This window comes from Talpa occidentalis, unplaced genomic scaffold, assembly GCF_014898055.3.
Source record: "Talpa occidentalis isolate TD23 unplaced genomic scaffold, MPIMG_talOcc4v2.1 talOcc4.2, whole genome shotgun sequence".
NCBI classification, from domain to species: Eukaryota; Metazoa; Chordata; class Mammalia; order Eulipotyphla; family Talpidae; genus Talpa; species Talpa occidentalis.
In genome coordinates, this window is record NW_023602073.1 from 93,801,027 (window position 1) to 93,873,115 (window position 72,089).

The 72,089-nt window shown below is 39.3% G+C and overlaps 1 protein-coding gene across 2 annotated transcripts; it reads left to right on the top strand.

Moving 5' to 3' along the window:
- Positions 1–1,135: 1,135 nt before the first annotated feature.
- Positions 1,136–58,925, top strand: HTR1E (5-hydroxytryptamine receptor 1E). Of its 2 annotated transcripts, XR_005126879.1 has the most exons (3): positions 1,259–1,433; positions 56,394–57,728; positions 58,673–58,925. XR_005126879.1 is itself a non-coding variant. In XM_037520059.2 (2 exons), the coding sequence occupies exon 2, from the start codon at positions 56,579–56,581 to the stop codon at positions 57,674–57,676; it is 1,098 nt and encodes a 365-aa protein (XP_037375956.1). In that variant the 5' UTR covers positions 1,136–1,433; positions 56,394–56,578; the 3' UTR covers positions 57,677–57,992. The 2 variants fall into 2 exon arrangements, 1 of the variants encoding a protein (XP_037375956.1); XM_037520059.2 differs by lacking the exon at positions 58,673–58,925 and having other exon boundaries at positions 1,136–1,433; positions 56,394–57,992.
- The last annotated feature ends 13,164 nt before the right edge of the window (positions 58,926–72,089 follow it).

Here is a 72,089-nt window from a genome sequence, read left to right on the forward strand (position 1 = left end):
TTTAGAATTGCCAACCTACGAAAACGAAAAATAGCTTCTCAATTCAGCCATACACACAAGAAAGGCACAGGGAGGCAGGTATTTTGGGAAGCTACGTGGCTTGTCTACAGGCTTCCAAAGTCCTTTCAATTCTAATATTTTATCAGGTTGTCTACAGATCATATTGAATGCATAAAATATTCTATTTTGCTTTATAGTTGCCTATCTGTCCTTCCCATATGTTAGGTTTGTAGTTCAAATAATACGATTTTCCCACTGTAATAGCAGAGAATTGATCTATGTCAAATTTAAAGGTTTTAGAGTCCCCCAAGTTCCTCACAAGAAGTAACTAACAGTCTTAAGGAAACTTCCTTTCACAAAGCCTGGATTCTAAGAAGTCCCTCCCGTGTTAACTCCATGACCTGGCAGTAGATGGACACTCCTGGACCACCAGGAAGAGCACAAAGCCCCTTAGGAAGGTTTTCCTCCAGAAAAATGGAGCAGCCCCTGCCTTCAACAAGTCTCTCAGTTCCAGCACCTTGTCTTGTTCTGCTTCCTTTGCCTCTCTGCCCCTTTCCTATTTTCCCCAACCTAATTTGCCTCCACTTTTCCCTTAAAACAGCCTATGGATGGGGACTGCAATTTTCCCTTCCAGAAAAGCTGAGTAATTCACCTTCAGAGGGTTTGCCTGGAGAAGCCACAGAGAAGCAAGAGACAACCTTTCCTCTCCTAACGCAAGTGGATCTCAGAAGGTTAATGGGGTCTGCCTCTCTTTGCCTAATTGGCCACTGCTGTGCCTGGGCCTCCCCCAACCCAGAACTCAGGAGGTGGAACACACCTCCCACCCCTGTAGGCCAGGTTAATACCGTGGACAGCGCTGCCCTCTAGTGTTTGCAACCAAGAGCCCTCCGGGAGCCATCTGTTCCAGAATTTCTCTTTTACAGCCTAAGCAAGACCTGAAGCAACTCGGGGCTCCGACCCCCCAGTTCTTCTCCATCACCACGCCTCACATTACACCTCGGCTCACCTTCTCATCCCACCCAGCCCTTCACGTCCAGGGGCGCCCTGGTGACTGCAGCCTGCGGGTGGATTTCACACACTGCCCCCTGCTCTGCTCCTCCTCCTGCTCTTACCAGCTCTAACTCTCGCCTCCCCTTCCAGTCTGAGCGCCCAGACTTAGCAAGCGCTGCTCCTGCCGCCCGCCGCGCCACGCGGCTACCCAAGGCGCGGCGCTCCGGGCTGGGTCCCGCCGCAGCCCGGGGAGCACCGGTGCGGGCAAAGGACGCTGGAGGGGACCGCGCCCAGGGCTCCGCGCACCCCAGAGCCTCGTGGTGCAAGAATCGGAGCTCTGATCCAGCTCGGGAGGAAAAGGAGCGGGTTCGGAGTGAGACTTCTGGAGCCAGCGGGACTCCCCAGGTCGCCCAGGGCTACCGGCTGCACGCACCGTCTATAAGGTGAGGGGCGCTCGCCTCGCGGGGATGACCTCGGCTTTCCTGGTCACCCCTACCCCAAGGGAGGGAGTAAAGGTCTGGCTTGCGGATTTTTGCCCACTCTGAGACAAAAAGGTGGCGAGGGCTTGGGGCACGCGAGAGGGAGATTACAGGGTTTGTTGCCTGGTCACTGTGCCTGCCTCTTGGATCTCTTTGTACATAATGCGTTTCCCCATCAAACAATCCCCCCACCCACCCCCAGGTGTGTGAACTCGAGTATGATATTGTGTATAACTGTGGTTTAAGAATCTTATCCTGCTTTCTTGGGGCCGGGGGCGGGGGGTCGTGGGGGGGGGCGCTGAGGCAGATAAAATAAATGTGGAGGGGTGCTAGGAGGAAAAAAACTTGAGTGGAAATCACGCAGAGATGGGTGCGCGCTGGGAACTGCTGAAGGACGAGGTGATTTCAAAGCCAATGCTGATTGAAAAACCTTTGATTAGAATGAACTGCACAGTTGCTCCTTTCCTCAGAAAATAATGGAGAGACCCAAGTGGGGAAGTGATGGGGCTGATGCCTGTCTCTTAAATTATAAAATAAAGCCTGGAAGTGCGAGTTAAGACAGTAAGTTCCATCCTGAGCTAATTCCACCCAGTACTGCAAGGTGAGAAACTAGCCCCTAGTCAAGAGCATGACAGGGAATTGAGACTAAATGGACGTGGTTCCTGCTCCTATCACGGCATCATACATGGTTTTGCTTTGTTAAAATGCACACACTTTGGGTGTTTCTGTGTCCAGTTTTGGATAGGACCTTGTATTCACCCCAAACCTGCTTGTCCTTGAGTTGGAAGGATGAAGCAGAGGGTATTAGCATCCCTTCGTGCTTCTTTCTAACCTTCCTCATTCTCCTTCCCTGCTTCCTGCAAATCTCTGAGGCCAGAAGGGAAAAATAGATGGTAAAATGGATTGGGAGAAGGATGTTTTCCCTAAATAATCCAGGTTCTCTTACTGTTCTTCTTACAGTTTACCCCCACTCTCCACACAGCATATGCTCCTGTTCTCAACCCACCATTGCCCCTAGAACATACATTTGCCATAGTTTACACATTTGATCTTATATGCATAACCTTAACCACCCAGGGTAGACTTGGGAACCACCACGTCCCTGATTTAACCTGCACATGGGGCAGGAAGAAAGAGGGTCTGGGGTCTGGCTCCCTTTGCAGCTGCTCCCTTGGAAAGCATGTTGAAAATACAGACCTGAAATAAAAAGAAGAGATTACGAGCCAGATTTTCTGGCTGGTGTACTTGTTTTCCTGCTACATTAAATGAAATGACCCTGACTCCAACAAATAAATGAGCGCAGGTGTTGGAGGCCCTCTTAACAAACACAGAAAATATATCTGCCTTACCTTTTTCCTCCCTTCAGAATTTTAACCTCCAGACTACACAACTATGAAAACAAATGGCCGCATAAGTGTATCGTGTTTAAAGCAAATTATGTCCCTTCTTTCTCAAATTGCACAGCACCCCACAATAACCATTTTGGAGCATAAAGGTGGGAGAGTATTTTTGCCCAGGCATTTTATCACTAGACAGCTATACAAAGAAACTCATCCAAATCCTGAGTCATCATTGTTGGTAGAACTTAACTTTTATGTCATCATTACTTGATAAGAGCTGTAGAAGGATTGCTATAGATTGCTATAAATTGAGACTTATAATGACAGCTGGAAAGGAACTCCAAATATATATATAAAACCACGACTCTGGTCCTTAGTGTCTTGCTATATGCATACCCAAATATTCCTTTAGGTGGCTATTGTTCCTTCCATGAAGATTTCCAAAGATGAAGACTTCAAATATTATTTTTATGTTAAAAAGTATTCAAATTGGCAATTTGTATCTACCAACTGCCAATTTTTAAGTCCCACAGAAATCAACATCACAAACATAGTAAACTCAAATTTTCATTCTTTTTCCCTGACTCTGGTTACTTTAATTGGACATAGTCCCAGACCAAGTGCCCCTCCCCCATCTTCTGAGACACACCCTTTCCTGGGCATATGTTGAGATGATGAGCCAGCCTCCCTTGAAACTCCCTGTAAGGTCACCTTTGTTAATCTTGCTGGTATCTATTCAAAACTTTTGCTCCCCATTTATTATCGATCCCTGGTCAGCATCCACCAGGCAAATATATTTGTATTCTTTTGAGAAAAATAACCAAGTCATGGATTCTCAGAGATGGTATCTAGGAAGAGACACAATCCAGGACTCCTCTCTAGGCCAGGTGACACACAAGTATCTTTCCATTCCTTTTGTTGAGAGTTTGTTGGAGAGGGAAGTGAAACATCACTAGCAGCACCTCTCATCCCCACCAAGATCCCAGCATTACATATTGAAAGTGGATTCCTTTGTTAAGTTATTTTCTCATTTTTCAAATTTTTACACTTCGCCTTTACCCACATGTCATTTTTTCATGTTTCTGTGGTTCTTCTTGGAACTTTATTTCTATGCTACCCTTTAAAAATGAAAGACCTAAGTTTAAAATTTTAATGGGATACACTTCTATTTCTGTAGATTTACTTAGATTTAAAAAATATGCTTGGAGATGCTCCAGAGGTGACTTTTCAGCCAAATAGGAATGTATTGTTCATATCATACGTTATCAAGGCCATCTCATGACAGGTGCATCTAGGCATTTCATGCTTTGCTTTAGGCTCCTTTCTTTTCCATATCCCCCATTTTTATACCTTTAAATTTGTATGAACATTAGCTTCAGAGAAACGCTGAGGATTAATATGCTCTATTGAAGGGGGTGAACAGAATGGTGGACAAGGAACAAAAAAGAGGGAGAAATGGGTCATTGGCTCTTTAGAAGGACTGACTTCTCTTGTTTTCCCTTCCCTGAGTCATTTTCTAGAAACCAGTATTGTGGTCCCTGAAGGTTGGGGTCCACCTTACCAAAATCTATCTGCCCGGGGTTGAAAGAACTTTCAGTATCCCATCCCTTCTACTTTTTTTATAGCTGGTATCCCTCTTCACTTTTTCTGGATTAAGAAATGAAGAACCAGATTTTATAGCAATCATTCAATCAATCATTTGATGGATTCTGGATCACAATAATTGGAAAAATCCTTGAGAATTTTTTTGCTAATATAGTTTGATTCTAATCTTGTTTTTCAATTTTAGTTCTCTCTCTCTCATCTTGCACACTGTGGATTACCTGGTTCTTGTCCTAATAGATCTTGGTGCTTTTATGTCACAGCTATAGTCCTCGTAGATGTGCCAAGTGAAAACATACACATAGCCAGTGGACACTTGCAATAGGCTCATAGTCAGCACTCTCTCCTGTTGATCTTGTCTCAAAATGTGCAGTTGTGGGATTAGGAAGACATGATCCTTTAGAAAAGGCTGTAAAACCCAATCCTTCTACATCTATTTCATTTTAAACTATAAGTTGTAAAAAGGAGGTAGTATCTTGGGATTCTAGTTATCAGTAGAGACCAGATGGAGGGTCTTTATCAGATCTGGCATGAGCAGGAAAACATTTTTTTAGCAAGAAGATGATATTTTGAGAAACAGTAGCAGCAGCTTTCAGTTCTCAAACCCTCAGATCCTTATAATGACCCATCTACCTAAAGTGTCCAAAGAAAGTAAAACTTGATCCCATGAAATGTCTTTCCTCACTGCCACTATTCTTTATCCTTTTATCATGTAGTGGGCATGTGGAGATATTTCCAAGGGATTTGGGAAGCATCTAACTTAAACATTAAAGTGTGGATTTTGTTGGGACAGCTTGCCCAAGACAGTCAAATTTGGGTCAAGGTTTGTATTCTTGGAATTTGAAGATAAGCTAGGGTGTCTTTTGGGAATAAACTCCTCCAGATGGATAGTGAAATTGATAGGAAACACCACCTCAAAAGTGACTTCGATGCCCTAATGTTTAGAGTTATCATAAGTCAATTCAGCGGCCTGTAGGATGGGAGGAGAAAGTAATGTATAATGATTGCCAGGAAATGTGCTAAGAACTGCATGTATATTCTCTTATTTAATGCTCACAAAATCTCTGCAGGCTAACTATTATCAGCTCCACAATTCATTCATTCATTTAAAAACTGTATTTGTGATCCAACCACCTGCCCTGCTGTCCTTTTCAGCAACCTAAAATAAAAAATTCAGAGTAAAGGGAACACACACAAGAATAGCTAGAGAGGTGATCTGGGAAATGCAGGTCATGGAGGGGTTCCTATGAATTTGGACATTATCTCATACTCCTGAGGAGAGTTAAATTTTAAATCTATTATAGGAATTTTGAATGTACTTATTACAAATAAGATGCATACAGAAAAGTGTACAAATGATAAGTGTTAAGCTAGGCAACTTTTCTCAAGGCATAGCTACACATGGAACTCACCACCACTAAGATAACAAATGGAACATCACCTACACACAACTTCCCTCTCCTGCCCCTGCCAGTCATTTCACCCTCCTCCCTGAACATAACCACTGCCTGTCTGCCGGTGTCATAGACTCTTTTGAGCTTTATGGACACATAAATTGTACAAAATTGTCTCTTTTGTGATTTGGCTCAATGGCATAGTTATGTGATTCATTCATGTGGATGGTTACACCAGGAGCTTGTTCATTTTTGTTGTTATTTAGTATTGTATTGTACAAAGGTACCACGATTTAACCATCTACCATTGAGGAGGATTTGGGTTGTTTCCATGTGTGTGCTATAATAAATAATACCTCAATATGTTAGTTGAAGCTGTTGACCAACATCATTCAGTTGGCATTATGGGCGCTCACTCTGGCTGCAGTATGGCGTGGAAAGGAATGGGTCTGGGGGAAGCAGGTACCATAATGAGAACCAAAACTGAGGCAGTAGTGGTAGACACAGAGAGAGGGAAATAGAGAGCAATGAATTAAGTCTGTGTTAGGGGAAGAAGGAAATGATGACATGCAGAAATAAAATGAATGAAGGAGTGAAGGAAAATATGGGTTTCAGGGCAGCTCCCAGGTTTCTAAACCTGCTGAATAATGTTTCCTTTCACGAAGACTGGGGACACAGGAGAATGAGCACAAACACTTATTAGGTCTCAGCAAGTTAACAAAATTGTCCAAGATGACACCAGATCTGTGTGTCTACTCCAGAACATTGCTTCATATCTCCTGCCTCCCACTGTGTCCCTTGTTCCTTCAATAGCACCCCTCAAATCTATAACTGTAATGGGGAGTCTCCTAGAAAGGAATATAAACTACTTCATATTTCCCAAACTGTTGACCTGTGAACCATTTGCATCATGAAGGTTGTCTCTCTTCAACAGCACAATTACAAAAAAGGAGATGATGATGAATCAGCTAAAACTCGTTTTACCTTTTAAACGCAAGACAAGATTCAGGGCATGAACGGAAATAGGTAGAAGGTGGAGGACCTCGTCTTGTTCTCCTGGGTCCAGGGAGATAGACCAGTTAAGAAAACATGTAGAGAGGTAGATTTCATTACTTCAAGAAAGAAGTGCCCAACACTTTCTGAAAATGCAACTTGACTGCCTGTAAGGTGTGTGCTCTGCATCCTGGGAAATGTGATGTCCTTGGGGGCATGTCACAGATCGGTTGCTGTAAGAATGGATTCTGAGATGGGGTTTATTGTGCAGGATGTTTACTAGGGAGCACACTTGGGACCCACACCAGAGAGAGGGAAGAAAACAGGAGAAGGAGCAAACAGAACAGGGAGAAGTTGGGCAGCAAAATGTGCTCATGAGGAGTCTGAACTAAAAAGATCAGCATTGTCCTTAGTAAATCCAAAATGTTTGGACTTTCCAACCCCTGCCTTCCTCAGACACTGAGTGGGGTGCCCCACAGTTATGGAAGGCAGCTCTCACCATCTGAGGACATAAATCATCTGTGGACACCCCTAGAAAGCTATCCTGACCCAATCTCAAGCAGGGCTCCAACCTCTTTACTGGGGGTGAGGGGAGAGTCTATATCCATCTCAGGACATTTTTTAAAATATGGACTTCAACTACAGAAAATTAAACTAGATAACTGTCCATGCTCCTTCCAACTGTGAGAGCTGCATTTGCTGATTTCATTAGACCTTCGTTTCTAAGCCACTGAAAAGTTATGAATTGTTGTGAATAATTGACCATTTTGCCTTTAATCTTTCCTCCCTGCCATTTTAGCAAGTAAATATATCACTTGAGCACTCAAAGTGGATGGGAAGCAAGAATCCCTGTAAACATACATGGCCCCCTGATGCAGAACTTAAAAAGGTAGAGAGGATGTATTGTCAACTGTTTTCAGTAGGAACTTCTTAGAATATCACAAAGGCACTATGGGTGTGTGTGCATGTGGGTGTATTAGTATATGGGTGTGTTAATGGTGATACTTGTATTTAATGTTTGCCTTAACTCCTCCTTCAAACTGGACCTGTGTTAAGATTGAAATATAACAGAAAAACTGTTCCTTAATATCTCTACCTCTTCGACTCAGTAACATAGTATTCTGCAAACGAATGTTATGTTGTACACTTTTTGACAAGAGGCTGGCTCATATCTGCCATTTTGAAGAACCTCTCCCTGCAGATTCTCCTGGGGCAACCTGACTTTCACATCAGATAGCAACCCCTATGCTGCCTCTGACCTCATGATTCATTCCGTCTTTGCCTACTATGCTGGAACTGCAGGTCCTAGCCTTCCCACTCTATATTTAGTAAATTCCTACCAGGAACAATTCCACGAAGTTCTTTATGGCCCAGAAAGAGAGAATTATGATACCCTTTCTATTCTGCATCTATGCCAGCTCCAATTCCTGGGTGCTATTTATTTTGTTTTCCTACAGTTTAATTTCCTTTCAGGAATAAGTTTAGTGCATGAAAAAACATCATCATAAAAGAAGCATAGCTTTTTAAGTATTGTCACTGACTGGCAATAGAATGATGGTTACCAGAGCAGAAGGAGAGCAGAGGGAATAGAGTGGGTAGGTAGGTTGGTAACATGTGGTGACTGGACATTCGATGGTGGGCACGCAGTGATACATAGTCACTCAGTTGAGAAGCTGTACATCAGAAACCCATACAGCTCTATAAACTAATGTTACCTCAATAAAAATTAGAAAAATATACACTTATATAAAAATTTAAGTATAAATTAGCAGTATAAATAGACCAGTAGCTCTATTATTATTTAAGGCTTATATGATTTTCTGTTAGGAAAACTCTAGTGAATAAATTTAAAATGTCATTAGTAGCCAAGACAATGTTCCTTTGATGCAGATGGAGTGATTCTCTTCCACCACCCTTGGCAAATCTTACCCTTATACCAAAAAGATAATCGGCCATGCCACTGACTTTTAGATAGTCTCTCACATTGCTTTGAGTGTACTGGTACCTTTTTCTCAGACTTACATACCATTAGCATGCAGTTAATTAATAATGCATGGGTCGCTCTTACTGTTATTGTGATTGCTGCACATTACTGCTAGTGTATTAACAGACATAGTATTGGTAGCCTGTTTAAAAAATATGTTATGACTTTAGGGGTGAGGATTCAAAAAGTTGAGCCTTAGAGTGAGCAGTCCTGGGCTAACTCCCCACCTACTGCATGTGTGAGCTGCATGGTTTGCCATCAGGACAAATAGGACAATCACACCTGCGCTGCCTACCTCAGCCTCCTTTTAAGGAAGTTTCTCAAATCAAAAATGTACTGTTGGAATTCATCCTTTGTCTTATCACCTGTGTTAAGAGAAACTTAATCTTGTCTTCCTCCTAGAGGCCAATTTAGTATGGGGCCCAACCTCTGCTGTTGGGCAAGCAAGTTTCAAATCCCAGCTCTGCCACTTGTTAACTGCTTGATTTTGGGAAAAGTACTTCACTTTTTTAACTTTAACTTCCTCATTTGCTATCTAGGGCTGGCATAATAGTACTCTCTCACAGGGCTATTATGAAGATTAAAAATATATGTTAGTTTTTTTTATTGCTGCATAACAATAAACCTAGTGGCTTAAGACACTTTTTTTTACCTCATGGGTTGGGAATCTGGCTGCTTTTTTGGGTTTTCTGGCTCAGATTTCTCACAGGGCTTCAACCAAAGTGTCAACCAGGACTACAAACATCCCAAGACTCAATTGGGACAAGATATGCTTCCTAACTCATGTAGCTATTGACAAGCCTAATTGTTGCCTGGAGACTTCAGCTCTTAGGCACCTGGATCTCCCCGTAGGGTTATCAGCCCAACCTACTTCTCTGAGGTTCCTTTCCCAAAACAAGAACTGAGAGTGTGAGATTCCAAGATTTTTTGGTAGCCTAATTCAGAAATGACATCCCAGGGCCTCCCTGGTGGCGCAGCGGTTGAGCACTGGCCTGCGAAGCTGCCCACAGCCTCTGTAGCACCGGTTCAATCCCCGGCCCCAGAGAGGGTCCCACATGGCCTGCAGACCTCGCCTGCCGCCCGCTGCTCCCCTCAGCAGTGTATTTCATCAGTCTGCCTGGTCTGCTCCCCGCTCTGGCTCTGGTGAATTCTCTCACTCTCCTGCTCTTCTGACTGTACCCAGTGCTTGTATAAATAAATAAATAAATCTTTAAAAAAAAAAAGAAAGAAAGAAAGAAATGACATCCCATTACTTCTGCCATATCCCATTCACTGGAGACAACTAACTAGTTTCAGCCCATGCGTACCCAAGGGTGTGAATATCAGGAGGAATGGATCATAAAGGTCCTTCTTAAGCCCTTTCTCAACATAATATGTGCTTAATAATGTCTCAATTCAATGTCAACTGCTCATAGTACTGTTGTTAGGCTGGGATTAGACAATCTATGTGAAAATGATTTATAAAATGTAAATATTCATGAGAAATGAAGATTTTATTGGTTTTTATCAATGTTGAGAATCTAGTTCCAAATTGCAGGTGGTGATATAAGAATAACAAGCCAAGAATTAAGAGATCTGAATTCTATAACTTGTTCTGAGTGTAACCTTGAAAAAACATTTATTTGTTCAATGCCTTAGTTGTCTTACTAGAGTGATGATAATAACAAATCCACTTGGATAAACTGAGATAGTATGTATACATATACATATGTATGTATATATAATTATGCTGAAATCTATATGGTGTGGAAATGATAGTGATGACAACAATGATAAAGATGTTTATATATTTCAGCTATTGTCCCTTGGTGTTTTGCTTACAGTTGAACTAAACAAGTGTGATTTTTATCAGTTGTATTTTAAATTATGCATTCAATACAACTACTCTCAATTTTTAAGATAAATTTGTATGGTTTCATCCTTTTTTAACTGTATTATTTTTATTGAGATAACATTGGTATACAATGCTATATATGATTTGGAGGTATAGGATCACACCTCTTCAGATGTATGTTTCCACACCATGCCCAACTGAAACACCCATAATCATCCACATAGTCCATTAGACCCTCGTCCCCCTTTGCACCCTTCCTCCCACCCTCCCTTGCTGGTAGCCTCAAATGTATAGTCAGACTTCTAGGTTTGGTTTTGTCTATTCCTTTGTTTCTTTATATTCCACATATGAGTGGAACCATCTGGTCTTTGTCTTTCTTCTTCTGACATATTTCACTTAGCATAATCTCCTCCAGTTCCATCCATTTTGTCACACATGGCAAGATTTTTTTAATAACTGAGTAGTATTCCATTGTGCATTTATACCACATCTTAATCCACACATTAGTCTTTGGGTACTTAGGATATTTCCATAACTTGGCTATTACAAATAGTGTTGCAATGAATATAGAAGTTCATGTATTCGTTTGAATTCATATCTTTATATTCTTTGGGTAGATACCAGGAAGAGAAATTGCTGTATCACCACAGTGAGGGTGACTTTTCCTCCTCACCTTCACCAACTTGATCTTTTTTACTTGGGTCATTCTCACAGGTGTGAGATTGTATCTCATTGTGATTTTGAGTTGCATTTCTTATATGGTTTAGTTTTAATTTGCTTTGCACATTAGATATACTCCCTGAAAACAGAGTGCACAATTTTGGAAATTGATGCACAATTCAAATGCATAAAGAAGGTTTTCAAATATTTAGTGGAATTTTGTAAGGCATATGATATTATTTAATTAATATTTTTATATAATAAATAGTTGTTTTTATCAAATTAGCTTGAATTTTCTGATATCATATTAAGTACTCTAGAATTGGGCACGCCTGTATAAATATTTTTTAAGATATAATCAAACCTTATAGTTAATAAAGAAAGAATTCACAAAACAACCTTTTGAAGTAAACAAATATTACAAACTCTTGGCTATCTTAGAGAGTATTTATGTTTGATTCTTGTGTTATCTACATTTCTTTTCTCACTGTACAGTGACACAAAGTTAGCAGGTGCAAAACAAGTAAAGTTCAAACTCCTCCATTCAACTCATGTAAGGTGTTTTCCCCTGATTATAAATGTATTACATATTCATTATAGAATATATGGGAATATCAAAAAATATTCAAAGATAATTAAAATTATTTAAAACCTGACCACCAAAAGATAGCTGCTCCACAAAACAGGTGACTGGAACCTACTGTTAATACTGTAGGTTATTGGGCCTAGCCGGTGGTGCAGCGGTTGAGCGCTGGTTGCGAAGCTGCCCACAGCCTCTGCAGCACCGGTTCGATTCCCGGCTGCTGGGCGAGGGTCCCCCATGGCGCGCAGACCTCTCCTGCTGCCCGCTGCTCCCCTCAGCAGTGTACCTCGTCAGTCTGCCTGCTTTGCTCTCCTCTCTGGCTCTGGTGAATTCTCTCACCCTCCTGTGCTTCTGACTGTACCCAGTGCTTGTATAAATAAATAAATAAATCTTAAAAAAAAAAAAAGACTGTAGGTTATTGTGACCTATAATTGAATATATTTTATTATAATAAAAGTAATTATATTATTGTTAAATTTATTGAATTTTAATTAAATTAAGATGCACTATTGTTACATACTTCTGCCTGTAGTGTTTTTCCTTTCCATAGGTAGAAAATAGATCTTTATTTTTTAATAAAATTAGAAGCATACTATGTATTTCTTGTATCTTCTTTTTCCCCAATAAACATTATACATTCAATACCTTCACATACAATAAATATTCTTTAAGTATACCACTGCTAATAAGTATATAGTATTCTGTTGTATGGATATAGCATTACTTATTTAACCATCATTATTGGGCTTCCAGGTTGTCACCAGTTTTTTTTTAATACTATAAAATTATAGTGTTAAAGGAATTTTTTAACAGATATTTCTCCTTACTATTCATATTATTTCAATACAAGTTCTCTGTAAATGAGGTCTTGAAGTCACTAGGAGGAAATGAGGTTTGATAATTTTAGTGTGGTAAGATTTATATATACCCCATAGCCTTATCTTATCCCCTTCCTCTCCCTCCTTTGGCAAAAATATATAAACTTTTCCTGCTGGAAATTGCTGAGAAACAATCTAATCAGTTTGGCCATTTGTCATTTTTTGCCTCCCCACCATCTACCCCCATTCTTTGGGAACAGCACCCTGGTTCTTCTTGAGGAGCCCACTCTCAGTGTGTGTAGCTCAGGTCAGACTGAATACACATTTGCTCCAAGAGTTATGTGAGACCTCTGCAGATCAGAGGTATCAGTTCTCTCAGGCACTGTGATTGGTTCAGGGTGGCTGTGAGCTAGGACTGACCAATCAGAATCAATGAAACTCAGTTCATAGGGTTACATGTGCCATCGAGGCATTATAGCTATAATGGCTTCAGAGATTGGAGAATGTAGTAAACTTGGGACTGAAGGGAGAGCCTCCTAGGGTAAACCCTTACATGGCAGAAAGAAGAAATAGAGAAATACTCCAAATTCCCTTTTTTGCATAAATCAATTTAAAAGGATTTCTGTCATTTGTGTTTGAAAAAGTTTTCACTAATCCTGAGAGCTTATGCCCTCAGTTGCTGAGTTGTGGATAAGGTAAGATAAGTTGTGGATAAGATGAGTTGTGGACAAGTTAGTGTAAGTACATACTCCATAACATGATGAATTGTGCTGGATAGATTCTGGAACAAACCCCTATATTTCTCACTCACTGTGTAACTGAGGGCAAGATGTGAACCTTCCCTACCTTGACTTCCTGACTTATAAAATGAAGAGAATGCTGACACTTAATTCATAGGTTTTTTTTAAGAGTTAAATTAGTTAATATTTTAAAAGTGCATTAAAAAGTGTCCTGCACTTCGTGTGTCCCTGCTGCTGCTGCTGTCATTTTGAAGGAAGACAGAGAAATGCAGGAAGATAAATGACCTATTTTTTTTTTTTTTATTTATTTATTTGTTTGTTTGTTTGCTTGTTTGTTTATACATGCACTGGGTACAGTCAGAAGTGCGGGAGGGTGAGAGAATTCACCAGAGCCAGAGCAGGGAGCAGAGCAGGCAGAGGGACCGAAGTACACTGCTGAGGGGAGCAGCGGGCGGCAGGAGAGGTCTGCGCGCCATGTGGGACCCTCCTCAGGTGGCCGGGGAGCAGCCGGGGATCGAACCGGTGCTGCAGAGGCCGCGGGCAGCTTCGCAACCCAGCGCTCAACCGCTGCGCCACCTGGGAGGCCCTAAATGACCTATTTTGCTGAGATTTATTGGCAGAGATTTATTGGCCAACCTAACATTCAAACTTATGCCTTCCTTCCTCTCTAATCAGTGCACCTTCTCAAAAGTTAATTTAATATCATCTTCTTTATAACAGAGATTTTAGCATTAAGCTTTGAGAATTTTCTGTCCAGTATCGAATATTTCTGTCAAAAAAAATTGAGGGAAGCCCAGAATCTACAAAACAGGTGACTGGAACCTACTGTTAAGACTGTAGGTTATTGTGACCTATAATTGAATATATTTTATTATAATAAAAGTAATTACATTATTATTAAATTTATTAAATTTTAATTAAAATTAAGATGCACTATTGTCATTTCTATTATAAATGGGTGGAAAAGAAATAATTGGTACCCTTCTCAGCTTTTTATTTTCATAATAAAATATACCTTCCTACTAAACCAATTGCTCTGCAGGGTACTTGACCCATTCAGCTCTATTAGGAGGCTCCCGTTACCTACCAAGCACTGAGCGAGCGTGTTTGCTGTAGAAGGCAGCTGGTCTCTCCCAAATGTAAATCAGATTTCATCATGTCTGGCTCAGAGAAAACATGGCATATGGCAAATGAATACACAATTGCCTGCTGAATTTTTCCACCGAGAATTAGTCTAATACCTAAATGCACAGTGAATAAAATATTTTCTAAATAAGAGTATTCTATTCAAATTCATCACCATTGCTAAATATTAAAAGGCAGGTCATTACCCTGAATTATAACAAAATCCTTCTCTTCTACTGGAAAAAGTACATGTTACCTAGTGTTTAATGCCATACTATTTAAGTCCAGGCTGCCTTTTTAGGTCTAGTACTAAAAAATTATTTTCAGGTAACTGGATTTCCAGTTATTAAAGTATAAACTCTTCTTTGGGTATAGAGCTTCTCTTAAAGCCTTATAAAATTCTGATAGGGTTGCAGAATGTGGAGGAATGATAGTGCAGTGGGCAGGCCCATAGCCTGAGGCTTTGGAACCATCAGATCAGAGTTCAAATACTGCCCTGCCACTGCTAGGCTGCCTGCAGTGAGCAAGGTACTCTATCAAACTTCCTCTTCTGTAAAATGATAGTAATAATATCATGCAAGCATGATGATAATACAAAACCCATGGGATTATCTGAATCAAAATGAAAAAATATATACAGTGCTCTTAGCATAGCATCTACTGCATATCAAACACTCAAAAATATGAGAGCTGTGTTATTATTAGTTCTAAAGTTTTGCTGGTTATCTTTGCAATCATGGGAAGGTTATCAAAGATTTTGGGCCTCAGTTTTATCATCTTTATGAGTAAATTGTATCAGATTTGTACAAAATGGTTTTCAGTTTTAAAATGCTTTGGTGGTACCTGTAGGTGTTAAGGTAAACCACAGACCTCTAAGAGTGTTGAGGTTGGGAGAATTTTTTCAAGTCTGTCCTTCCATGGTGATATCGAGGTGCAGCCATTCCCCAAGGGTGCTTTCAGGTAATACAGCAAGTTTCATCTATTCATAATTTTCATTCATCTACTGTTCAGATTTTTCAGCACTCATTTTGGGGAGGAGGCATCACTGGCTCATTGCAGAACTTTCCTCATCAGACAACTTCAATAATATTATTGACATTCTTTGAGATTCCATGATGAATCCTTATAAGAATCAAAGGACTGGGCCTCCCCGGTGGTGCAGCGGTTAAGCGCTGGGTTGTGAAGCTGCCTGCAGCCTTTGCAGCGCCAGTTCGATCCCCGGCTGCTCCCCGGCCACCGGAGGAGGGTCCCACATGGCGCGCAGACCTCTCCTGCTGCCCCTGCTCCCCTCAGCAGTGTACTTTGGTCCTTCTGCCTGCTCTGCTCCCCACTCTGGCTCTGGTGAATTCTCTCACCCTCCCGCGCTTCTGACTGTACCCAGTGCTTGTATAAATAAATAAAAATAAATCTTTAAAAAAAAAAAGAATCAAAGGACTTCATGATGTTAATAACACAGTAACCAATTCAAGGACTGCCTTGGTTAATGAAGACAAATAATACAGGCGATTCACTCCCAATTATTTTGGTGGTCTGGTTGTTGGGAGCACTATCTAGGTGTCTACGCTAATCAAGGTAACCTGAGCATCTCCTTCAGCCCTTGACTTTGTACTTTGCCAACTTAGCCTCAGAAATATTTATGTTTTTCTTTTCACAGAGAGCTTTTAAATGTTTTCACCTGGACTCTAAAGTAAGAAATTAATTTAAATAGCATTACTTTCAAACTAAACTTCTGAAAGCCTTCACATATCATCATTAAATGTAAATTGAGAAGTTTTTCCTTTGAAAGATGCAACTTTTAAAATTAGTGCCTTTCCTTATGTTGATAACTATAGCTGCATTGATTTATGAACTACGGAACTCCTGGAAAAAAATAGAATAGAAGAACATTAGTTGTTAAGCACATTTGACATTTTACACTGATGAGAAGGCTCTTCTTACAACACTTGTTTATATGTTAACTAGTTTATGTACTCATTTTCCAAAAATGAATTGTACATTGATGAAGGATATATTCAAAACTCAATTCGATGGGGAAAAATAACAGATATGTCTATTGAAATGTAAAATGCAAGATTGAAAAGTGGTTTTCATCTAATATGTGGAATTTTAAGTAACACACAATATTTTTGTCCCCCGTTTGAATACTGGCATATGTGCCAGAAAAACAATATAGAAATTAGATACAACCACGCGTTTGGCAAATATTCTTTCATGCAGTTGTTGAGAGACTCATAATAATTGTCTCTTCATTGTGTGAATTTTTCTTAGTTGAGATTTTCTTGATTATAAGTAAAAGATTCCATTTCAAATTAGCTTAATCAAGGGAAGGGAAATTATTGGAAAATCTGGGATATTTGGTGGAAACCAAGAGTCAAAACTAACTACTAGGACACCTGGAACCTAGTATGTATGTCTCTCTTCTTCTTAACCCACCCCCTCCCCTTCCTCCTATCTCTGGATTGGCTTCTGATGTTTCTGCATGTGTGTGGCCAAACGCAGGTGTTCCATGGGTCTTTGCTTAGCTATCCAGGTTCAAACAACTCACTGAGCTAATCAAGAAGCATCTCTCACTCACAGTTCCAGTCTTTTAAAAAAAGAGACTGATTGACTAATAGTTGGGTGTCTACCCCTGCCCCAGTCAACAATAGCCAGGGTCTGAGATTATGGAATTCAAGCACAGTTGCTGGAAAGCTAGTTCTAGCAGAAGGAATAGTATGCAGAAAAAAAAGAGGTTAAGTATTATAGTGATATCCCTAAAAAGTTATCTATTTATCCTTTTGATTATCACATAAAACACATGCACACTGGCACACACATTCTCTCTCTCTCACACACACACACACACCCCTGCCTTCCCATTTATTAAGAGGTCATACATTATTTTTTATGTAAGATATAATTGACAGCATTATATTAGTTTCAGGGGTACAATCTAATGATTTGATATTGATATGTATTGTGAAATGATCATTACAACAGCTCTAATTAACAGCTACCACCATCATAGCTACAAAACTCTTTTCTTATGATGAAAACTTTTAAGATTTACACTCTTAGCATCTTTCAAATACAGTGGCCACTACTATTAACTATAGTTACCATGTTGTATATTACATCCTCGTGACTTAAATATTATATATCTGGGAGTTGGTACATTTTAACCTCCTTCAACTATTTCTGGCAACCCCCTACCACTGCTTCAGGCAACACCAATCTCTTCTCAGTATCTGTGAGCTTGGCATTTTGTTTTGTTTTGTTTTGTTCACATATAAATAAAATCATATAGTATTTACCTTTTTTCTGTATGGCTTAATTCACTTTGCAAAATGCCCACAAGGACCATTGCTTTTGTGGAAAATAGCAAGATTTCCCACTTTTTTTTAATAGCTGGGTAATATACCTACGTGTGTGTGTGTGTGTGTGTGTATGTCACACTTTCTTTATTACTCATCCATTAGCTGACACAAAGGTTGCTTCCATTATCTTGACTATTGTAAATAACGCTGCTATATCTTTTTGAATTTGTGTTTTCATTTTCTGTGGATAAATACCTAGAGGTGGAATTGCTGGATCATATGATAGTTCTATTTTTAATTTTTTGAGAAATCTCCATGCTGTTTTCCCTAGTGACTGCATCAATTTACATTCCCATCAACAGTGCACAAAAGTCCCTTTTTTCTCCACATCCTCACATTTGTTATTTCCTATCTTTTTGATACTCATCATTCTCACAGATGTGAGGTGATATCATTGTGATTTACATTTCCCTGATTAGTGGTGGTGTACACCCTTCTATTCATGTCTTTGAAAAAATGTCTCTTCAGATGTTCTATGCATTTTTAATCAGATTGTTTGAGTAGTTTGTTTGCTACTAAGTTGTATAAGTTACAATTTAACCTTTATTCATTTAACTACATTGTTCCCCATCCTCTTCCTAAAAGAAGAAACTCCAATCAGTCATATCTAGTCACTAAAACAGAAAATGTCATCCCTCTAAACTAAATGATTCCATTTCCCTCTAGATCAGACTCCACTTTGTTCAAACAACATTCCTTTTCATCCTGCAATCAAAGGTTAGATGGAGAAATTAGGAAATGAACAGAACCACTAACAGTTCCACTTAGAAAAATACACAAGAAGCAAAAATCTTCACTGCAGCACCACATCTTAGTTAACAGACAAGAGAATACACTGTATCCCATGAAACAAGGATTACAAGAACAAGAGTAGGATAAACATTTTGTGAGCATCTATTGGTGTTGGGTGGGTTCCTTGTTTAATCAAACCTGCTTCACTACGACACAATGCAAATGAGGGAATTCTTAATACATGCAGCCGTGAGTAACTCAGCCAATCAGTTCCACATTCTCTCTCTAGCCTGTTAATTGTAGCCTTCTCTATCGATAATATTTATCTTAGTCAAGACTTTTTGGTTCCAAGTAAAAGCAAACAGATATATAATCACAAACTTCGAGCTAGCTTAGGGGAAAAAAATTGTTGGGGGAGTTTGTTAGAATACAGGGCTGCATCAGTTAGCTTTTACTGAGTAATAAATGACCCCAGAACTTAATGATATAAAACAGCACACTTCATTAACTCAGTTTTGGAGATTGGATAAGTAGTTTTCTGGCCTGGTCCAGCTCAGCTGGCTCTGCTGAGATCACTCATGCAGCTACACACAACTGGAAGATCAGTCGCAAGCCTAGTATGTTCTTATATTTCTGGTGTGTTGGCAGACTGTCAGCTAGTATACAGGAAGCAGATGGTGCAGAAGGGCTGGGCCATGTGGTTCTGGACATCCAGGATACTAAACTAAGTGTCTTCGTTAGTGTTCACAGGATTCCAAAAAGACCAATGGACGAAGCTGCAAAGCTCTTGAGACCCAGACTCAAAACTCACTATTCCATTTCTACCATGTTCTATAAGCCCAAATTCAAGCTTTGGGAAAACAGAGCTACCTCTTGTTGGAAGAAACTGCAAAATATTATGAACGTTTTTGCAGTTTCCAGCAGGTGATATTTCAAAGAAGTCAAAGAAAATATGTATAGCCAGACATCACAGCAGCCAGAACTGAAAATTATAAAACTAGCAGAGCCCAAGAGATTTCTGGTTTACTCAGGCTCTCTGTATCCCTCTGGTCATACAGTTCTTGCTCTGCTTCACTCAATAAGATAACTGACTTTATTCTGTGACTTCCTTCTCCTCCTTGGTGTATATATAAAAAAACCAGAAAGATTCACCCTACACTCCCCAGTGTGCATGTTTTCAAAAAGTACTAAATTGCTGTCCCAGAACTGAAGAATACAAAAACTGAAATGAAAATACACTAGAGGAGGTCAACACTCTCTGAAGCAGAAAAAAGAATCTTCTCTCCTCGCTCTCTTTCCATATATGTGTATGTTTACACAAATGGATAAAGAAAAATACATTATGCACATTCATAACTGCGTGACACATGTCCATAAGTGTGTGACATGTGTGGGCATATATATGTATCATATAATGTAGAAAGCACTATTTCAAGTCACAAGGTATTATGGGTTCATCTTGGACTTCCTCTATACCAATGTGGAATTACCCATTTTTCCAAGCATAACTGGTTTCTATTAATGAAGAGTGATAACTAGAAACCATAATTTGGGCCTAATTATACTTACTAAAGGTTCATAGTTTCTTGGCCTCCTTTGTGAATAGACTTAATACAACAGTTTGAAATTACAAGTTTGTATTAATGTTTCCTATCAGATGAACTACCCTACGTTTCTTTTTCACCATCCCCTATTTCCTTCACAGTAAGAAGCCTTGTTTACAACTATAATATATTTGCTCATTTGTTCTGTCTTGTGATACATCCAATGTAGTTTCAGAATTACCATATAAATACCCACTGCTAACAATAAAGCGTCTGAGTAAAGATCAAGATTTCTTTTTTCCCTTAGAATATATATCTTTAATAGATAGATGTTGATCCTACTACAAATAAACAAATATTTGTAGAGATAGAGATATAGAGATTTTAAGAATTTGGCTTGTGCTATTGTAGGGGTTGACAAGTCTAAAATCCATATGTCAACAGCAGGATAGGACCCAGGGAGGAAGTGATGTTTCAGCTTGAGCCCAGAGGCACGTCTGCTGGCAGAGTTCCCAGAGGACATCAGTCTTTTTTGTCTTAAGACTTTCAACTGATTGAATGAGGCCCACCTTCATTAAAAGGATGATCTGCTTTTCTCAAAGCCTACTAATGTAACTATTAATCGAATCAAAAAAGAATCTTCACAGAACCATCAACCAGATCTGAACTAGAGTTTGGCCAAATATCAGGGTAGCATGGTCTAATTAATGATCACAGGCAGGATGACTGAACTTCAGCAGATACAGGTAGGGAAGAGAGTCCTGTGGTAAAAAGATTAGAAGCGTGTAAGGATGATAGGGCAAGTTTTATGTCCCTGCCTGGCAGATTTAGAACAGCTTTTCACCCTCTATTATGCAATGATGAGAAAGAGAATCTGAAGATGGGGGGGCCAAACTCAGCAAAGATGGGGGGGGGGCAAACTCAGCAAAGGAAGCCCAAGCTCCGTAGCCCCATCTCAGTTAAGTGCTGAGCTAAAGCTGTGGGTAGAGACTGAGGAGCTCAGAACCCCCAGTTTTGTCTGCAGTGACACTTCACCCTTGCATCATTATGTTCTTGAGCGCTAGTAAGGAAGCCAATTTACAGTTAAGTAATGTGAAAGGCAGCCTGTCTAAACAAACATACTTAAGCGGTACGCTGAAACTCATCCAGACGAATCAGAAAAAGGCTCAGCGGGCAAGTTTGAAAAGCTGATATTTTGGGTTCACATTATTTCAGCTGGCAACCTCCACCCGTTAAATTCTCTTTATGACTCAACTCGGGCACCAGGTGTTCCATCAAGATCTATTGAGGTGCAGGTGATGAGAAGAGTTGATGAGGGACAACCATCCAGGAAGCCAGGGGTTAGTGGAAAAAAGGCTGGACTAAGTGTCAGAGGAACAGAATCAGGGTAGGTTTTAACACCTCTCTGGCAACTTGAAGTTGCTCTTCAAGCCTCAGTTTCCTCTCTGACTCCCACCCAATGCTACAGTTTCCTGGACTTTCTAGTCTCAGACACTCCACTGGTTGTAATTGCCTCTGACCCCTCTCCTAATGCCTAATGCTGACCTTGTTTGCCTTCATTATACACTACTGTTGCTATTAGTTTTACTTCTACCACTCAAGTAATGGAAAACCCGTATTAAAAAATATTTATTTTTCCTCACGATGAGTCAGAAATCAGGTTCTGAAATTGCTTTACACACATGCAGTGTATTTATCTAACTATAAGTAGAACATAATGCTGTGCCAATGATAAAAGTGAAAATAAGGACTCTCACGAGAGCCTGGTCATATATCCAAATACCATTATATTCCTTAATATTTTGGTTTCCAAAAGCTTCCAATATTTGGGGAGTCAATTCTTCTTTTTTAATATTCTTGCTGCTCACTTGATTCAGAAAATTTCTTGTTGCTATGGAAGTCAAATGGTTTTTTTCATGTGTTATAAAATCCTCTCTTCATGCCTTTACAATTAAAAGTCAGACCTAATTATAATGCTAAATTACCAAATGTGAGATCATGTGTGAAATAAAAGAGAATACTTTTTCTAAGTTTATCATTCTACCAGACTTTAACTCTTTCCCATTCTCTCCCATTCTACTTGATTGAGACTAAAATGTGACCAAAATCAATTATATGAGTTTAATTTGCCCAAATTCAGGGTAAAATTTTATTACTCCTTTCCTGAGCATCTGGTTATTCTAATTAATTTTCTCCTCCTTATCAGTGGATTTAATGATTCACTTCCATGCTCTCTCTGCCAAGTGCGTCAGAGTGTATTGTTAGCCAGAGGTGTCTCTATGGCTGTTAAGAAGCTCTGACTCCGAGTGAAGAAGCAGAAGCAGCGTGCCGTGCAGGCTAGGAGGAATGAGGTCATGCCTTTGAGCACCTTCAGATTGCTCTTGGGTTTTGTAATGTACACACATACAGATACAGATATATGTGTGCACACATAAATATATGCAGTGTTGTGTGAATCCTTACCCTTATGCCAGAAATGGATGGCAAGTGAAATGAAGGCATTTTCCCAATTTTTAACTTAGTCTAAATTCATCTTCTTTGCAGAGCTTCATCTGAGTAATCCTTTTAAATCTGATTCCTCTAATTACTCCAGGTTCCCATAAATCACGGCTACCTATGTACCTCGACCATCACAGTAAAGTTATTGGCTGACACCCACAGCAGGGAAGACAAATAACAAATGCATGAATTTGTGGCACTAGATCAGGCTCCAGGCATGCGTGCTCATGATTGGCATCAAGGGAAATGTTAGCACTGCTAAAAAATTGAAGAATGTGATGTGAGTGCCTGGAATTACAAGTGGAGACAAATTAAATGTGAAAGAGGTGTCCATGGTACCTATCCATGGAAGGTGAGAATGTCCCCTGTCCCCTGCAGGCCCCAGGAGTTTTATCTGCTCCCTCTCTGAGGTGCACTCTGGGTACATGGCTCAGTCCTACACACCAAATGCCTGTGGATACTGAAAAACATGCAGGAAAACAGATGCTTGAACATGATACAGCTACATGGGAGGGTACCATCACCACCAAAACTCTACTAAGGCTGAAGGCAAAAATGCAGAAAAAATAAATCAACAACCTATACCCTGTGCCTGTATAGTCTTTAGTTCCCAAAGCTAATTTTGTAAGTAAGAATTGCCTTCCTGAGAGCATTTCCCTATCTACGTTTCACTTGTTCATAGTGAATGGACAAAGTGAAAGGAAGAAGGGGACAATAAAGTAGATGAGATTTTGTTTGCACATTAAGAAGAATTTCTTGATGAATAGTGAAGAGTTTATAAAATGTGGTTGTGTGGTTCCAACTCTTGAGCACATAAAGAAGATAATCAAAAAATATTTGCCTAAACTTACATTGGTCAAAAACAGCAGGGATTGAGTGCAATTCAGTGTCAACCAGCTGCCTGAAACTAGTCAGACATAGACAAGAAGAAATTGATATAATCATTCATCCTGTAAATACTTGCTGATCACGTACTATATGCCAAAAAACTATCCTGCACTGAAAACACAATGAACAGACTCTTTTCAAGACTTTCATAGTCTTAGGGGTACAACAAACAGACAAGCAAAAATTATGGTACAATTGAGGACACAATTCTAGAAAGCTCTAGAAGTGCACTGGGTACTATAGAGTACAGAGGAGACACACTGGGCAATGCACATGAGGGCAGGCTTCCTGACAACACCCAGCCCTCAGTTATAAAAATCAAACCATCATGTTACTATGAAGAAAATCATATAGTCATCTGTAGGAATAAAATTATATCTTAGAGAATAGGGTAGGTTGTATAACTTAAATGACAAAAATCAAATATATTTATATTTATTTGTAAAACCTGCATGTTGCCCATAAGTTACCATGCTTATGATGAATATATGAATAGTTTTATGTTATAATTATGTTCAGTAATAAATATGCACAAGTAAGTAGCCTAAGCAATGAACAAGAATCACAGTCAATGCAGAAACAAGCTCTCCATGTGAACAGAAGGAAAATGTGACAGAAAGTTACATACTCCTTTAGTGATACAGCAGAATCATTTGTAGTATTTAAATTATTTCTTCCCTCCTCTGTCTCTACATTTTTTCCAGCCATGAGTAGTTGGATTTATCTAAGTTAAATGAGCCTATGCTGTGATCGCACCTAACTACATTGACATCTCTTCACAGCAGCAACAATTTACAATTTGAACAAGTCTTTAAAATATCTTTACAAATTCTCTTAAAATAATGATTCGCAGTGCTGAAGAACTGAATGAAACATCAGTAAAATAAACCTTTAAAAATAACTAATGTTTATTAATTTTAGTATCCTTATTTTGTAGTGCCCTGCAATTATGAGAAATTATTTATAGGCTAACTTTCACATAAAATTATCACTGATAATTTAAAATTAATAATGAAACAATACAGTGCCTTTAAAAGAACATCAAAAATCAAAAATAAAAAATAAAGACCATCAGTATAGACATATTCTCCAAATTTGCTGTGCTTCATCTACTCCCAGATTGTGTTATTCAGGCTGATGGTTCAGAACAAAATCTACTCAATTAATATCAGCTTCTGCCTCATTTCCTTTACTTCAGTAGGCCAAGTTCTCCATCACAGAACCCACTCCATGCCCCATGAGCAGCCTTCCAGACAAGTTCTGACTTGAGGGACTGAGCATCCTGGTCTTCCTACCTTTTTCACGGGAGCTGTTTAGAAGGCTCCTCCGTCACCCCTGGGGCATACGCTCAATGCTCAGTTTTTATGCACAATGTGACCAGAGCTAACCACTGATGCAATTCTCAGTCTTCTCACCCTCCACAATACTGCTTCCTGTTTGACAATGAGGTCCCCTCCCTGGCATGGAATGATTCCCACTTGAGTAATTCTTACAGACTCTCAGCAGAAAACATTTGAATTCTTAGTACAGGGGTTCTCAGACTTGATTGCACATTGAATTCATCGTCTAGGAAGTTCTTTAACTTTTGTAAATCACTGTCAGATTTAATGGTTCTGGGATAGGCTCCAGTCATCAGCATTTTGTAAAGGTTTCCCAGGTGGTTCTAATGTAACACCAGAATAGAGGCCTTCTGCCCTACTAGACTTCACACATACTCCTACAAATACTTCTCAGCCAATGCCAACAGCCAGGCCAGTTCATTCAAGAGTTGCGCATGCACACACACACACACACACACACACACACACACACACACACACCCTCAGATTAGCTATAAGTAAATAACTCAAGGAATAGTAATAAGTAGATGGTCTTGCTCAATAACTAAGTAGTTCTAACTTAAAGGATGTAAGGGATAAGAATGGGATGGTTTCATAAATCTTACTTAAATTACCAGACTTACAAATATAGAAGACTAATTAGCATCATCAAATAACTGAGGCCCTTGATATAATGAAAAATATGCAGGTCTTGAACTAAAAGGAATAGGTTGGATCTCATCATTCTCTCTTTCTGAAACCTTGGGCAATTGTGGCAGATTTTTCCAGATTATCACAAGATTTGTTATCATATGTGCTCTTCTTGCAACATAACATTATATCTCCTGTAGAGAGGTGGGGTCTATATTTCCCATCCCTTGAATCCAGGTGAGCCTAGGGAGGATATGACACTCTCTAACTTATGAAACTGCGTCATGAGAAGTAATACAGCTTTTCGTGGTCTTCTTGGGATGGCCCTTCTTGGATCCCAGTCACTATGACATGAGGTAATGAGAGACCATGTACAGAGGCCATATGGAGGTATCTGGTTGACAGCTGAGCACCAGAATCAACCTCCTGAGTTGGCCTTTGAAAGTAATTCTGGAGCCTAACCTTCCAAATTTCCCCACTTCAAGTCTTCCCAACAGAGGCCCTAGGCACTGTGAGTGGAAACAAATACTCCCACTGTGCTGTTTCTGAATTCCTGCCCTGCAGGAAACTAGACTTGCTCCCTTCGCCATTATGTTTGGGTATTTTCACACATAGCAATAGATCATTGGAACAGTAAGTTATATAACTTCTCTAAGGTTTGGCTATATGGTTTCCTAAAGATTTGTTTGGCTCAATGCAACTTCACTTGTGGGTCATATTGAAAATTAGAAACGTGTAATTTACCTGACACAAATAAGTGCTCTGTAAATTGTATCAGTTCGTGATAACAATTATTGTTTCCACTAACTATTATCTCTTTGAGACATACTGACCTCTGCCACCAATTCATACTTTCTCTTCAAATTTGGAGATACATAACAGTGTGGACAGAAAGCTCTGTAGGACGGGTGCTCTTCAAAGCTAACTATGTTTACGGACTAAGCCTTTGGTTTGCAGTGAAACCAGTCATTCACCCAAAATTCAATATAGGTTTCCTTTTTTTTTTTTTTTTTTAAAGATTTATTTATTTATTTATTTATTTATTTATACAAGCACTGGGTACAGTCAGAAGAATGGGAGGGTGAGAGAATTCACCAGAGCCAGAGCGGGGAGCAGAGCAGGCAGAGGGACCGAAGTACACTGCTGAGGGGAGCAGCGGGCGGCAGGAGAGATCTGCGCGCCATGTGGGACGCTCCTCCGGTGTCCGGGGAGCAGCCGGGGATCGAACTGGCACTGCAGAGGCTGCGGGCAGCTTCGCAACCCAGCACTCAACCGCTGCGCCACCGGGGAGGCCCTAGGTTTCCTTTTTAGATTGCTGTTTTTTCTAAGCAGTTTAATAACTATTTATTATATAGTGTGCTGTATCCAATGACACAGGAGATAGAATCCATGCCAAAAGGATTTAATCTAATAGTTAAGAAAATGAAATCATCCAATAGGCCTGAGAGAGCTTCTAACACATACCTTCATTTTATGCTTAAAGAAACTGAAATTTGGGAAAAGTAAATCCAGTTGCTCAGGACCACACATTATTATAGCCGAGCTGGGACTTGAACCCAGAGCTCCTAGGTCCTATAACATATTCATTCATTCTTTCAGGAAACAGTCCTTTGAGTACTTCCTCTGTCCAAGCCCCTAGGAATTTAAAGATGAATAGGAAAATGCTCTTATGATTAGGAACTCACACTCTGCTAGGAGACATAGACACTGAAGTTGATAACTACAGAACTTGAGAGAAGTGCTGCAGCCTGGTAAGATGGGATGGGGGCAGAGAGGGGAGCTGCCAACTCCTCTTTATTGGGGAAAGATTCAAAAGGAGATAGCATTCAAGTTAAGTTTTGAACACTGAGTAGGAATTTTCCAGGTGAAAAAAGAGCATCCCTGGTAAGGAAACCAATATACATGAAGTTGTGGAGATATGCATAGGCATTTTCATTTAACCAGGGTTTCTGAAACTCAGCTCTGTGGATATAGTCTTAAAAGACTTAGAGAAATTTTATCCTTTTAAAGGATTACTTTTTTCAAGTTTATAAAACAGACATCATTCTTATTAAGAAAAAACAAGACAAGGTATATAAAATGTACATTTTCTTTGGTAGAAATGTGGAGTATATATATTGGAGGAGTTCTCAGAGATCACTTATCCCAGCCCCCACGGCTACATGTGCCATAGCTGAGGAGTCAGATAGTGTAATGAACAGGAAGACCAGGGTGCCAGACACACAGCTAAAGAGCAAGAACAATTAAAAGTTAAAATTAGGTTATTATTCCCTTTGATTCCCTTTTCCCATTGCATATCACAAAATAAGAAAGGGGAAGGGAAAAAAAATCATATGTGGGGAGACTCTACCCTTTAGCCAGCCTATTGCAATTATAATACGTTATTTGAAAGAAGAAAAGCCATTTCAAAAGGGCACCATTATTAATGCCTCCAAGATGGAATTGGAGAGTTGCTGTTTAAATCATTGGTTTTGTGCCAGTTCTTTTTTTTTTACATAAATATCAATTCTCACTGTGAGTTATTGCACCTTAATTTAGTTAGGAATCTGTTTTAAAAATGGCTTGCTAAAAGGTGTGATTCAATGGAGGGAAAGTATTATCAAGTGGTGCAGTGATCCATAAATAGCTATTATTATTATTTAACATTTGTTAAACACCCACTGCAAGCTAAGCACCTTACTAAACTTTGGAAAGATGTGGTTCTTTCTCTGACAAGGAGGGATAAATACACAAAAGAGAGGAAAGCTTAGATCTGCCTAGGATCAGGAAAATTTATAGCTCGACTCCAACTTTTCCTTGTTTTGCTTGATAAATTAACATAATTCAAGATATTAGATTAGTACTAATAATAGTTATTCCTTACCTATGTTTCTTACCTATGTTTTGTATTTTACAAAAGGTTTTATAAACATATTTCATTAGATACCTTGGGATATACTCTCAGGAAGATGTGAGTATTACAGAGAGGTAATTTAATTTTAAGAGAATACCAAAAAGTGGGAGGGGTCAGCTACCTTGCCAGACAGAGCTGCAGAGGGCTGTTGTACTTTGGAGTAGAAGAGAGATTTTGCAGATAGGTGATTTTGGGATGAAACAACTGTCTCTCCCACCTCTGTCTTTCAGCCACCAGTTTCCCTCCTGGAAGCAGCCACTGATGACAGTGTATTTTATTTTATCCAAAGATATCAAAAGCACATACTAGCATACAGTTTACACCTATGGCATCATACAGCACTGTTCTGCACCCACTTCTTTCTCTTACAATGTATTTTAATGATTATTTCATGCTGCGTTATTTTTTTAATTAAATATTTTCTTACATCATTGTTGATTTGGGGACAGTATTTGATTTCTGCCCTCAAGTGTAGTCCCTTTAGTTCTACCCCCACCATAGCACCCATGGTCCATCATCACCATCCCTTGGCTGTATTGTTATTCTTAATGGTTGCATCATATTTCAGGTGTAAAGTGCCATTATTTATTTAGCTTCTCTGCTATTGCAGGATATTTGGTTTTCAATAAAGTGTTATTGATCTACCATTGTTTTTGCAATACTATATAAATTTCAAGAACGTAGCTTCACACCCCTATATGTGTATAAGTCTCACCACACCCACCAGCAAAGTTCTGGGGCCATTTCCATTGTCATAATGACCCTTTCTACTCTGTCCTTCCTTCCATCCCTTTCTAGTAACCACCATATTTTTAGAGTCTAAAAGTTATTTTTGTTGGGATTTGTTAGTTCCTTTTCTTTGGTTATTTGTATTCTGCATATGAAAGAAAGCAACCAGTATTGTATTTCCCTTTCTGGCTTATTTAAAAATGGCCTGCTAAAAGGTGTGCTTCGTTGGAGGGAAGGTATTGTCAACTGGTAGATTGATCCATAAATAGCTTAGCATGATCACGTCAAGTTCCATACATGTTGTCACGAAAGGCAAGATTTCATCTTTTTTAAAGCTGATTAGTATTCCTGTATGTGTGTGTATGTGTGTATTTAAAGGATATTTTGAGATTTGATTTTTTTCGTTGTTTCTGTAAACTTCTGCTATTACTGTGTTTCATTAGATATCCTTATAGAAGCAAATTTGTGACTATATATAAAATAATTTCTTATAAATAGATTTACTGGGCCAAACTATGCATGAATTGGTATTTTTTGACAAATTTCCTTCTGGAAAATCTTAATTTATTGAAATTCCCAGCAACAATATATAGGAGTCCCTATTTCTCCATAGTCACTAAAACAATGTGTTATCCAAATATGTAGTCTTTAATTTTCTGATAAGTGAGAAACAGGATCTCATGGTAGTTTCATTTGCCCTCCTAATTATAAGACTGCTTAAGCATTTTTTCATAGCTTAAAAAGCATTAGTATTTCCTTTTCAGTGATCTCTGTTTATATCCTCTATCAGTTTTTCTCTTGGGGTAAGTTGTCCTTTTTCTGGTTGATTTTAGGGAACTCTTTTAATATTAATGAAATTAATCCTGAGTACATAATCTGAATTGCATATATTTTTCTGAGCATGTCCTTTGTCTCTTGACTTTATTAATGATATGTTTAGCCTTACAGAATTGTCTAGTTTTAATAAATCAGTAATTTGATCCATCTTAAGTTTTGCTTCACATTTATAAATGTCTTTATTAATACAAGATTATGTAAAAAAGAAATGGCCTAGTTTTCACCCAGTACAATGATTTGTATGTAAGTTAATAATTGTTGGTATTTATTTGGTAAGAGGTAAGATTCTGTTTGGTGTTTTTTTTTCCTTCATGGTTACGAAGTGATTCCAACTCCATTCATGAAAAATTCACTTTTCCCCCACAATTAGAAATGCCAAGTATGTTTATCATGTATTAAATCCTCTCATAGAGAGGGTGGTGCTTTGTTAAGGCCATAATTCAGTGTAGAGACCTAAAAAATTCCCCTGGGCCAATTCACCAAAATTGATGGTAGGTATGACCTACTAAATCCAAGTCAAAGTGTATGTCAGCAACACAGAAATAGTAATGTTCAAGGAACAGCCAGAGTGCCTAGCTGGAATTAAGATAGCAAGTAGGAACAAAGGAAAGTTAAGATAAAAATAGGGGTAAGCAAATGCTTGAAGATGATAGGAGGTGATTGGAAGAGACTCATGAGCGTCCTCAAGAGAAAGCCCAAACTCTGCCAGGACTCCTCTGATCTGGCCTTGAGGCCTACTCCTGCTCAGTGAGGGTTCCCCCTACTTGTCTTTCAGGTTTCAGCTTGAGTGTTACTTCCCCTGATGGCCAAGACTGAGTCTGACATTTTTCTTTTGTGTCTCTGTGGGATTTGTACTTCATAGTCTGTCTAGTCTTTCGATGCTTTACTTTATTGCCTTCCTTCCTTACCCTGTGTCCACTTCAGTTGTCAGCATATTCTTGCACTCTCCAGTTTCTATTTCTTTTTCTCCTGGTAATTAAATTTCTCCATGGGGGACTGCCCCTTCCTTCTCAAAAAGCTCCAATGCTGGGCCTCCCTGGCGGCGCAGCAGTTGAGCACTGGGTTGCGAAGCTGCCTGCAGCCTCTGCAGTGCAGGCTCTATCCCTGGACACCAGGCGAGGGTCCTGCATGGCACGCAGACCTCTCCTGCCGCCCGCTGCTCCCCTCAGCAGTGTACTTCGTCAGTCTGCCTGCTCTGCTCCCCACTCTGGCTCTGGTGAATTCTCTCACCCTCCCGCAATTCTGACTATACCCAGTGCTTGTATAAATAAATAAATAAATCTTTAAAAAAAAAAAAAAAAAAAAAGCTCCAATGCTTCTCAATGGCATGGACTTTACCCAGCTATTCCACACAAGATCTAAAGCTCAGATACTTAGCACCCAGTGACTGGGGCAGGGGTGGGCATGTCCCCAAGGAGAGCTAATAGGACACAATGAAATTTAGGTTAGGGAACTTGAAGGTAGATTTGTATCAGACATCATGGGCCAACGGTGAAGACCAAGAAATTCAGAGACAAAGAACATTACTTGAAACCCTAGGTCAAATCTGAAACCAGACTTGTCCCTAGACTGTTTAATATGTGCACTAATAAGTTCCCTATTTTTCCTCAAACCATTTTAAATTGGGTTTTCTGTCTTTATACAATATATTCCTACCATCAAGCCTGGAGCACAGTTGCATTCAATAAACATACAAGGATAAAGAAATAAATAATCTGACAAAGTTCTTTTAAATCCTTAGGTAGTAATTTTTCCAAGTAGTGATACTTTATTTGAAAAAACAAAACAAAACAAAACCCTAAGCTAACAGATGGCAGAGTCTGAATTCAAATCACTAGGTCAAAATCCTTAGTTTTCTCCTCTGTACAATATGACAATAATACCTACTTTGAGGTTTGACGTGAAAAAGAAAATAGGGCCTGGGTGCAGGACTCTGTGCAGACCCTGCCTCTTCTCCCACCAGTTAGTCAGAAACACCCAAAACACAGTGCCCTATTCCACCCACACACAACTTGCCCCAGAGAACCGGGCCCAGGGTGGTTTCTGTCTTGCACGAAGCAGACAGGGTCACAGTCCCACAGCAGCCAGGTCAGCTCCCACGTGTCATGCAGGGTTGTGGCTGGCAATTCAAAGTCCATGAGCCAGGGCCTCCCCTGTGGCGCAGCGGTTGAGCACTGGGCTGCGAAGCTGCCCGCAGCCTCTGCAGCACTGGTTCGATCCCCGGCCATCCCACATGGTGCGCAGACCTCTCCTGCCACGCCCGCTGCTCCCCTCAGCAGTGTACCTCAGTCCTTCTGCCTGTTCTGCTCCCGGCTCTGGCTCTGGTGAATTCTCTCACCCTCCCACCCTTCTGACTGTACCCAGTGCTTGTATAAATAAATAAATAAATAAATCTTAAAAAAAAAAAAAGTCCATGAGCCAAAGTTGGCCTGCTGCCTGTTTTGTATATAAAGGTTTATTGAAACACAGAGACACACACACACACACACACACACACACACACACACTACACATATCAAATACTTAGAGCTGATTATTTCACCCTTTTCCTCCTATAACCTCAATGCCCTTCAGAATCCTTATGGATTACAAAAACCGCGTAGAGCTAGCTCTCCGAACTCTGAAAGGAAGTCTTCGTGTTTATGAGAGATTACTCTGATTCCTGCAAATGAAATTATGTTTTTATTCAGCTTCCAATTGTCTCTGCTAATGAGAGAATGCAAAGCAGTGGATAATCAAAAGTCATTTATATGTGTTTGGGGACCTTGTTCTATGACAGATTCAGCAGTAAATTTTCCCTCCTAATTGCATTTTGTCTCCAGTGGCACAAAAATGAGTTTAGGGTGTCTGAGCATACCTTGACTGGGTGATAAAGAAGATAACCTTTGTGCTGGACAGAAACAGAAATAATTTGAGAATGTTTTAGAATTTCACTTCATGTAATCCTCAAGGCAGATAATCTACAAAGCAGAGAGGCGAGTGTCAACGGAGTATGAGAATTTTTTTTGTTCTACTGCAACTTGTGATTTTTAACATAGCATTATAATTTTTTATTTTGCAATAATTAGAAACAATCTTACCTACTTTAGTTAGTGGAATTTTCATTAACTGTAAACTTTTTTTACCACTTGAATAATCTTCTTAAAATAGTACAAGTGATTGCTGAAGCATTATTCATTCTATTCATAAGTTAATGATGTTTAAATTCTGTAAGTGAAATATATTTAAAATTCTTTATACATTTTTCCACCCTTCATATTCTTTGCTATTCAAGGTTTAAAGGCCAAACAGAACACTTGCAAAATATCACTGATTTGTTCAGTTTGGGAGTTATTAGGGGAAAAAAAGTTAACTGTACTGGGTAAAGTAACCAGTTTTTACTAGGTCCTGTTTCACTTCTTATTACAGCTAGAGTAGCTTTGCACATTGACATAATGTTTCTAAAGGGCAATTTTCCATTTTGTATAAAAATCCCTGAAATATTTTGCATTTTGCTCGATTACACTGTAAGGATTTATCTTAAGAAAATAATTAGACGGCCTCCCTGGTGGGTTAAGATGCAACCTGTGAAGCTATCCACAGCCACTGCAGCACAAGTTCAATCCCCGGCCAGAGAGATACCCACATGGAACAGCAGAACTCTCCTGACTCGCCCACTGCTCCCCTCAACATTGTATTTCAGTCATTCTGCCTGTTCTGTTCCCCACTCTGTCTCTGGTGAATCCTCTCACCCCCCACACCTCTGGCCTATACCCCAGTTCTTGTATGCATAAATAAATAAATTTTTTAAAAGAATATAATTAGAGATACAAAAAATATATATCACTACAGCACTATTTATTATAGGGAAAAAACCTAAATTGCTAATAATAATGACATATCTATAATTTTAAAGATAATGTTTCAAAGACCATTTCATGGTCAGACAGGATGGCTACAATATAATTACTAAATAAACACACACACAAACACACACATACACAACACAAAGACAAAGAATTATTCCAAATATTCATATGAGGAGGAAGTAGGGAGGGAGACTGGAACAAAATTTGCCAGTGATTATGTAATAATGGCAGATGGATATGATTTACTTATAAATTTCAACTTGTGCCATCATAAATTTCTGTAATAAACATGTATAACTTATTTTAGGATGAGTTTTTCAATAGCTACACCTGCTTGCCTGAGCGGGTAGATTAATTAAACAGCATACAAAATTCTTCTTTACTGTACCAAAGATTACTGAATTTCCAAAAAGTATTCTTGATATACAACAGAACTTAAGGCAAAGTTTTAGAGAAAATGAATACCCATTCTCAGAGTGGCTCTATAGAGAGTTAATTCATGGTTTGGTTTAATTAGCATTCTTTTTAGCTGAAATAAATCTTTCTATATGCTTCCTATATGTACTATTATAGATATCATTGAAAATATCAGTAAAGGACATTACTTCCCAACATTCTTTTCTCTTTCTTCCTTTTTAATAGAATACTGATACTCCCAAATATCTGAGGGGAAACAGACCTCATTATCAAGTTGCTCTTGCTTCATTGAAGGCAAACAAGACATAGCTCCTATTGTAGGTAAAGGTGTCTCATGGTCTAATTTTATCCAATCATAGGTGGGGGAAAGTGTTCTCTCTCCTTTCGGATGTGGACAGAATATATGTTGGGATTAGGTATTGGCCTGCACCTAGCAAATATAAGAGAAGTCAGTTTGAATCAATGCTATTATATCGAGAACAGCAGAATAAAAATATAGGAAGAATTTGGATCTTTGATGATATCATTGAATTACTGAGTCAGCAACCTGATCAAAGCTGACTCTACTTCTGAAATCTCTGCTATGTGAGATAATGATTTTTTTTACTGTAGGTTATTTGTGGAATCAGGCTTTGTATTTGCAGCCATAAGCATCCTAATTGATCGAATGTTGTCCAGACTCCTGCCTAAAAACCAAAATTGGCAAGCAATCATCTACATCAACTTTGAAATGCTGGGGAGAGTGCTTTTACAGAGTCAAGAGCTATGAGGCCTTTTCAGTTTCCCTGCAGAGAAGCAATCTGAAAATAACTGGAAACACCAGAGAATTCTCTTGCAGATTCATTCCGTTTAAACTACTTTAAAACTTAAATATGGACTCATAACCCTTTGTTTTCTGGCATAGCTGGAACCAATAATGCCAACTTTGCAAGTATAAACTCCTGACAAGCCAAATGATACTATATAAATTCAACCCAAAAGGATCTTAGAGAATTCCAATGTTCTGTGATAGCAACCTAACTTTGAATCTCATTTTTTAGCCTCAGCTTGGCAAGAAAAATAAAAATGTCAAAATCAATCGAATGCACAGGATAACTTTTTTTTTTTTTAAAGATTTATTTATTTATTTATTTATACAAGCACTGGGTACAGTCAGAAGCGCGGGAGGATGAGAGAATTCACCAGAGCCAGAGCGGGGAGCAGAGCAGGCAGAAGGACCGAAGTACACTGCTGAGGGGAGCAGCGGGCGGCAGGAGAGGTCTGCGCGCCATGTGGGACCCTCCTCCGGTGGCCGGGGAGCAGCCAGGGATCGAACCGGTGCTGCAGAGGCTGCGGCCAGCTTCGCAATCCAGCGGTCAACCGCTGCGCCACCGGGGAAGCCCGCACAGGATAACTTTCATGTTGCTATGTCAACCTCTTTCTAAAGTTTAAGATCAGAAGTCTTAATTTGGACAAATTTGATGTTTATTTTGGGGTAAATTTTTATGCATACTTTAGATATATTTCAATTATTTTTAAAAAATCATTACATTTTATAGAATTTTTCCCAAGAATAAAATATTATATGGTCAAAATCAATGTCCAATTTGGTAAATAAATCACATGCAGACTTGTTATATCTATGATTTACATACTTTTCTAGGAAGAAAAATTATATTTTCACTTGATTTACAAAGGAGTCATGAATCGAAAAATTTCAAACTATGCTGGAGACTGAATAATAACTTTAAGTGGTCAGAGAAATTACTATGGAAAGGGAAAGGACATAAAATAAATTTGGAACCTTTTGACATGGACTGGCATAAGTGTTCAGATATAAGAAAACTCCTGAAAATTGAAACGTAGTTATATATGTATTGGAGACTGTTACAGTAAGTTGGGGAGCACAAGAAGGACATATGAAGTCACTGGAGGTCCTCCCTGGTGGCTCAGGGGTTAAAGACAGTGCTATCATGCTATTGCCAGCCACTGCAGCATGAGTTCAATCCCTGGCCCCCTGGGAGCAACCCACATGGCACAGCAGACCTCTCCTGACTTGCCCGCTGCTCTTCTCAGCAGTGTACTTCAGTCAATCTGCCTGTTCTGCTCCCCACTCCTTCTGGTGAGTCCTCTCACCGCCCCCCCCCCCACACACACACACCTCTGGCTTACACCCCAATTCTTGTATGCATAAATAAATAAATCTTTTTTTAAAAGTTTTAAAAAAAGAAGCCACTAGAGCCTGCAAGATATTTAATGACAATAATTTGTAGTGCATGTACAAATTACGTGTATGCTTATATCAGTAAAAGTCCTGCCACAATCTTAAGGCACAATCAAAAAGGACAATTGAAGAGATTTTAACTCTACATGGATGGAATACTACTCAGCTATAAAATTAAAAAAAGAGAGATAATGAGCTCTTGCTACTTGTGACAACATAGATGGAACTGGAGAGGATTTTGCTAAGAGAAATAAGGCAGGAGAAAGACAAATATAGGATGGTTTCATATATATATATATGTGAAATACAGGGAAACAAGACAAAGGAACAAAAAAAACTTAACCAAAACAAATCCTAGAAAAATCTGACTGCAAAATTGAAGCTGGGAAGGGAGGGGGGGAAAGGGGGGAATGAGAGGAGGGGAGCAAGGGAGAAGGGCACCCAATGGACTAAGGTGGAGGACCATGGGTGTTTTGTGGTATACATAGTATTGTAACATACGTCTGAAAAGGTATGAATCTATACCACCACATCCTATACAATGTTGTAAACCATTGTTGCCTCAATAAAAATAATAAATTAAAAAATAAAAAAGTAGGCAGGGTAAAGGGCAGAATTTTATAATAGTAAAAGTCATTACCAACCACTTCTAAGACCAAAGAAGCAAGAGGAGGGGGTTTTCTTGGAAATGAGAATTACAGCCACAGGACAAGGGTGCCTGACAGGAAACAGGACGTTAGGGACTCCCCTGGTGGCACTGGCAGTTGAGCGGGCAGCGCTGTGAAGCTGTCTGCAGCCTCTGCAGCACGGGTTCGATCCCAGCTGGCTGGCAAGGGAGATACCCACATGGCATTGCAGACCTCTCCTGTCTCACCTGCTGCTCCCCTCAGCAGTGTATTTCATTCAGTCTGCCTGTTCTGATCCCCGCTCTGTCTCTGGTGAATCCTCTCACCCTCCTGAGCATCTGGCCTGTACCCCGGTTCTTGTATGCATGAATAAATAAATTAAAAAAAAAAAAGAAACAGAACCTTAGATGGAAGGCCACAGAAAATGCCAAGCTGTAGTCCAATAAGAAAGGATCCAGAAACATAAATGCCCAAACTCATTCTTTCCCCAACTCTGACTTCCCGCCAGAATCTCTCAATTGACTGATCCACACAAAGGCTGAGGGAAGGGGAGTTGGATTATCCTGACTGAAGAGGTCAGTCCCTGAAGCCCCAATAAGATCAAGGGTGCAAAAGGACTTAACTGGGCAAACAGACACCCTCTAACACAAACACAGCCTGAATAACAGCAGGGTGTGGGATGCTGTGAGAGGGGGCTGTGGGGGGAGGGGCAAGGAAGTGAGCTGTTTGGTTCCCCAGCAGCTTTGGTACACAAATTTGAATAAGATGTATATTTTAGTATTCTTTCCATTTTGTTAATATTAGTTTTTACCCATCATACTTCCTGTTGACAACTTTTTGAATATGAACAAATACATAATTTATAATCATTAACTTTCTGAGAATAAATCCCCTCCTTTTTCCCTCAGGCAAAACTGCTCTTCTAGTTCCATAATGTGGCAGTATTTTATTATTGTCAAAGAATGAAGTGTTTGTGTAAACTAAGACAACTTGCCTTGATTCCATCTCCAAATGCTACTAATTATTCATATTAGATTCACATTTGTCTTTTGAGTTGTTCTGAACTTCACTTGTGCCTGGGAGTATGGGGAGGTGAGTGCACATAACTTACTGATTATGGAGAGTCACTCTGGAGAGGTGACCTGGAAGACCATGCCATTGTATCATCTTTCAGGAGCTGACTGTACAGGCTGTGAGGTGTAACAGGAGGAGTTCTGGACTTTGGTCTGGAGAATCTAGTTATAAGCTCTCTTCACAAAGAAGTCCTAGGCCTCAGGCAAGTCCCTCACCCTTCCAGCTTCTTTTTCTTTTTTTAAATATTTATTTTTATTTATTTATGCATACAAGAACTGGGGTGTAGACCAGCAGTGGGGGGAGGGTGAGAGGATTCACCAGAGACAGAGTGGGGAACAAAACAGGCAGATCAACTGAAATATACTGCTTAGGGGAGCAGTGGGAGACAGGAGAGATCTGCTGCACCATGTGGGTAGCTCCCTGGCCGAGGATCGAACTTGTGTCCAGCTTCCTTTCTATTCCCACTTTTGAGGCAACAGAGGCTTTGCTGCTATTTCCATCTTTAAAATTCTGCTGTTCTCCTGCAGGTCCCTGATGATCAGGGGAGGGCGGGCCAGGGACTGGTGGGCACTGCAGAGCAATCCAATGTGAGCATTACAGCGGCACTCCACACTGTCAACCCAGGGCCTAATTTGTGTTTTCAGTTTTGTTGCCTGTTCCTCTTCCAGAAAAAAAGATTTTTGAGGTTTAAAGACCAGCTTGGAAACTGACTACGCAACATTTAAAAGATCCTGAGCTCCCTCTCCTGGGAAACTAGATGTAACAAAGAAGGATTATAAAATATGGAAGTTCTAAAAATAATAGAACAAATCTAGATAATTTATTTTTTTTTCCTTAGATCGTGACTTTATTTTTTTTTTTTAATAAATTTTATTGTTATATTCCCCATACAATTGCAATCCCCCCATTCTGACCCCAATCCCTCCCCTCCCACCCCCGCCCCCCTAAAAGTGTCTCTGGTTCATAGTGTTTTGTTGATTTTGATTTTCACTTTCTTATAGTTATTCATTTTCCTGGTCCCTTATTTAAGTTTTCTAGATTCCTGCTATGAGTGAGACCATCCGGTATTTTTCTTTTTCTTTTTGGCTTATTTCGCTGAGCATGATCCCTTCCAGCGCCATCCATGTTGCTGCAAATTGCATGTGTTTATCTTTTTTGAATGCTGAGTAATATTCCATGGTATATATGTACCACATCTTCTTGATCCAGTCATCTATTTTTGGGCACAAATCTAGATAATTTAAATGAAAGCTAGTCAAACTATGTAGAATACACATATTACTAATTATTAATTAACAGACCATGTAAGTCAATTATATCCTACTTACCATGCAATAGTCACACCCTAAACCTGGGAATTTAAAGTTTTATTTAACCATTCACATGGCCTCTGATGTCTTGAATTATTCTCCCACCAACAAACTGTCCAATTGCAATTATAGTAAGAGATTTCATAACTTATCACAGTAGAATTTGAGGGTCCTGCCAATTCTGAACACTATTAGTGTATCTATGAGAATAGAGTAGATTTGTTTCTGCTGTAAACATATTTCTTTTATCACAAATTATGTTCACTGGAATCTTTTCTTCTCTGTACATTTCTCCTTCTATCATCCCCTCTTACTTGTGTGGTATATATGAGGTCTTTTTTCTATATAATTTCCACCCCAGATAATAGCCACTATCTATTCTACCAATCATAAGCACCTAAAGAATTGGAAAAACTATTAGTTGAAAATTATTTTTTTTAAGATTTATTTATTTATGCATACAATAGTTGGGGCACAGGCCAGAGACCCAGGGGGTGAGAGAATTCACCAGAGACAGAGTGGTGAACTGAGATAGGAGAGGTCTGCCTTGCCATGTGGGTTGCTCCCTGGCCGACCAGGAATCAAACTCTTGCTGCAGAGGCTGCGAATTGCTTCATTGCGTGGTGCTTAATCCCTTGCGCCACCAGGGAGGCCCCTATTTGAAAATTCTTAATGGTATTATTCACATTTTATAGAGCAAATTCTGGTAATGTTTATTACTTCTAATATCCAGAGGGTTGTAATTTATTATATATGTTGTTGTAGAAGGGGAAAATGTTATATCACCGCCTTTTCCTGTGCTTCTTATAGACAATAAAAAAGTAGCATAATAGGTCAAAATTCTGTCAGTTTTCTGATAAGAGCTTGAATTCATAAGCATGGTGATAGGAGAACTTTTTTTCTAAGTAGAACCAGAACTGAAATTAGATTAAATCAAGATCATCATTCTTAAGGCCTTTGCTGCTATTTGAAAGGACAATTTTTTTAATTCTAGGGAAATAAAAAATTCTTGTAATTTCAGACACCAATTTAAGGTAATTGCTAGTGATGCATTGCCAATCCATCATCAATCTCTTCTACTGAGTTTCAACACTACTTCTGAATCATTAGCTCAACATCCCAGTAACCAGGACTCGTGTGTTGCAGTTTTTATGAGGTGAAACTATTTGTTTTCCCTCTAAAATGTGAAGTACCTCACCTGTAGCACTTTCAAAAGAAAAAAATAAATAAATATAATACTATAATATTTACAGAGATATTAGTGCCCTTTCAAATTCTGATTAGTGCTACTAATCCCTGTAGATTCTTTCAACACTTCGCTGAAAAATAGTAAAATCTAATTAACTATGTTCTAGAAGAGGTTGTGGCTGATAATAGCTTAGCAACTCAAAGTGTTCATTGTGGTGAAAAGAAACATAATAAAGACCTCTTAGCCCCTTAACAACTTTGGGTTGAGGAAGGGAAAATGAATATGAAGCAAAAATTGACAATGTAAATATTGTAGATTTGGAAGTCAGACAATATAACTATTGGAAAATTAAAACAAAGGAAAAGTCAAAACACACTCACTTTTTGAGACTAAAAGTCAAATACAAAGTAAATAAGCAAATATAAAGCCAAAAAAAAAAAAAAAGGCAAGCAAATAGCACACATCCCTTCAGGCTCCCCCTTATTCATAGCAAATATCTTGTGCCACTCACACCATTCTTAAGCTAAGCTCAAATGCAACCTTAGAAAGTTCAAGAGAGTAATCAGTATAGGCACTGTACGTAAAAAGAGACTTAGTTGCTATTCCCAATCTTATCTCATTGCCAACCCCCCCTAAGTTCTTACTATACATAATGACTTTCCATGGCATTTGTGAATCTTAGAACTTGCCACAAGTTAGTAATAAGGCAGGTGTACTGGTCTCACCCAACCCCCCCAATAATAGCAAAGGAATAAGAAAACAGTCCTGTATTTCCATCACACTCCATAATATATAAAAAGTTTAGTTAGCACTGTCCAGCAGAATTGGGGGAGTAATAATAAAAAAAAATTATATCTGTTTTTTCCCTTATAGTAGCCACTAATCACATGTGCCTATTGAGCATTTGAAAAGTGACACTAGTACAACTGACAAACTGATTTTTTAATTTAATTTATTTAATTTGAATACAAATAACCACATGTGGCTGCCATGTTGGAAAACACAGGTACATGTTATCTTGTCTGATCTTCACAATCATTGTAGAGCAGATTATTTCCCCTAAAAAGAGAAGAAAAGAAGTGCTGAGATACTAAGTAAGTTGCTACTGTTATAATGCTGTAGTGTATACTTGAATCCAGTTCTTTTGGAATCCAGTTCCTTGGTTCTTTCTATGGTACTGCACCAAGCTCAAGGAAAATATGATCAAGAAAGAACCATGCCCAAAACTGAGTGATTCCATACGACTAAAAGTCCACAGTGGGAAATATGCAGCAAAGAACTAATTGAAAATCCAAGATTTTATCCTACTTATAAACTAACAAGTTAACATGCCACAGTTTCATGGAAGCCATCAGAAGACAGGAGAATCCTACGTCATAAAGTAAGGACTTCATTATAGCAGTAGCAGTAGCCAGAGTGTCAGCATTTTCTCCTACCAATTTCCCAAGTCTGAATTCCCACAGAGTAATGCAAGAAGGGCCATATGACTTCTGCACATGCAGTGAGTACACGACAGTTTGTGTGCTGAGCTACAGAAACCAGACTTTTTATAATGAGCAGTAAGTATCTTACCCATGACTCCAAAGGGAGCCATTATCTTTATCCTACTAGGATAAAGCCTCTGTCTTTCAGGCTATTCTCCATATGAACATCCCCATAATGAGATTCTGGAACAAAAGCAATCCAGAGACTTCCATAAATGTGAGTGACCACATACTATCCCTGACAAGAAGAAAACCCAGAGAAAAATAGTCAAGAAAAAAGAATGATGGCTAACTATCAACATGAGAGTCTTAAGTGTAGGCCTAATGATGTGTGTTTAATAGAAACACTGTGTATCTCAAAGTTAAAAACAGAAAATTAATGTGAAAGTAAATTAGTGCTATATAATTGTCAGGAGAGAGTGACACTTTTATTAGACCTCAACAGCTCTTTTATAAATATAATTTCTCCAAAACTAGAGACTTCGCCCTTGGATCTGAATCATAAATACATACTCTTACCCCCTTCCAACCACCATAAAGTTATAGCTTTAAAGTCAGAGCACGTTAAACCTGAAAAATGACAAGAAATAATGAAGTCCTAACTTTACAGGTATGAAAACTGAGAGCCACATGCATGAACTGCCCTCTTCAAGGACACAAAGCCAAACATTAGTAGATTTGCGCGAGGCCTCTACCCTACCCTTCTATTTCCACACAACATGCTATCTCAACAAAACAAAACAAAAAAATAGATACCTGCAAATCCCTTTGTAGAACAGCATGCCATTGAGGGTATTTGGAATGGCTGCAAGTTATCTGAGGCAGCAATGCTTCCCAAGGTGAAAGTCCAGTAGGAAAAGTTAACCCTGTAATTAAAATGCTCACTTGCATCTACCCCAAAGGCACAGTGTCCTGCATATTGGAAAGAAAAATGTGTGAACAGCACAGAAAGGAGTCTAGATCTTCTCTGATGAATTGAGTACTTCAATTGTATCATTAAGCTGGGTCAGAAAAAGTCACTTTCCTTTTGAGTTTTTTTTTTTTTTTAATATTCTAATATATCCTTAAGCACCAGCTAGCTTAAATGACAGGCATGGCATAAAGTTCATTTTTATTATTCTCAGCTGAAAAGGCTTTATTTGCCTGCAATAGAGACTCTCTAAATAAAGGCTTTATTAAAAGTCTTTATTTGCCTGCAATAGAGACTCTCTAAATAAAACCTTATCTATATTTCACAAGACATTGTTTTTCCCCATTACCTTTCAAAGAGAGGTTACTCTGCATAGGACAAAGGAAAACAGCCTGACAAGAAGATGCAACAGGAGTTAACTGAAAGAGTTCCCAGTGGCCAAGTATGACAATTAGAACAATTAAACAACCTAGTGTGGGATTATAATCCAGAGAATAAAGTAAATATTCACAAATCCATACTGATAAATCACATGAGTAGGCATCCATAACCCTCTCTGTCCCCTTGGGACTGAATCATAAATATATACACATAGAAATAAACTTTTGATTTAGTGAATAAAATGGTGGTGAAGAGACAAATCTTCCTTATAGAAGAATTCTAAGTAATATATGTATATATCCCCTTTCCAGGAGTTGGAGCTTAATTCCCCTCCTCCACCATGGAGGTAGACAGAACTCTGTACTATATTTACAGCCTTTCTTTCTTTTTTTTTTTTTTTAAGATTTATTTATTTTTCTACAAGAGCTGAAGTATGGGCCAGAGGCATGAGAGGATGAGAGTATTCACCAGAGACAAAGCAGGGAGCAGAAGAGGCAGACTGACCGAAATACACTGCTGAGGGGAGCAGTAGGAGCCACTGGAGAGGTCTGCGGTGCCATGTGGGACTCTCCCTGGCTGGCCAGGATAGGAATCAAACCTGCACTGCAGAGGCTGCAAACAGCTTCAAAGCGCTGTGCTCAACCCGCTGAGCCACCGGGGAGGTCCCTATCTTTACAGCTTTTCTATAAAAGTGAAAGTATACAAACATTAGTTTATTTTAAAAATACATAGTGTTGGGCCTCCCCGGTGGCGCAGCAGTTGAGCGCTGGGTTGCGAAGCTGCCCGTAGCCTCTGTAGGGCCGCCGGTTCGATCCCCGGCTGCTCCCCGGCCACCGGAGGAGGGTCCCACATGGCGCGCAGACCTCTCCTGCCGCCCGCTGCTCCCCTCAGCAGTCTACTTCGGTCCTTCTGCCTGCTCTGCTCCCCGCTCTGGCTCTGGTGAATTCTCTCACCCTCCCGCGCTTCTGGCTGTACCCAGTGCTTGTATAAATAAATAAATAAATCTTAAAAAAAATAAAAATTTAAATAAAAAATTAAAATTAAAAAAAATACATAGTGCAAATTTATCTTAGTGTGTGCTCTTACCTGGAGAATGGCAGAGTTTCATAATTAATGAATTGCCAGGTCCAAGGAGCATAGGTAAAGGCTTGGAAAAGCTAAATGAGTTCAACAAGCAGTAGTAGAGTGATAACAAGAGAGTGCAGAATCACAGGGGAAGGAATGTTTGTCCTTCACTGAATAAACTAAGCATTATTTGTACAGGAGGCTGAGAAGCAGAAAATGTTCTAAACATAACAAAAAATTGTGGTCCTTCTTATTTGTCAGCAAAATTGACAGGTACATGCCCAGACCAATAAGCTAACCAGACTTCACAGAAACACAAATGTTTCCTGGCTATCCAACAACTATGTTTAATACAAGAAAAGACTTAAATTAAAAATGTTTTAGATAAACTATTCAAGAAAATTCTCTAAATTCTTTTTACTCTATTAGTTATCTAGAATACTATAATACTATCTGGCTTTTATATTATCATCTCCAAAATAGTAAAGTCATTTTGACTTATTGCACATTTCTGCCACCCAGTCCTCTAAATTATTTCCTTTCCACACTCAGGTCATCTTTTGCTTCCAACACTGAAAATTTCAGTCCCTACCCAACCATTCCACCTACATCCTCTGGCCTCATGAAAGAATTCTGAAACACCTTCTTGCTTTTGACAGCTTTTCTGGATGTGGTCTTCTAAATCCTTTCAAAAAGAATTTGTGAGTGAATGCACTGACTTAGTGGGTAAGGAAGTATATATTTATTTTCTATATAAATTTCACATTACATAAATGGGAAGAACTTCCTGGATAACTTGCCCTTTTCCCCCTAGTATTTGCATAGAAACATGTATCCAAAAGATCCAAAGGGGGCATGGGCATAGACTGTGATGCCTGTGGTTTGGATTTCTTAAAAAACCATCATCAACGTCAAATTCAAATTAAAGTCGATTATGAATGTTTACTTAGGAACTATGTTAAGTTGATTGAAAATGCACAATATTTTTTTTTCTTTTTTTTTTCTGAGCTTTGGTGCCATGATTGGAATTTGGCTTGTGGGTCAGTGATTACATAAACATCAGAAATCAAAGACAGGAAAGGCATTTCAGTCTATGTGGTGGGATTATAGTGTCTTTTGAGGGTCCAAAGTTACAAATGTTACCTCTCGTTCCCCATATTCAGAGCTGGAAAATTAAAACTGGAGTGAAACTTAGAGATTATTTTATTAACTCCTTTTTAGATGAGGAAACTAATCACATGGCTCATTACAGGCCATAGCTTGTTATTGGCAGGTATGGAATGCAAGTCTGTATAATAGTGTGCTTTGCAAAATACTGAGTAGTTTTATTTGTAGGTTAAAAACCTCTTAAACAGACTGAAAATAATCTGGTACGTTAATTCATTTGTAGCTCAGTAAACTTTAATTTGGTATTAAATGTCTCTAAATTGATTATAAATATTTGTAAGGAACTTTATTTCGCCATTGTTCATTAAAATTTAAAAACCAAAAAGAAATACCCTTCTTTTTATAATGCAATTATTTTTTTAATTAATAATAAATTTTATTTTTATATTCCCCATACAATTTCAACCCCCCCATTCTGACCCCAGTCCCTCCCCTCCTGCCCCCCACCCCCCAAAAAGTGTCTCTGGTTCATAGTTTTTTGTTGATTTTGATTTTCACTTTCTTACAGTTATTCATTTTCCTGGTCCCTTATTTAAATTTTCTAGATTCCTGCTATGAGTGAGACCATCCGGTATTTTTCTTTTTCTTTCTGGCTTATTTCGCTGAGCATAATCCCTTCCAGCGCCATCCATGTTGCTGCAAATTGCATGTGTTTATCTTTTTTTAAATGCTGAGTAATATTCCATGGTATATATATACCACATCTTCTTGATCCAGTCATCTATTTTTGGGCATCTGGGCTGTTTCCAAAGCTTAGCTATTGTAAATAGTGCTGCTATAAACATAGGGATGCTGGTGCTCTTTGGAACTGATGTTTCTGTGTCCTTTGGGTAAATACCTAGGAGTGGAATTGCTGGATCATATGGAAGCTCTATGTTTAGTAGGTCCAGAAATCTCCACACAGCTCTCCATAGTGGTTGAACCAGTTTGCACTCCCACCAACAGTGCAGGAGAGTTCCTTTTTCTCCACACCCTCGCCAACATTTGTTGTTGCTAGTTTTTTTAATATGTGCCATTCTCACTGGTGTAAGATGGTATCTCATGGTAGTTTTGATTTGCATTTCCCTGATTACAAGTGATGTTGAGCATTTTTTCATATGCCTGTTGGCCATTTGAAAATGCACAATATTTTGGGCCTCCCCAGTGGTGCAGCGGTTGAGCGCTGGGTTGCGAAGCTGCCCGCAGCCTCTGCAGCACCCGTTCGATCCCCGGCTGCTTCCCGGCCACCGGAGGAGGGTCCCACATGGCGCGCAGACCTCTCCTGCCGCCCGCTGCTCCCCTCAGCAGTGTACTTCGGTCCTTCCGCCTGTTCTGCTCCCCGCTCTGGCTCTGGTGAATTCTCTCGCCCTCTCGCGCTTCTGACTGTACCCAGTGCTTGTATAAATAAATAAATACATCTTTAAAAAAAAAAAGATTAAAAAAAAAAGAAAATGCACAATATTTTAACCTATATATTGGGCTTACATTATGTTTCACTTTTACTGCTAAAGAAAAAAATTTAAAGGGATGGATTAAACATTCAAAGACAGAAGCACAAGTAAATACCCCTTAGCTTAATATGGAGATAACAAATCCATTACATCTGAGCATGCTCAGCAAACAATGTCTGAACAAATGTTTGCTGTGGTATCAGGAAATATAAAATCACTATAGTGAAAGCTATCTCATTTAATTCTCTCTATAAATATGTAAGGTAGATAAAATTATCTTCATTTTTCATATTGTGAAACCAAGTTTCCAAAGACTAAATCACCCATGGATAGTTGATATTTTACACAAGGCAAATAAGATTAATTACTTTAACAGATAAGCCCCAAAATATCAGTGATTTAACACAATAAAATATTATTTCTCACTGATATCATCATCTAAGGCAAGTCAGAAAGCTGGCACACTGAAGGAAGGTGTGTGATACGCTGTTTCATACGATCACGAACTGACCGGGAAGCTTTCACCCCATCCAGCTGGTGGATAGAGAGTGAGAGTGAAGCTAGTTCATTAGAAATTTTTGTAGGCAACGCCTAGAAGTGGCACATACCACAGAGAGGAAGAGAAATATATTTGTTCTCACTAATGAGAATCAACATAGTACTGGCAGTTCTAGCCACTTCAATAAGGCAAGAAAATGTGTACAGATGAGAAAGAAGAAAGAAATAAAGTGATTCTACTTGCAAATGACATGATCATCTGTACAGAAAATTCCAAAAGAAACCCTGTAAGTAATAAGAGAGCTTAGCAAAGCATAAGCATGTACATAAAAACATAAAACGAGGGAGGAAACAAATATTGTTTAAAAATGAACAATGATGTAAAAAAAAAATAAATAAATAAATAAAAACGCTACTTAGAAAAACCAAAAATAAAAACAAAAACCACAAGATCAATCACACTTCTATATCTAACTGTAAACATGTGGAAACAAATTAAAAACATGATGCCACTTGCAATCACTCCAAAGAAAGAGAAATACTTAGGTATGAATTCAACATAATGTGCATGACTTGTATGCTGGAAATGACAAAATGCTAAGGAAATAAATCAAAGAAGACTTAAATGAGTAGAAACTAAATAAGTAGACATCCATATCAAGAAATAAATAGACCTCAACACCAACCTCGCATCCAAATGCAAAACTTCAGTCAAGATGAAACATGTACATGAAAGCTAAAACTATAAAACTTCTAGAAGAAAGTTTAGAAAATATTGTTGTGACCTTGAGGTTAGAAAAGACTGCTTAGGACATAGGAAGTTTTGATCATAAAGAAAATAATAGATGACTTAGACTTCATCAAAAATAAAATCTTCTGTTTATCAAAAAACATCAGTACAAAGACAAATCTCAGAGTGGAAGGAAATGTTTGCAAAACATTGTTCTAACAACAGACTCATATCCAGAATACATAAATATCTCCTAAAACTCTATTTCTCTGTTTTATTTAGTTTTCACAGTGGTATTTTCATGTTATTATAAATATAATAACCTCATAATAATCATATCATGTCCCATTGCAATTTAAAAAAATAAGGAGAATAAAGAGCCCTAAACTCTAGTATCTTGTGCTTTTATATCTTCCTCCTGTTCGCACTGAAGATCAAATTAAGAAACATTGTCCACCCTTTCTTTTCCCCCACAAAAGTATTTATGAAGGCCAAGAAAGTGAATTTAACAGAAAGATAAAAGTTAGAAATATCAGGGCAAGATGCCACTCCTGAAATAATTTTAAAAAAAAAGGAAATTGGCACATATTGGAGAGATCTTTTTTAATGATTTGAAGAAATCTGGGCAAAGTGAGGATTATCAAAGAAGATATGAGAGAATGTGGAGAATTATTAATAGTGATGGAAGACTAGATAGAAGACTAAATAAGCTGGTGAGAGTAAAAGTGATATGAGTCTGCCATCTGCATCTGTGTTCAGTGGGGGAAGGTAGGTTGCTGATCCTAGGTCTGAAATGCAGTATGCTAATCAATAGGAAAATAGAATTATAGGATGAATTGTTTGTGTTAACATTTAAGATTATCTTTTAAAACCACCTTTAATAAAATTAATGTATGATTTACTAAAATATTATAAAACTATCACCACTGAAATCACTCTCACATCAAGAAACAGAATGTAGCCAGACACCCAGAAGCCACATCCCACTCACAACCATTTCCCCCTTCTAAAAATAACCACTCTCCTAACTTCTAAACTTTCTTTAAAGTTTATCACCCAAGTGTACATTCCTAATAACAATAGTCTTTTTCATTTTAGCTTTTTTTTTCTAAAGAAAGTGATTGCCTTTATTTATTTTTTTAAAGATTTATTTATTTATTTATACAAGCACTGGGTACAGTCAGAAGTGTGGGAAGGTGAGAGAATTCACCAGAGCCAGAGGGGAGAGCAGAGCAGGCAGACTGATGAAGTACACTGCTGAGGGGAGCAGCGGGCGGCAGGAGAGGTCTGCGCGCCATGTGGGACCCTCACCCAGCGGCCTGGGATCGAACCGGCGCTGCAGAGGCTGTGGGCAGCTTCGCAACCCAGCGTTCAACCACTCTGCCACCTGGGAGGCCCAGCTTTTTTTAATTTTTATTTCTCTCTAAATCTCCTGTAGTCTGTATGCTATCCCCTCTGTCTACTTTTTTTAAAACCTCTGCAATTTATTTTTGAAAAAATTGGATCATTTGACCTGTTGATTTTCTTCAGCTGGAATTTGGTGATTGCATAATCATAATATAATTTAACATGCTTCTTGATCTTCTGTAGTTACTTTATGTTAGTATTTGGTGCACAGGCTTAAACTTCGAATGTATTGACTTTGGAGAGTTTCAAGTCCATTTGCACTTGGCACTGTGAGGCCTATGGATTTCTGGAAGACAAAAGGTAAAGTAATTACAGCTCAACCCATGACATAAAGTCAGAAACAACCTCTGGGAAAGATAGTGACTAAGATGGCAGGATTAGGGAAGTTATCCTGGCTGGGTTTAGAGGCTGTGTGCCAAGGGGGTACCTTGGCATAAGAGATGTCTTGGCAAAGGGAAGTGGCACTGGAGGAAGTCTAGGAGAGGACATAAATCAGGAATTAAAGGATCCCATGGGAAAATGCTGGGAATTAAATGGAGGAGGGCAAGTATACCCCAGGGTCCTTCAATCCACTTTGGAAAATATCCTTTAAATGATGGTGTTAATATGTAAATGGGTTGTTGAAGAATGTTTGCTGTTTGTGGGCACTTCATACTCTTAATGAATGAGATACTCCATAATATTTTCTGATAACTTGAGTCTTAACATACTTTGTGAAAAGGATACTTGTACCAAATTTCATTTAAATCAAAGAATGCTGGGGAAAGGAATATACCAACAAGCACTGTTTTATGTATGGATGAATGATATTTTAGATTCATTTGAGCAGGCAGCCAGATCTGTGCTTCACTGCCTCACAAATATTTCAAAGAAGCATAGTTATTAGGCAAGAATGCCTATTTATGTTCTCAAAGTCTAAGCCCATGACACATCCATAAGATTTGGAAGTGAGCAAAGAGATTAAAGAGGGTTTTCAGTAAATGTGACTTAAGAAAATAACTTCTCCTACAGTCTATCTAGCAATACCCCAAATGGGGAAATAAAAAATTCTGGGAATCTAAGACCTGGGCAAAAAGTTCTGGCATCCTCTGGAGAGTCTATAATTTTCAAAAAAAGTATAAATACATGTCTGTGGCTAGGCACACATTCCCAACCTTGGCAAATCCCCTAAGCATGTTAGGGATGAAATGTGGACCTGGAAGCACTGAAGGAGTGGGAGCAGTAAATATCTTATCAAGGGCTTCTCTGCACAGATGACTTCTTCACCTGAGACCTCCACCCCCACCTCATCTACCCTGGCTCTGATTAATTCTCCAGAGACTTGGGAGGAAGCAGTAAAAGTCCCAAGCATGAGAAGTTAAAAACTTAGAGGTATAAATTAGGTTGAATAATAGAAATAAAGATCTTTTTTACATATTAGAGTTTGTGGATTAGAATTCATTTCTATGGCCCAATGCAAAATTCCCTAAGAAAATTCATATAATAAGTTGTGATAAACACTTACATAGCACTTCCTATGTAGCAGGTATTGCTACAAGCATGCGACATGTATTAACTCATTTTATCTTCAGATTGTTCTAATCTTATGAAGAAACTGAAGCAGGTAGAGAGAGTTGTCTAGAATGACACTGTAGCAGGGGAGTGGCAGAACAAGTCTTCAGAGCCCATGGGTGTCACTACCGCGTGAGTTTCCTCTCCAAAGCTCTGATTCAGGCAGACTTAAAGAAAACTAATAAAGTCAATGTCAGTTTTCTAATGGATGAACTGGATCCGTAACATAAAATCCTACAAGAGAACTTTTAAGATGAGCAGATTCAACAGACTCATCCATCCTAATAACACTAAATGAGAATGAGACATTCATTCTCTCTCTCCCTCTCTTTATTGAAGTAACATTGGTTTACAACACTGGATATAATTTAGGGGAATAGGTTCACTCATCCTGAGATGTATGTCACCACCCCCACCACAAAAGCATCCACAATTCTTTATCCTAGACCACTGGGCCTCCTCACCCTCCCTTTTATTCTGACCTCCCTCCCCCTCTAGTAGCCTCAATTCTGTGGTCATATTTCTAGATTTTGTTTGGTTTAGTTTTGTCAGTTTGTTTTGTTTCTCTATATTGCACATAAAGGAGCCATTCTTTTCCCCTCTTCATCTACCAGCTGAAGACTACTTTGCCCAAGTCACCCTTAATATCTCCTGTGCTCTCCCTGGTGCTCTGATTATCTATGGGAGAGTATAAATCAGAGCCTCTGGAAAAGTCAGGTAAATGAGAGTATCATGCACTAATCCTTTGGTTTGGTTTAGAGTGATTCTCTCCTATTCATGATGTTAGCAAAAACCATTTGTTCTGTATTATTATTTTCCATGTCATAACCACAGCAGACAATGAACAAACAAATTCCCACATCAACTCCTGGTAGGATATATCCATTTTTAGTTGTGATTATTGCAGTTAATTTTCCATTCCAGTAGGCTAATAAAAACTTGGTATTTTGATATTAGTATTTTGATTGGTACCGCAGAATGTACTTGAGTTACTTCTTTCTATATTCCCTCCTCCCTTACTATGTGAAAAGCTATAGAAACTAAGAAATTTTTGCATCTACTTAACCAGTACTGTTTTACTTAGACTTCTCCTAAGTATAAGCAGGTAACTGAGAGATACCCAGGATCCCCAAACTTGTATGCTCTAAAGGGGTCCAGCCTCTCAGGTGCACAAAGACAAAGCTTAATCAGTGGGAAAAAACAAAACAAAACAAAACAAAAAAACCTTAGTAGAATTAGTGTGCATAGAGAGAGAAGAAAGGATAATAGTTTTCCAATAAAAATTATCCATTTCTTCTTACATAAAAACAGGTTTGGCCTGAAGCAGGGCCACTGAAGCCTGAAAGTCTAAAGTACCTTCTGGCAGAGAACCTTAGGAAGGGGGCAAAAGGGGCAAATTCAAAGTGCAAATCAAGGTAACAGCTGCCGCTCTCAGCCTCCCCACATTTCTCTCACCTATATGTCTTTTTCAAGTGTCTCTTCATGTCTCTTCTCCACAAGTCTTCTCCAAGTCCTCCAAGTCACTGATGCAAATCCGAAGCTGGGAAGCAAATTGATGCCCCTTCTCCATGTGTCTCCCTCAAGTCTACAGCGTCCACCAACCTTCCAAGTTTTGTAGCTTCAGCTGGCCGCTGAGTTCGCCCTCTCCTTTCTACTAGCTAGATGAAGGCAGCTGCATGTATATAGGGGAGGGGAACATGGGTTCGCCCTTCTTTTATGGAGATGACTCTGTGACAAAAAGAGTTAGTAGTAATTATGGAACCTCGTGTTATTAAGAAACCCAAGACACTTGAGGTTGAATCACTTACTGACTCTGTATCTTTGATATCTCAAATGGATCACCATCTCCAATGTGATCCATTAAATTGCTCAAGGAATTTTACTTGCATGGTGTTTCATTGGCTGATTCCTAGGATCACCCTTTACTGCTTTCTTGCTTCCTCTCTTACATTTAACTTACCCCAAAAATGTTCTCTATCTCAATATAAAGGATAATGAATGTAGCAGCAAAAAAATAAATAAATAAATAACTGTAAACAACCCAGTTAAGAAAGACAATCTCTCTTACAAAGAAAAAAACCTTAACCCTGCAACTCCCTCCAGTTACTGCCTTATTTCTCTGCCCACCTTTTCAATAAAACTCTTGAAATATTTGTTCTTAATTCACTGTCCCTATTTTCTTTCCTCTGTTATTTCTTGAAATCTCACATTCAGCCTTTCATCTCTACCACTGCACCAAACTGCTCTTGTCAAGGTCATCAGTGTCAGCTACACTGTCCAGCCAATGGCCAAGTCCCCATCATGTTGTCTGTCAGCAGAGTTTGCACAGTGGATCACGCTCTCATACTTGATGTACTTTCATCACATGGTCTTCGGGAGGAATTCACTCTTATGGTTCTCCTCCACCTGAATAGTTGTTCTTCTCTTCTGCTTTTCAGCTTCTTCCTTAACCTACCTGACCTTGGAAAGGTGAAGAGCTACAGGGGCTGGCTTTTAGACTTGCTGTCTTTCATTGCTCCCTGGGTGACCTCACCCAGCCATTTAAAGAATGTGTTATATATGTTGTTAGGGACCAAACTTCAAGATATATTGATCACTAAAAAAAAATGAAAGATGGTAGGAGGTGTTTGGGGTGAGTGGCAGCACAAAACCTAACTCCTACTCTGAAAGACTTGGCCACAAAATAAAACAGGAAATCACAGTGAAGTGCTTAAAATGTTGCTAATTTAACTAAAAGCAGTTTAAAGGATGAATCAGGCATACATCCTACCTTCCAGAATGTATAGTCTGCCAGGGGATATGAAAAAATGTTACAAATAAGGAAGAAAGAGGTGTCATCAGAGAAATGACAGCTAGAAGTTTGGGGAGCACAGATAAATAGAAAAGATTTTAAAGCTCTATAAAGCTGAATTTTTCCTCATCTTGCTTTTACTTCGTGCTTTCAAAATAATTACTTTTCCTAATTGCCTTTATTATTGAACTGAAATGTCTAAAGTTTTCTGTCCCTCACCCATACTACTCTGTGTACTCTCAATCTTAACAATTGAATTAAAGAGACTTTTTATTAAGAATTAGTCTACCTAACCTCAAGAACCCCAAATAGCATAACTGAGGATTAATATTTGCAGGGGAAAAAAAACTTATTTCATTTTATTGAAGAGCAAGGGGTCAAAATGGATAAATAGACACATGGACACAGGGAGAAATGAAGAGAGGTTACCCCTAGTTCACAGATGACTCAGCTGGAATTTGAACCCAGGTCTGATTCTAAATCCCATAATCCTTCAATTTAGAAACTTGTCTCAAATGTAAATGCAAATTTAAATTGTTTTTAAAAGGAGGGAAAGGTTCCAGTGGAGAAGAAAACATTCCATTTATAAGAAAGAGGGGATCATTGGCAGAATCAGTCCCTTGGAAGAACTAAAGAAACACAAGACATCCAAAAGTTAGTGCATCCACAGAAACACTAAAGCATAATAGAAACAGATATCGTGATTCTCATTTAACTGTAGAATGATACAGATTGTCATAAAAACAATTGTCCCAGTTTGGATCGTCAGTGAAATCATGATTTTTTCCCCATATGTAAAGGTTAAATGGCCCCCCAGCTCCTGTTTTTTGCACTATGGACAAGAGAAATCAAAGAACTAGATCTCAACCAGTCTAGAGATTTTGATTCCTGACTTTAATCGTCACCTACACAAAGACCCCCACCCATTTGTACTCCCCATTTCACACAGGCTTCACCTGCTCCTGCCCTCACACTTTTCCAAAGTCATTGTGTCTATTAGGCCTATTCCACAATCTATGTTCCTTCTTAAAACTGCCTAAATACCACTTCTTTTTTCAAGTTTTCCTGAATATAATCCCGTAGAGTCAAATCAGAGGATTAGGGAGACTGTCAATCTAACCAACAGCCATATGCTTTGAATGTTCCAATGCAGAATTGATCTTGTTCTCAAGAATCCACATCCATGTGTATTGATGTCACTTTTTAAAGAGTTCCTTGCAGTTATGTAGTCAAGAAATGTCAATATCTTATTGACTACTCTGCTTAATCACAGCTATCCAAGAGACACAGAGATAGATAGATTAGATAGATAGATAGATAGATAGATAGATAGATAGATAGATAGATAGATAGATAGATAGATAGATAGAATCACAACTGTTAACCAAACTAGACACATTCTTTAAATGTGGGGAAGTTTGAGTTCAGTGATGATGCCATTTCGCAGTTGATTTACTGTATTACTCTGAGAACAATTGCCATAAACATCAAAGTAATGTTATATGCTTTTCTCTCTCTTTTCTCCAAAGATATGCACAGTGGGATATGTAAAATGTCAGAAATAATTAGACAAAATTACACAATTCCATTGTGACACTAAAATGTTTTTGGAGTTGAATATTTGCTGTAAAACTTTAGAATCTGGTTTGAAGTATACTCATTATAAACAGGATAATTTTTTCTTTATCACAGCATTTTTAAGGTGTGATATAATATAAATGTGTTTCAAAATGTTAAGTCTTTTTATATATATATGTATGTGAATAAATATAAATAAGAAAATAATTCAGGTGGCAAGATAGACTTACTACTTAGCAACTTAACTTGAAAAGTATCCATTGCAGCAACATGGATGGGGCTGGAAGGGATCATACTCAGCAAAATAAACCAGAAAGAAAAAGAAAAATACCAGATGGTCTCACTCATAGCAGGAATTTAGAAAACCTAAATAAGGGACCAGGAAAAAGACTAATTATAATAAAGTTAAAATCAACAAGCAACAAGCAACTATAAACCAGAGACTACAGAGAGGGGAGGAGGGAGTAGGATCAAAACAAGGGGGGGATGGGAATTGTATGGGGACTATAACCAAGATGAAAATGCATATATTGTGCAAAAATGAAATATGATGTAAAAAATATATAAAAATAAAAAAAATTAATTATCCATTGAAGTATAGTATAAAGATGAAGTTCACATTCAGAGAGGGAGAAGAAATTATATCAAAAAATGTTAAGAATTTATGAATACCAAAATATTCTCATGTTTTCCAGGAAAAAAATATCTTTTCATTCACTAACCAGCAGCATGCTATTTTTTCAGGAACCCTCCATTCAGAAGCAATGCAGTGGCACTTCCCTTTTCCCACACAAAATGGAACACAAGAGACTACCTAACTGAAGAAATTACAGCTCTGCACAACTGAGAGACAATCAAATCTAAGTAGCTTCCAGCAGCAGGGAAATAACCAACAGCTTCTCCACAGCATAGACTAGAAGGGGCCAAACATGAACATCACTAACTGTACCACAGAAGCCGGCGTGGCTGTGAGACCCAAGACAGTCACAGAGAAGATGCTCATTTCCATGACTCTAGTGATCATCACCACCCTGACCATGTTGCTGAACTTGGCCGTGATTATGGCCATCTGTACCACCAAGAAGCTCCACCAGCCGGCCAACTACCTGATCTGTTCTCTGGCCGTGACAGACCTGCTGGTGGCCGTGCTCGTCATGCCCCTGAGCATCATGTACATTGTCATGGAGAGCTGGAAGCTCGGGTACTTCATCTGCGAGGTGTGGCTGAGCGTGGACATGACCTGCTGTACCTGCTCCATCCTCCACCTCTGTGTGATTGCCCTGGACAGGTACTGGGCCATCACTAACGCTGTGGAGTATGCCAGGAAGAGGACCACCAAGAGGGCTGGACTCATGGTCCTCACGGTCTGGACTATCTCCATCTTCATCTCCATGCCTCCTCTGTTCTGGAGGAGCCACCGCCAACTCAGCCCGCCCCCTAGTCAGTGCACCATCCAGCATGACCACGTCATCTACACCATTTACTCCACTCTTGGGGCATTTTATATTCCCTTGACCTTGATATTGATTCTCTATTACCGGATTTACCACGCGGCCAAGAGCCTTTACCAGAAAAGGGGATCAAGCCGGCATTTGAGCAACAGAAGCACAGATAGCCAGAATTCTTTCGCAAGTTGCAAACTTACACAGACATTCTGCGTGTCCGATTTCTCCACCTCAGACCCCACCACAGAGTTTGAAAAGATGCACACCTCCATCAGGATCCCTCCCTTTGACAACGATCTAGATCACCCAGGAGAACGCCAGCAAATTTCCAGTACCAGGGAGCGCAAGGCAGCACGCATCTTGGGGCTGATTCTGGGTGCATTCATTTTGTCATGGCTGCCGTTTTTCATCAAAGAGTTGATTGTAGGTCTGAGCATCTATACGGTGTCCTCTGAAGTGGCTGATTTTTTGACATGGCTTGGCTATGTCAATTCTCTGATCAATCCTCTACTCTACACAAGTTTTAATGAAGACTTTAAGCTGGCTTTTAAAAAGCTCATCAGGTGCCGAGAACATACGTAGGTTGTAAAAAGCCAAAAGGCATGACTTTTGCCAGCCTCGTGAGTGGACGAGGGTAAGGGATGCAACTTATTAATTCCTGAACACAGTTGGTTCAGGAGAGTTTGTGAGTATGTGTAGTCTTGTGATTTTTTTTTGTTTTGTTTTGTTTGAGACCTGTTATTTGGTGTGTTGTTTTCTACCTCTGGTCTTACTTGTGGTACATAATTTCAAATAAACATTATCATTTAAAAACCCAGACCTTTCATAGAAGTAATAATAAGGTAAAAAACTACCCACCTTTCTAGTCATTTCAGTTAACCCTGCAGTTAATGAATGCCAAAATAAATCTTCATTTGCAGAATTTTTTTATTAGAAATCAATGAAATCAAATATTAGAAATCAAATATCTGATAACTTGCCCTCATGTGGCATTAGATCTGAGATTATGGCTCCATATGCATACAACTTCCAGTGGGAATTGCATGGCTACATAAAGTATTAAAAAAAAAAATGGTGTGCTGTTTTCTACTGCTTTGCAGATCTAAGCTAGAATCATTTGCTGTGACTACATAGCCTACTTCTTTCAGGCACAAATAGTATAGCTGGCGTGTCATTTTTAGTTTATGATTAGACAAGTTTCTTCATTCTCTAAAAAAAAGCCTGAAATGAATGTATTGGCACTTCCCCAGGTCTTTGACTATGAATAATAAACATGAGCAAACACAAGAGTCAAAATCCATTTCAGTCAAGGTATTGCTCTATTACCTGACAGACACTGTGGGCCTGCTCCCATTCTAAGCTATGCTTTAAGCTAAGCCTCAACTATACTCTCGTTCAGCAGGATTGGGGCAGGAGTACATGCCAAATTTAGGGAAATTTTTAAGAAGCTTAATGGGGCACAGTGATCAAATGAGAGAATATATTAACTGAACAACTTTTTCTGGAGAGTGTTACTCATTAAATTATACCAGTCGTGCCCTTTGAAAGAAATAAAAAGTTGAAAATCTATGTTCACAGCAAAAACCACCCATCAGGAAATGAGTGTGAAGTGTGTCTCCTGGAATCACTGTGGCTTCCACATCAGACTACACCCTGTGGCTGGGAGGCTGCGGGCAGGACCTGAGGCCACAAAGTGTGTGGCCTGATTCCGCCTCATCTGACCTGGAGTGACTGCTCTAGTCATGTGGAGGAGCCCACCACTAAGTCAAGAGTAAGGACAGAAAGGACTGAAAGCTTATAAATTCTTGTGTACTCCTAAGTAAGTGACTGTCTAAATTTCTGCTCAGCTCATCCACAGCCTCTCCCCATCACCTCTCCACAGACCATCTCTCTTCTCTGTCTACTGACAAGACATTGATTTTCCCCCTTCCATCTATTCCCTCTCAATATATTGCTCCATTTCCCCCCCCTTTCTCTGCTTTTCCAACCCCCTCAATTCAAGCCCCTTTCTTTCCCTATTCTACCCTAATCTCACCAATTAACACAAGTTTAACAAGTGTCCAGAGCACTGGAACAAACTTCTTATGGCCCTACTTCCCCACCAAGCTCCTGCTTCATCTCACCCCTAACCATACTAGATGAGTTTCTCCCATCAGTTGTCCACTTATTCTGCCTCTGCTTCTCACCTTTCACTGATTTTTCTGTCCTTTGCTATCTAAGGATGCTCTTCCCAAGCCTCCCCAGACTGATCTCCCAAAGGTGATTTGCCAGCAGGAAATCTAGTGGGTTTCCCTGTGTCCTTATCTGCTCTCTCTTCTCTCCTGACTTGTGTAGGTCCATGCGTGCAGTATCCTCTCCTCTCCTCATTCTCTATCTCCTCATTCTTTGTTTGGTTTTTTTTTTTTTTTTTTTTTATAGAGGCATGCTTTATTTATTTGTTTGCTGGTTTGTTTGTTTGTTTGTTTTGTTTATACATGCACTGGGTACAGTCAGAAGCGCGGGAGGGTGAGAGAATTCACCAGAGCCAGAGCGGGGAGCAGAGCAGGCAGAAGGACTGAAGTACACTGCTGAGGGGAGCAGCGGGTGGCAGAAGAGGTCTGCGCGCCATGTGGGACCCTCCTCTGGTGGCCAAGGAGCAGCCGGAGATCGAACTGGCGCCGCAGAGGCTGCGGGCAGCTTCGCAACCCAGTGCTCAACCGCTGCGCCACCGGGGAGGTCCTCTCCTCATTCTTTGTATCCTTATCTTCATTCTGGGACTTTTTCTTCAGCAATCACCTCCTGTATCGCCATGCTCCTTTCCAACTTTCATCATTTTTTTTTAATTTTCTTTTTATTTATATATTTTTTACATCATTGTTCATTTTTAAACAATGTTTGCTTCCCCCCACCAGGTGTACGCCCCATAGAATTTCCTTCACCAATGCACCCGTGCATTTCGACAATTAGCTCCATGCTCGTGGCTCTTGCATGTGTGTCTTTAGTTCCAATCTCTCTTTCTTAAACTCCAGACCCATGAATTATGTCTGGTGAACATCTTCCTATGAATACTCGGTTGGTGCTTCAAACACAGCCTTTCTAAACTGAACTCATGATTATTTGTCCTTATTCAGACTTCTCATTGTTCTCAGTCTGATTACAAGATTTTCATGCTTTTTAGCATTCCTATTAGATAAATATACCTCTCTCTTTATGCTTGTCTCTCACATCCAGATGGTCTTAAAGTCTTGTCCATTTACCTCTACAGAAATGTTTGCATCTGTCTCCTTCCCTAGTCTTTATGGTCTGTCTTCTCCCCTGGACCAAATCTTCTTATCTAATCCATCTACCTCAGGACTCCTCCTTTTGTAATTCTGCCTCAACACACCTGTAGGCTACATCTTCCTAGAACAGTGGTCTGAGAGTGCCATCTCCAGAGCAGCCACATGAGCATCGCCCTGGAACTTGTTCAAAATGCAAAGTCTAGGGCCACCCTGAAGACCTACTGAATCAGAAATTCTGCTGGGGGAGGGACCAGAAGTTTATTATCTCTGTCTTAACAAACCTATCAAGAGATTTTATTGAGTTTGAGAATCACTATCCTAGAACATACTGCTGATTTTTAATTACAGTACTCAAAATCCTACACTATTTTCCCATCAGAATAAAATATATTAAGATTCCTTAGTACAACATTCCAGGTTCCTTCACTATGTGACTAAACTACCTTTCCAGACTGGTCTCACTGCTTCTTCTCACCCACCTCATATTCTAGAAAAGTATAGATTTTTCTTGCATTTCCTGAGCTCTCCAAACATTTGTTCCCTCTGCTTCAGAAACCTGAGCCTGTTGCTTCACATCCTTCTTCCATCAATCTTTCATCATGTAGCTCAAATGGAACCTCTCCTGTGAAGTCTTCCTGGAATCCTTCCTCCTCCTCTGCCATATGGAAATCTCTCCCAGCTCTGTGCTCCCCCTAGAACCTCACTTGTATCTCTATTATCATATCCATCCTATCTGTAGTGTGTTTATTTGTGTTTTTCTGCTGTCTGCCCTAGTAGATTGTAAGCTCCTTGAGGGCAGGAACTGTATCTATTTCATCTGTGTATCTCTAGAGACTCCTACAGTGTTTTATACACAGCAGGCACTCAATAAATGTCCATTCATAGGAATGGAATTATGTTCCTGGAAGAAAAAAAATGTATATGTGCCATCTTTTCTCAGTGAGAAAACCAAATTTCTAAAATCCCATGGTGTAATACTGACTTCTTTATTTCCCAAAACTTACCCTGCCATTTTTTAGAGGCTTCTACATGAAAAGAAAATGGATTTCCCGTTGAATATAAATGAGTGTCCTTTGTTAGGATTCAATTTCAGTCATTCCCAAAGAGAACCTCATCTATATAGTAGTTCAAACAAGATAGTTTCTTTCTGTTTCATAGGACAATCAAGTAGGAGGGCTTGTCAGAGTGCTGCAGGAGGTGACCTAGGGATTTAAGCTCCCCCCAGCTAGCTGCTATGGCTTCCCCTCAGACTTGTCTTGTCTCCATGACTTGTCTCCATCTGCATGACCAAAGCTGACTTATCATCCCATTCCCATTCCAATCCACAGGAAGGAAGAGAAACTTTCTCTTGAGGAAGTGACATGGACATTGTACACATCACTTCTGATCCTATTCCATTGGCAATAACTTGATCACATGACCATACCAAGTTGTAAAAAAAATGGTTAGGAGAGAGCATCTCCAGGAAGGCGACAATAAGCAGTCTCTGCCACAGGGCATATTGATTTCTATGTGTGCAGCTCAAATATTATCAGTGAAGTCAAAAAAGTGTACACCCAGAGGTGACCCATATGTAAGGACGTTGAGATTTAATTACAGGTGATTTCAGTGAGACTGTGCTTATGCTGAAAATCCAGAAATCCAGAAATTATATGAGCAACTCATTTGCATCATCCTCCATATATCATCATTGAAATTTCTTGGCAATATAAGAATTTTAAAACTTAAACGTCTAAGAAAATAAACAAAAGGTAGATGGATAACTAATTTTCTTTTAGTCATTTTCACTAATTCATTTCCAATTTACTACAGAAGTCCTTGCATTTCTCTCACAACTACCTCTGCCCTTAGCAAAGAAGAATCTGTATATATTTCTTAGTTTTAATCAAATCTATTGGGAAAATACCTGCTGTGTGATTTACTCATTTAATCAATAGTGCTAGCTGCTATTGACTACTATTATGTACTATTATCTCTTTAAATTAAAACTTGAGGGCTTCCCCAGTGGCGCAGTGGTTGAGCACTGGGTTGCGAAGCTGCCCGCAGCCTCTACAGTGCTGGTTCGATCCCCCGGTCGCCGGGCAAGGGTCCCAAATTGTACGCAGACCTCTCCTGCTGCCTACTGCTCCCCTCAGCAGTGTACCTCATCACTCCGCCTGTTCTACTTTCCGCTCTGGCTCTGGTGAATTCTCTCACCCTCCCGCACCTCTGACTGTACCCAGTGCTTGTATAAATAAACAAATCTTTAAAAAAAAAAATTAAAACTTGAGTGAAATAACAGTACTTCTGATATGGTCAGTGTTTCTAATGCAAGCATCGGCAAATTAAAAGTGAACACGACAGATGATATTTCTATCAAATCCATTAACTAATAAATTAGGACATCCTGGTTTGTGTACTTGATGAAAGAATTCTTGGACATAAGTCACTCTCTTTTAGACATGGTAATGCTTTGTTTATAACTGGTATACCACTACCTGCTTTGGATAACTAGGCCTCCCATACTTAGGAACCGCAGTTTGCAAGGTCTAGTAACTAACTATGTATGAGCTAAGTTCCAGTGCGGGATCCAGCAACTGTTATAGATCCAAAGGGTCTTGTTTTGACCAGTTAATCTCCCATAAAAGTCATTAATAGATGGAAATTGATGGGAAGGCTTTCAAAGACAGTAAGTCATGGGGAAGGTAAATTATGGAAGTTGAATATGAGTGCTTTGGAGCTGGGTGCACTAGGCAACAACAGAAGGGTTATCCTATACTTCTAAAACCCAAACAACAATGTAAACCAGCATTACCTCTACAAAAAAATATTTTTTTAAAAAAGTAAGTCTAGACTCACCCAGGGCACCCCAGGCTTAGAGTTAAAAGGGGAAATCTCAGATACCTGTTATTAGGAGAAATAGCTGGTAGGAACAAAGATATTGACTCTTTCTGGAAACCTTTGATTACCCAGGGGAACTCCTCTTTCCCCACAATCTGCATCCTGCGGAATATGCAGCAAATTTCAGCTTTACCGTAAAAAATAGTTTTGACATTATTTACTTCAGAATAGACAGGTATCACTATGAAGGGATAATTCTTTCAGGAAAGTAAACTTTAGGCTCCCCAGAAGCTCCTAGCACCTAGCACAGAGATTGATGCTTAGTGGCATTCAATTTATGTAATTTACAAATCTATTGTATTTAATTTAATTGAAATGAACACATTGACTACAGATTTCAAGAAATTTCAAAGCAGAACTACACAATGGGTAAGGAGGGTACCTTCTCTTATGGAAGTGGACTTGTCAAAGGTTTAAATATTTTTAAAGGAAGGAGGGGCATCAGAGCAATGATAATGACACAAAAGAAACAACAGGTGGAACTGGGTGATACTATCGGTAGAGCTCTTGGTAATAATAAAAAGAAATTTAATTATCTGCTGTTGAGCTTGAGTAGATGGTGCAATTTTTTAATTGTAAAAGAAAAACAGGTATGGGAGCAATGATACGAAGAAAGCAAGAGTACAGCCATGGAAAAAGAGGTTGGAAGATAATATTGGTGGTGGCTTTGAGTCCACAAGTGCCCTTTGAGCCTAATTAAATTAGATATTGTATTAGGCACTGGGATTTCTCTAAGGAAAAAAAAAGGGGAAGGGGTAGAGAAAAAGAGAAATAATCCAGGTAGAAAACTACACAACCCAGATCTTAGCAGATTATAGTGGTTTTCTATTTGGCTAAAACAGTACCTTAGAGGAAATTGCAAATATTGCATATACTTAAGAGAGTGTTGGGGCAGGCCTCCCCGGTGGCACAGTGGGTTGAGCGCAGTGCTGTGAAGATGTCCGCAGCCTCTGCAGTGCAGATTCAATTCCCAGCCGGCCAGGGAGATACCCACATGGCATGGCAGACCTCTCCTGCCTCGCCCACTGCTCCCCTCAGCAGTGTCTTTGGTCCATCTGCCTGTTCTGTTCCCCACTTTGTTTCTGATGAATCCTCTCACCCTCCCATGCCTCTGACCTGTACCCCAGTTCTTGTATAAATAAAAATAAATCTTTAAAAAAAGAGAGAGAGAGAGTGTTGGGGGAAAGGAGTGAGAGGACAGAATTTTGCATATCTGAATCTTAGGAGAAATGAAAGTGATACTAGAAACTTAAAAATAGGAAAAGGATGGTTCTTCAAAGAAAATGTACAGATGACATGGATATAGGAAGTAAGGTCTTCTGGACATGCTTTTCCCAGTTCGTATGGTATTTCACAGTGTACATCAAGACAAGATTAAGAAGGTTAATTTACGAAGACAACCAAACGAATGACACTGGAAGAAGATCTACAAGGGAAATTAAGACTTACAAGCAATCTAATAAAAAGTGATCATATGACCTCAACCTTTTCTTGCTCATGATGAAGCACTCAATAAGGGATTGACAAGTGAATAAAGTGATTGCTCAGTTAAGCAATCCAGTGTAAGTTAGTATTTGAATGATAAAGGAGAAGAACTTGGCGAAATAACAAGCGTTTATTTAAATCAATAAGAAAGATGGTAATAAAATATGCATTCAAAAGCATGAAGCAATTATATACCCAAAAAGAGATGGTAAGCTAACTGTTGGCCACCTTTTCTTCTGTCCTTTGCGGGAGCAGGGTAGAGGGTTGAGTAGAGGTGGTCTGACAGGGAATAATAAGAACCATAATGTAAAATGCTTGTGATGTTGGCGTACAATAAAATCTTTCAGGCAGCAGAAAGCTTTTTATCTACCAATTTTACCAATTTTATTTACCCATTTTATTTCTTATTTATTAGTTTCTTGCTAATGAAAACTAAGGCCTAACTTCCCTATTTAATCACAGACACACACATAGAAATGAAGATAATATCCTCAACACTGTAAGGAGAAAAGTCTGCTCTAGGCAAGTGCTCTTAGTGTCCGGGAGACTCCAATCAGAAATTCAGCATCAGGTGTACTGTGTGTGTACCTTATTTCATATGACTACCAGACAGTACACAAACTGGAATTGGAGAAAATGAAGATACTAGCCTTATAAGTAATGCTTCGGTTTCCAAAATATGTTTATACTGCAAAAATTTTGCCTTGAAATGCCCACTCTACCCACAAACAAGCTGTTACAATTCCTAACTTCTGCTAGAAAAGCGGCTCTAGGTGTTTCCTTAAATATAATCTACCATATGGCATCAGGTGATCTTGTCTGCAGCTGATTGGTTTGGTACCTGGTAGAGGAACTGTCAGATATAGGCTGGCTCATGCTTTAAGGTGGTCTGATATAACCCCCCTCCCCGCCCCCGCCACCAGAAAAAAAAAAAAAAAAAAACATAAGATGATTCATTGCAGTGATGACATTCTTGCCTTTCAAGAAACAAAAAATATTTGAAGAGAAATTCCGTTGTCACTGTAAGCAGAAGCAGAACCATAAGCAAAGTGAGGATGAAACAGAAAGAAAAGTGGCTCATGTCCATGGCAAAGCACAAGAATGAATCTCAATAATTCCTGCTGCTCAGAAATTAACGAGATTACCTAAGAGCTGCCTCTATACCCCAGACAGCCTTCTCATCTCCAAACTATTCTCCAGATCCTTGAGGTTGAGCTGTAAGATTATTCCTGAGACTCATGCCTCTCTTTTCAAAACAGCTACCTACCATCACAATCAGCCACCACCCCTTGAGGTCACCCGCATTGTTCACTTTTTTCCAAAGGAAATATTGATTCATACCTCCTAGGTCTCCGAGTTATGGGCTTCTGGAGCAGAAACATTGACTCCATTTGGACAGTAAGTGCAACTGGACTAGAGTCAAGTCTTCATTTCCATTGACCTTTCCAGTTTGGAAATGTACACAGTTTCCACGATTCTATGAAACCTATTAGTTCCATTCTTGAAACTAACTTTGTCCATTTAACTTTCACTCCATGCATTTCAATTCTGTGCATTATATGCTTTTTGTTTACAGACTTAAATTGTCATTGCTGTTTGATTTTTGGTTTTGTTTCTAGAATAAAGTGACCTACAACTTGCCCAAAGAGAAACTGATTTGCTGTCCTTTAGTCTCAGCCTTGAGAGTGGATAGGAGTAGGAAGGGAAGCAAGCAGTGAGTAAAAAGATCAAAGCACTGGACATAGAGAGGTCCACTCAGACTGCTATAGTAAAAACATCATAGACTAGTAGACCTACAAACAGCAGGAAATTACAATATTTCCCACAGTTGGGATGCTAAATGTCTAAGATCTGGGTGTCAGCATAGTTGGGTTCTGGTGCCGACCCACTCTGGGTAGCAGGCTGCTGACTGCTGGTTGTATCCTCACATGGTAGAAAAGAGACACAGAAAGCAGGCTCCCTGAGACTCGTACAAGGGCACTAATTCCATCATGGGGGCTTTCCTCTGTGACTTCATCTAATCTGAATTACCTCCCAAAGGCTCCCAAATACAATTGCATTGATGGGGGAGGGTTTTGAGATTTGAAATTTGGAAGAGACACAATATTCAGTCCATGACAGTTACCAACAGGCATCTTTTGGGGGTTTGTAGACCAGGATTAACCAGTTCTACCTGCATCTTTTCTTAGCGTTTTGAGGGCTTTGGAGAGCAGAGTTACAACATCGATCACTACACACTTAGGCAGGATTAGCTCAATCACAACCACCCTAGAGGATAGAATTGTTTCCTTTAATGAAAAAAAAAAATGTTGATCTGAATATTATCCAGAAAATAAAATGGGCTTATGTCCATTGAGATGTACCATTTATTCATTAAAAAAAAAAATCAAGAGGGCCTCCCCGGTGGCGCAGCGGTTGAGCGCTGGGTTGCGAAGCTGCCCGCGGCCTCTGCGGCGCCGGTTCGATCCCCGGCTGCTCCCCGGCCACCGGCGGAGGATCCCACATGGTGCGCAGACCCACCCGCTTCCCTCAGCAGTGTACTTCGGTCCTTCTGCCTGCTCTGCTCCCCGCTCTGGCTCTGGTGAATTCTCTCACCCTCCCGTGCTTCTGACTGTACCCAGTGCATGTATACAAACAAATAAATAAATAAAACATGCCTCTATAAATAAATAAAAAAAAAAAAAAAAAAACAAGAGAAATTACTCAAATCCATCAAGGGTGGAATTTAGTCTACTGAATAATAAGTTGAAGATTAAGACCATTCTGTCTGTCAAGTGTGTCTGTGTCAAGCTTTGTGACACACTGTGTTGTGAAAGAAATATAGCACAGCCCTTCAGGAAAATAGGGTCTATTGGAAAAGAAGCCAAGTAAAGAAGTGGCTGCAATAAAGTATGGTATGTTGCATGAAGAGATAAGTGCAATGTGCTATGTGAATGCAGAATAATTAAACAGTTGAGTGGGAGATAAGGAAGAGGGAACTTCACTGAAAAATTAAAGGGGAACACAATATAAGAGTTCACTTGACTGACAATTTCTTCAACTAGACGGCATGAAGAAAAGCATGGATACACAGAGATTCAAATAGTGTTTGGGGAATTTGACCAGAATAAAGGATGGGAAGGAGAATGGCAAGACAGAAGGCTGGTTGGGCAGGCTTGTCCATAAAGATTAAGCCTCAAATGTCTCACTGAGGACATTGAGGACATTGGATCTTATCCTGCAGGTAGCAGAAAACAATGTAAGGTCTTTAAACAGTGAAAAACATGATCAGACCTGCAATTTTGAAAGCATGCTTGAGTGAAAGGGGAGGATAGAAGAAGGAAGACCACATAGACAGGTTCTGGGATACGCCAGAGAGCAGTAAATGTCTGTACTAAAGAAGAGAAGTAAAAGTATGGAAGAGTAAGAAGATGTTAGACAGAATTCAGAAATAAAGTTGGAGGATAGACAAATAAATCAATTTAACTGGAAGATGACTTTTTAATTCAAATAACAAAAATTCAGTCTTCCCAGGGAACATGTAGTAATTTCAGCAGCAGATCCCCTATCTCACAACTTGAGTGTATAGCAGAGTATGGGACAAAGCACTGTCTTTGCCAAATACACCAAATCTTTTCCACCCATATAGAGATTGTCTACCCTTGCTTAATCTCAGTCACCTGGGCAGAAAATCTCTTGTAGGAAATAACAACAGGATCAGAGATGTTAATTACACACCTCATTTTTCTCGGCTGTTAGCCCTACTCTTTCATTGAAACACATTTGTTACTTAACAACTTAGTAAACTAAACATGGCTACTCCAGCAGCTATCCATTCATTTATCATGCAACAAATGTTTACTGAGCACCTACTATCTGCCAGGGACTATGCTAGGTCTTAGATATTCAGTAGTAAACTGGGCAATAGATGTTCCTTTCTAGACAGATTTCAGTCAAACAGAAGAGAGTAGCATTTTTCAATACAGTGTAGTAAAATGCAGTAAAGGGCAATATCTCTCCTACTTCCAATTTGGCAGTTCTTAGTAAAACCTGAGATTGTGTATTTCTAAGAAATTCCCAGATGATGCTAAGGTTGCTGGCCTGGGGACCACACTCTGCATGGCATGGAATCATGTAACCCTGTCCACGGCTACCTGATGCAAGTCATTTGGAGAGAAATTGGTAGGAAGGTAAAATCCCTGAATTTCATAATTTAAGCAATAGCAATTTAAGAACATGAAAAGAAATAAGCACAATATTAAAGTACTTGCTAAACTTTAGTGGGATAAAAGCAGGAAATCCAACATGAACTTTGAGCAAGTTGGGACAGAAAGACAGTGGGATGGAGTGTTCACATTTGTCACCTCAAGCAGAGAGGTAGAAGCAAAGCCCTGAAAGTTTAGGACACATTTCTCACCTTGACTCTCCAGCTTTTGCTTTTTGCCCATAGCCCAGTATAGAGGGCCACTATTAAATGCCTGGCCTCTCGTTAAGTTATACCAGAACTTTTCAAATAATTTTAGATATAAATTTCTGCTTAAGCTAACTCTTCTATAAATAAGTGTACCCATAAATGAATTGTCCCATGGCTGCATATCTTCTCAACTACCATTTTGTTGTCTTAATAAAATCTTTAGTTCTTAAAGTTCCTTCCCTGGCAACATTAAAGAGAGAATCTGAGCTAGAAGAATTTACCTTACTTGGGTCCTGAGACCATATAAATGTTGAGCCCTTTCCTTTTTACAGGAAACTAACTACTAGTCATGAGATATGAAAGTGGGAATAGGAGGAAAGTTGTGTATCTGGTTAGCCTCTTTTGCTCCTGACTATACTAGACATTGTAAACCCAGAGTCCTAGCAGATGTTGGCAACAAGACACGGAAACATAAAGCAAGCAATCTGGAACCATCAATAAAAGACTCTTTCCTAAAGAAATTTTCTTTATGGTACATTTTGATATAGTATGAAAAATCTAAAATGTATCCTTAAATTCCATGATTTATACTTATATCATTAACAGAAGATATTTTAACATGTATCTAAGAAAGCACCAAAAAAAAAAAAAAAAAAGCCATGTTCACCTGGCTTTTGAAACTCCACCAGACCATGTTCATGTTCTATGAGCTCATTACCCTCTGGAAAGCTGTAGTTTTCAATCTCGTGTGCCCTGGTAAGAACCTCAATACAGAGGGTGAGCCTCATATGAAGAACTAGGAATTTTAGTTGCACCTGTTGGTTTTTGTTATATTGATAACCAGAAAGTATCTTGTAGACTATAACACACTTAGACTTTTTGGATTTTCTTACACTTGCTCTTGGTTACATTTATTGCATGGCCCCCAATAAAGATATTAGATAAATAAAGTTTTTTTTCTGGGCTCTTCACTCCTTTGCTAACCGTCAGACCCCAGAGCCCTCCTGTGGCTCCCAGCTACTCACACACCTGCCCACTAGCACCCACCTTGGGTCAACAGCCTGTGCTCATACAATTTTGTTTCTCTGTTTCTCTGAGACCAGCTCTCTCAGTAACTTGGAGAATTTCCCCCTGCTCCCATTCATGTGGCTCCAGGGAGGTTTTTTGACCATGGTGGGCACAGTGATACCACCTTCAGACAGGAGTCAGCACGTGACTCGGACCTGGACATCAAAGTCCTTTCCTGGGATTTATACATGGTCCCTGAGAGTTGTAAAAATAGGAACCCAATGACCATATTTGCTGATCTTTGAAAGAGCCTGAGCTAACAAGAACAACACAAGAGACAAGAGGAAATGAGAATTGGAGATACGGTGAGAGCCATTTGTTTTTGCTAATGGGAAAATTAGAACAGCTAATCCCTTCCATCTCTAAAATTGTAGGATTTTGGAAAATATATTCATGATGAATTCTCTCAAGTAATATATTTAGAATTAAGTTGGACTTACCCTAATAGGCTGAAAAGCTACTGAACATTGACTGAGGCCTATATTTAAATTTCCATTGCAAAATTATGGAATGACATCAGGAAAAGGTGTTTAATCAATCAGCCTCATTTTGTTCATCTATAAAAATAAGGGTAAGGAATAATTACTTTCCAGGTGTTCTGTTTGTTAAATGACATAACACTCAAAAAGGTGCTTTGGTGAACTGCAAAGCAGGGAAGAGAGAGGGATTCTAAATCTCTAAAACCGCTTAAAGTAATTCAAGGTAGGGCCTCCCTGGTGGCACAAGGGGTTAAGCACTGCACTATGAAGCAATCCACAGCCTCTGAAGCACGAGTTCGTTCTCTGGTCTGCCAAGGAGCAACCCACATGGTGCAGCAGACCTCTCCTGTCTCTCCCGCTGCTCCCCTCAGCAGTGTATTTCAGTGGATCTGCCTGTTCTCCCCACTCTGTCTCTGGTGAATCCTCTCACCCCCCACATCTCTGGCCTGTACCCCAGCTCTTGTATGCATAAATAAATAAATCTTTAAAAAAAATAATTCAAGGTAACAAGGGTTCTATTTTTAATAAATAAGAAATCAATGTCCAGAAACTACTTGATCAATTTTAATCCAAGTTCCAATTTATTAGACTTATCATTTGTTTACATGTCTGTATAAATTTGGGGTTACATTTTCACTGCACCATGTGTACACAGTTCACTCACTCACCACCAATCTCCAATGCTAGTGCCCCATCCTCTCCTCTCCTGCCCTCTCCTCCCTCTGTCCCTTCTCTCTGGCAACTAATATATTTTTCACAAAGTCTATGAATTGTTTTTGCTGTGCTTGGCCAGTATACAATTTTTTTTTTTTTTTTTTGGTTATTTATATTTGATCAGGGAGCCCTCCAGTGGCTGATAGATAACATGCAGCTAAATGCTTATGTTTTCTGTAGTGCCCCCAAATGAATTAAGACTCGTCACATTAAGATAGCTAGAAAAGACCTTAGAGAACATTCCCTCAACCTCACACATTTCAGAGATGAGTAAATGGAGGTGGGCACTACCAGACTGTCTATGTGCACAATAAGTCCCCACTCATGTCACTGATAGTGAAACCAAAACAAATCACTGTTGAGGTAAATTTTGGTAAGGTTAAACAATATGATATCAGCTCATTTTACCTAAAAGTTGGGGTATGTGTCTTCTTTCTCTGAATCTAGCTAGTCTTGTCCCTGGATCAACAAAGTAAGACAGAAAGGTGCTCCGGTTTCCCAGGCTGGGCTCTTGGCATATGGGCCTGGAGGAAGCCAGTTGCCATGTAAGAAAACTACCTGCTCTGAAACCACCACGCTGGAGACTCTGATCAGCACCCAGCTGCAGGCAGTAGCAACCGCTTCAACGGAGCCTCCTCCCTTCTGCGACCTCAGTCTTCAGCTGACTGCAGCCCTAGATGATGTCTGTCAGCAATAACCAAATGGTGGACATCCCA

Coding starts and splice junctions, on each gene's coding strand:
- HTR1E (XM_037520059.2), top strand. CDS start 56,579: ATGAACATCACTAACTGTACCACAGAAGCCGGCGTGGCTGTGAGACCC.